Source organism: Acartia tonsa, chromosome 13 (genome assembly GCF_053477335.1).
Source record: "Acartia tonsa isolate MP-2025a chromosome 13, ASM5347733v1, whole genome shotgun sequence".
In the NCBI taxonomy this organism is placed as follows: domain Eukaryota; kingdom Metazoa; phylum Arthropoda; class Copepoda; order Calanoida; family Acartiidae; genus Acartia; species Acartia tonsa.
In genome coordinates this window covers 13,018,474-13,090,562 of record NC_137272.1, presented here as the reverse complement: position 1 = coordinate 13,090,562, position 72,089 = coordinate 13,018,474, and the positions used below count along the sequence as shown (strand labels likewise).

The 72,089-nt window shown below is 32.4% G+C and overlaps 4 protein-coding genes and 1 long non-coding RNA gene across 5 annotated transcripts; 3 read left to right on the top strand and 2 right to left on the bottom strand.

The window, feature by feature from the left end:
- Positions 1 to 14,973: 14,973 nt before the first annotated feature.
- On the top strand, positions 14,974 to 29,057 carry LOC145335084 (uncharacterized). Its single transcript, XM_080180795.1, has 23 exons — positions 14,974 to 15,102; positions 15,416 to 15,450; positions 16,843 to 16,931; positions 17,689 to 17,763; positions 18,481 to 18,578; positions 18,928 to 18,973; positions 19,683 to 19,720; positions 20,146 to 20,200; positions 20,712 to 20,779; positions 21,347 to 21,413; positions 22,259 to 22,298; positions 22,907 to 22,976; positions 23,689 to 23,800; positions 24,745 to 24,818; positions 25,110 to 25,219; positions 25,725 to 25,768; positions 26,143 to 26,294; positions 26,941 to 27,011; positions 27,367 to 27,503; positions 27,835 to 27,930; positions 28,071 to 28,143; positions 28,427 to 28,540; positions 28,909 to 29,057. The coding sequence occupies exons 1-23, from the start codon at positions 14,995 to 14,997 to the stop codon at positions 29,018 to 29,020; spliced, it is 1,884 nt and encodes a 627-aa protein (XP_080036921.1). The 5' UTR covers positions 14,974 to 14,994; the 3' UTR covers positions 29,021 to 29,057.
- Positions 29,058 to 29,208: 151 nt separating this feature from the next.
- Positions 29,209 to 36,580, top strand: LOC145335085 (uncharacterized). Its single transcript, XM_080180796.1, has 14 exons — positions 29,209 to 29,495; positions 29,891 to 29,975; positions 30,284 to 30,370; positions 30,634 to 30,741; positions 30,937 to 31,074; positions 31,437 to 31,498; positions 31,941 to 32,004; positions 32,317 to 32,416; positions 33,636 to 33,703; positions 34,931 to 34,978; positions 35,246 to 35,313; positions 35,709 to 35,793; positions 36,068 to 36,163; positions 36,381 to 36,580. The coding sequence occupies exons 1-14, from the start codon at positions 29,301 to 29,303 to the stop codon at positions 36,419 to 36,421; spliced, it is 1,245 nt and encodes a 414-aa protein (XP_080036922.1). The 5' UTR covers positions 29,209 to 29,300; the 3' UTR covers positions 36,422 to 36,580.
- An 8,181-nt stretch (positions 36,581 to 44,761) lies between these two features.
- On the top strand, positions 44,762 to 52,717 carry LOC145335153 (uncharacterized). Its single transcript, XM_080180885.1, has 6 exons — positions 44,762 to 44,854; positions 45,749 to 45,898; positions 46,033 to 46,141; positions 46,819 to 46,965; positions 47,371 to 47,454; positions 52,641 to 52,717. Exons 1-6 carry the CDS (start codon positions 44,762 to 44,764, stop codon positions 52,715 to 52,717), a joined length of 660 nt encoding a protein of 219 aa, XP_080037011.1.
- A 5,661-nt stretch (positions 52,718 to 58,378) lies between these two features.
- Positions 58,379 to 66,029, bottom strand: LOC145335152 (uncharacterized). The gene is made up of 10 exons (XM_080180884.1): positions 66,022 to 66,029; positions 65,834 to 65,926; positions 64,670 to 64,741; positions 63,964 to 64,058; positions 62,424 to 62,477; positions 61,876 to 61,944; positions 61,078 to 61,254; positions 60,605 to 60,679; positions 60,005 to 60,073; positions 58,379 to 58,983 (listed from the first exon to the last, which is right to left on the bottom strand). Exons 1-10 carry the CDS (start codon positions 66,027 to 66,029, stop codon positions 58,892 to 58,894), a joined length of 804 nt encoding a protein of 267 aa, XP_080037010.1. The 3' UTR covers positions 58,379 to 58,891.
- A 288-nt stretch (positions 66,030 to 66,317) lies between these two features.
- Positions 66,318 to 68,554, bottom strand: LOC145304060 (uncharacterized). Its single transcript, XR_013873966.1, has 3 exons — positions 68,503 to 68,554; positions 66,816 to 67,802; positions 66,318 to 66,474 (listed from the first exon to the last, which is right to left on the bottom strand). It is a non-coding gene; the product is annotated as an uncharacterized LOC145304060 (long non-coding RNA).
- Between the last annotated feature and the right edge of the window lie 3,535 nt (positions 68,555 to 72,089).

The window sequence follows — 72,089 nt, the reverse complement described above, 5'->3', positions numbered from 1 at the left end:
TAAAAATGATGTTAATCTATCTATCTATCTATCTATCTATCTATCTATCTGTTTATCTATATATCTATCTAACTTGTATATTATCTACTTGTATAATAAAGCCATCATATAGTATTTTGTTTACAGCTATAAATCTTGTAAAAACATAACAAAACTTCACACAGAATCCACAATGTTTTATGTCTTTTCCCCTACATTTCTTTTTCAGTCCAAACCTTAAATATGTTTTTATATCAACTGGTAAACATTTCTATCTCAGTGGTCAGTCCTTAAAGTATCTTGTTAAGCATAGAAGCTTCTCACCTTTTATCGAAATAAATCAAAAATAAGAAAAAGGGGGGGGGGTAGTTCGTTTTTATTGCTTTAGGTCAGGCTAGGTTAAGTTATATTGAGTACTGGGAAGACCTGTAGGGTTAGGGCACAGCAGGTATATAACTTGCAGGGTTTACTCATTGGTGAAAACTACCCACCCCCCCCCCCCCTTTGTTTTCAATTAAATTCAAGAACAATGGGGGACGGGGGCGTTTTTGCTCGCGGTAAAGCACCAAATTAATCTTATATTTTTCCCCTAAACAAATAAAAATTAATATAAAAACTTTTAAAGATCCAGATTTTATTTCTTTTTTATTTTAGGATTGTACTCTACTGCACACAGTGGGAATAAAAGATTTATTTCTTGGTGTTGAAGCGTTTCAAAAACAGTGCTTCAAAGCATCATTCAAAAACTTCGATCAATAAATGAAAACTAGACTTTGAACATCTAATTTTAAGTCAAATTAATCGTGTTAAGCTTATACCAACAACAAAATTAATTCGAAAAAATCACGAAACCTATCCAAAGTTTCAGCTGTCGTTGGGGGTCAACACATCACACAGAGAAATGACGACCTCTACATCATAGATTTATTTCGCTTGTTGTTATACCTTATACCTGCAAAAATAGTCTTTAATAACATCATTCAAAAACTTAATTTGATAAAGAAAACTATACTTTCAACAATAACTTTAAGTCATATTAATGGTAATATTTAGCTTTGGAAAAATCTTCAAAAGCAAGCAAAGGTATATTGAGGACTATCTATAATACAAAGTAGAACGATGGCTGTCTGTCCGTCCGTCCCTTAAGATCTCAGCAACCACTGAACCTATCGGATTCTGCTCTTCAGGGTATATACCTATTGGTCCTGTTGTGGTTTTAAGCTATTTTTTTTGAAGGGTGGGACACCCTCAACCCCCCTAAAAAGAAAAGAATCCCTCCCATGTTTTTTGTTTATGTGGAAGTTAGTTCTCATAAAACTACTGGCAGCACCAGTAGTACTTAATTTGATTTACTTTTTTTATTACCTCTTGGGGCAAAGTCCCTAGAGGCTAGTGGCGAAGCCGCTAGTTTAAAGATAAGCCACCCTGCTCCCCAATACAAAAAAAATAATCAAGTTTTTATCTTGGGAGGGAAGGGTGAAGGTTTAATAAGTCCTCACCCCCATCCATCACAATAAAAAGAAGTTTATTCGTCTCTTAAAAGCCAATTTCTAGGTTCTTGGTCAATATTTGTATGAAGCTTTTTTTGCGTCATTGTGTCCACTCTCTATTCTTTTTATCTGTAGTTTAGTAGATATTTGTGGGAAGTTGGGTATTAGTTTTGAAATATAAGCTATCCTTACTAAAGTATCTGGGATTGCTGGCAAATTCAGAGGCCGATTTTGTACATAACATATCAATTTTTACATATAAAATAAAACAAAGGCTGATTTATTAATGTTTGAAATAAAGACTTTTAATTTGAGATTTTCAAAATCGAATATTAATTCTCTTTTTTATACAATATTTCCCCTTGTACTTTTTAATTTGAGTACATTTTTTTACTACTGGGTAACGGTCACTGGGCTGGGCTGGGCTGGAGTGAACACCTAGGTCATTTAATTTATATTCTTAAAGTTTTTAAATCCAAAATGTGTCTTTAGAATATTCAATGGATACATAACATACGTGGATATTGTGGTAGGGAAAAATTGTCGTCATTTTAGGTTGCATCGAAATCATTTATTTGTCAGTCCGGCGAGGGGATAAGGTAAATGGGGTGGTGTCGTTGTTTTAGCCAGCTACAAGTTCACATTATTAGAGTGCATGATATCCTGGTGCAGAATCCAAGAAATAATAAATCCATTACCTGCCCTTAGGCGAAAAAGTGTAAAATTTACGACTATAAAATAGAAAATGATCCTTTAAAAGCATTATTTTAGATTTTGAATATTTTGTGGGAAATGCAATCAGGGAGGGAGGGGACATTGGACTTTATTTTCTACTTTTATCCAATAATCATAATCATGTTTCCTATCTTAGGAAAACTTAGGTTGGGTACTTTTTAAAAATCTTGATTGGATGGTTCAAACTAGCAGTGTCCAAACTACCAATAATTTAATCTACAATAGGATAATTTTGTTTATCATCATTAAGGAATTTACATAAATTTATCGTCCATTGTCTTATCCCATAAGGTTTCTTGAGTTAATGGGTCAAATTACCTATTAACTAGTTTTTTACCATAGCTTCTCTTGAAGCCTTTTTAGAGATTTTAATCTACAATGCCTCAGAAAAAGAATAAAGAAGAATAAGAAATAAAAATAAATCTTAATTCAGCCAATTAATTCCATTTGAAATTGCCGAAAATTAAATTTTTAGCTGAAAGGTAAGGGAATGAGAAAAAAGGTGGGGGGAAATTTTCACTTGCAATTGTTTGCCAGAATCACATTTCCTTTTCCCTGATTCTATTTGTGGTTGTGTGTCCAACAAGGTCTCGAAAACGACTCTGGACAGTAGGTTAACAATTTATAGGGAAGTTTATGAATACCCCCCCTTGTACCGAGAAAAAATACCTTCCTAAAATAAAAGAAGTTAAAAAGCCCCTAACATAAGAACATAATTGTACTTGTCAGTTTTATTCTAAATTTATGTATTGAGGGACAATTAATTTTTCAATGTCAAATATTCGGATCATTGGAAAAGTATCACTTATTTTATGTTAATGGCGACGAACCCCAAACTGTCCCAGTTTTGAGCAAGACGATTCCTGTGACGCCATATAAAAAGGGAAGAAAATATCTTCCCTTTTCTCCCATCTCTTTTGAAGAGATTTTCTTCCCCCCTTCCCTTTTTCTTTCCCGAAACGTATATGACGTAACTGGAATCGTCTTGCTCAAAACTAAGACAGTTTGGGGTTTGTCTTAATGGCTTCGCCCCTAGCATTTAAGGGCTCCGCCTCTCACATTGTTTTTCGGGGGGGGGGGGGGGGTATTGGTATTTATCCCATTGGATAATCTATATTAGAGATTTGCCATCCTTCTAGTTAATATAGCTTAAAACCATCACAGACCAATGGTAAACTTCACTAGACGGACAGATGAAATTCCTGATATTCATATTATAGAACTAGCGGCTGTGCCCAAAGTAGCATAAAACCATCCAAATACTTAAATTATAGCCAAAAAGAATCACAGGACTTATAGGAAACCTCCCAAAAACGGTTGAATTGATCGGTTGGCGAGATCTAGACAGACAAAAACCCTTACTACTTTCTACTATAGGATTATTATAGTAGACATATATTTTTTTTTGTAAAATTCTGCAGTACCAAGCAAAAATGAGGATAAACGTAATCTTTATGTGTAGTGTATCCTTACTCAGAGAGGGATAAGATGTTTATAATACGATGCGATAAATAACTATTCTAAAACTTTTCAATTAGTTTCAATTTATCCAAAAGGCAGAACTTTGTTTATCATATTTGGCGGAAAGATTAGTTTATCTCTCATTGTCCTATCCATGCACCTATGAAAGTTGCTTAAACCCATAGATATTATTTATAGTAGTGCTCTGTATTCGCAAAAATTCCGCAATACTGCTTATTTATGTGTGTGTGTGGTTGTGTAATAGGGAGAAGCACTTTACAAAAATAACATTAGTGTCTTTTATTTTCAAAAGCAAAGCTTTTCTTCAGTTAAAGCCGGTCCGCACGTCTATAACGGTTTCACTTATTAGTAATTAGGACAAGTTGTAAATGTAAACTGTGCCAGATGATTCCTGTAACAGTTATGCATAATTTAGAAAGTACGTAGGAAACATTTTGGTGCTAAAATTTAAATAATCTCAAGATATAGCAAATATTTTTTACAGGTGCTATGTTCCTATTCTAAACTGTAGAATACAGGGATCGGCACCTGCTATGGATGCTAATTATTTGGAAAAGGATAGCTTTGAATGTGGAACTAACAAGGATGACCAACATCCATAAAAGCGAAACTCTAAAACGGTAGGACAAACGAATCAAAATTTTAATTAAATTTGTTGAAAAACTAGAGAAATAACAGGATAATGTTTAAGGACATGCTTACATTTTTAGAACTTGATTATAGAGATGCTTCGCTTATAACATTGAACTTTGTTGTCCTATGAATCAGTATTTCAAAAATCAAAACAATCGGACAATTTTATCACATACAAATTTGTTGTAAAAAAAGTTAAAAATCAATATGTTTAAAATGGACATACGGACATTCTGGTAACGATTATGGAGTTGCTACGATTTGTAAATCGTATCTAACTACTACAGGAATCACCATGCAAAGTTTGAAATCGATAGGACAATTCTAACATGCCTAAATTAACGAAAAGAGCTATCCGTTACAGACGTAAGGACGGACGGACGGACCGACCCTAATTATAGAAAAGCTTCGCTTTTAAAAAGAATATTGATGTCTGAAATAGGTTAGGTTATATTAGGTAGCCCCGCAGTGTTAGGGCCTCCCACAGGGGTTAGTAAAGGAACAAAATCTATTTTTAATATATTCAGAAATTAGAACCCAGTAAAAGTGTCGGACTGATTATGACGTATAAAAAATAATTAGCCAATGAGAGGCCACTATAAATTTTACCATTGGTGAATAATGGCCTCTCATTGGCTAATTTTTTTTTGACGTCATAATCAGTCCGACACTGTTACTGGGTTCCAGAAATTATGGTGTTGGAGTAAACAGTGCTCAACAATAACTTTGTGCGAAAGCACCTAAACAATTATTGACAAAATGCAGCGACAGCTGCGGTTGCGGCTTGCCTTATAAAAATGCGGCTGTCTATTCCTAGTAGTATAAATACTAAGATATAGGAAACCTATTTTCAATATTTATTGTTACACAAAAGTTTCTGAATAACATACTATGACAAAATCTTTTTATTTGGCGGTGGACCACCTCACCCCTCCCCCCTCTCTTTCACCCAATATCATATTATAAGCTTTTTTTCTGTCTGTAGCGAATGATCTTGCTAACCACTGAACTGATATGGTTCTCCTTTACATTGAAGCTTCTTATAGGCCTTAAGGTGGTTGTAGGATATTTTTTGCCCTTCCATATCCCATTGACTTTAGAGACCCTAGATGCTAAGGCGCAGCCGCTAGTATATGTATAATTATACAAAAAAGAACAATTTCTCTCGGTCCGTTTAAAAAAAAAAATTACCACGGGATCTGTATAAAAGAATAAGTAAGACTGACGGACCAAATAAATCATATACTGGATGCTCATGGAATTTTTACCAAATATAACCGCTGTCTATCATATTTAGATGTTATAAAAATTGTAAGAAAATGGACGGTCTGACAGACTGACGAAGCTTTTTATAGTGCTTAAAAAATGACGTCATACTGGCTATCATTGGTCGATTAAAATGTATACTGGCCTGCCATTGGTTACTTAGTCTGTCTATTGGCCTATCATTGATAATTTGTTTTGTATTACGTCATTTTTTATAGACACTATAAAAGGCTTCCAGACTGACGAACAGACAAAGCGTATTATAGAATAGCTGTACTATCAAATACTTCATGTGATGTATACTATACGAAAATGTTTTGTGGGTTTGTTGGCCAAGATCTCTAAACGACCGTTGATTACTCCCGAACGTTTTCTAGATCGTTAGTTAACATGTTTTTAGTTAATATAATATATAAGAACTACAAAGTTTTTATCATAGTAATAAGATAGGGCTAAATTAACTAAATAGAAAACTACTAAATATATATTTTGGCAATTTTTAAGTTTACCAATAAGATACAAAAATAAGATAACTCATTTTAAGCTTAAATTCTTTTCTTATATTTTCTGCAACAAAGCTTTGCTACATTCTTTGTTAAACTAGATGTTGTACTATTGACATCAAATCACAATAGTTCATAATGACTACTTAATCGACAAGATGTATATTTAGGACGATGATTTGGTTCTTATATGTATTAAAATACTTAATGAAAACAAAAAACCTATATCAATTTATGACGAATTTTAATTATTGACTTTAGAGTTGTTACGCTTCAAATGATTATTCTCTTATATAAAGTAGTTAGCTTTTTGTCTGTAGCAAAGAATCTCGCTAACCACTGAACCAATATGATTCTCCATTACATTAAACCTTCATGTTATAACATAAATCTTTGTACAAGAATATGAAACAATAAGTCGTTTTTATCAAACTAACATGTGATAGATTTGAACCTCGGGCGAAATCAAGACATATTTCAAAATACGTACAAATGATTTTTAACATTATAAGGTTAAATATTGGGTAGGTGGAATGCTTTGGCCCTAAACAGGTGCAAATGCACAGTTGGGACTTCCAGTAAAAGGTTGTGCATTTAAAGATTTGTCTTTTTGGTCTGGCTATATCTTGAAGGTATTATTCAAGAAAGAAATACCTAAATTTACAAGAAGCGCAAATTTCTAATACATTAAAAACTTAAATTCAAACCCAAAGATTATCAATGCTTTAATTCAATAAATAAACCATTTCTATTTATACATTTATATTAAACTAGAAACATCAAAGGTTCAAATGTGATGTACTGAATATTAGTTTCCGAAAGTGTACCTGGCTTCCGCGTCCTTACTCAATATTTACTACTAGCTAAAAAAGCTATAAACTTTCAAAAAAAATCAAAATTAAAATTTTGAATGTATTAAAGGTTTATACATTAAATCGCTTTTCCCTTATACCGAAGTAGCTGAAAATATCGTTTGTAATAATTGGGTTATCTGCTGTACAACTTTGGAAATTATTGATGAAATAGGCAATCCATTTTCAGCACATCTCAAATCTCCCCCCTTTACTCTTAAAGTTTTTATCTAGTACAAAACTGCAAAATTTTACAGTTTGATAATAAAATTCATAAAATCTTTTAAATGGACAGGCAATAAAAATATTAAAACACAAAATGAGTGCACAAGTTTTAAATTTCCCCCTCCCCGTCATAATTTTATAAGTCAAAAGAGTAATCGTTTATCACAATATGTAGGAGAATTGTAGAAAGCCTAAAATGCTGCTAAAATGTCACGTGTGACGTCATAAAAACCCATCTCTTTTTGTGTGTTTCCTTTTCCACTTCTCTTCTCATCCTTCCCTTTTTATGACGTCATACGTTACATTTTAGCAGCATTTTAGGCTTTCTCGGAGAATTGCTCTTTTAATTAAAGTGATAAATTTAGCAAAACTGTAGGAACACCATAAGTTTGATCTAGAACTTGTCTTTATTTGCTTTTCATCTACTTCCCATGGATGAGGGAGGGGGGGGGGGGCAATGACAGAATATTAATCTACAACTTTTTATTACCCACATGATAAATCGGTTAAGAAAGGCATAAAATACATTAAAAGTAGGGGAAAGATTAAATTACTGTTCATTGTCTTATCCTTGTCTACAATCCCAAATATTTGTATTTACCGATGAGTGTTTCATTAACTACAGGCTGAGCCCCTGAACCTAAAATAATGCTTTTCCTCAAAAGGAATAAATTTTAAAAAAGGAGGGAGGGTTGTTTTTTCTTATGCTGGGCGTCCAATCTGCAGGTTCCTAACCTGACCTAAAAAATTAAACAAACAAATGAAAAACTTCTCCCCTTCCCCACTCATTTCTTATTTTTTTTTTTTTTCTAAATATGGGCGGAGGATAGGGTTTTGAGCTCAAAAAGAGCACTATGATGGAAAAATTTTCTTCTTAAGCTAGCTGTTTCTAAGATCTTAAATAACGCACAGTAAGACACAAGATACATTATTAGTGAAACATTTTATAATTTGACAAAAATAATAGTTATATATTACATCGTGTTATAGATAGTTCTTCGAGTATAGTAAAATTAATTTTAATCTTGTTGGACCCCAGGCAGAAATTGTCTTTAATAAGGTACGATATATTATTTTTTAGAATGGCGAAAACCGATGTAATCGAGTGGATAATGGATATTAATTGGTTTCGCACCATACTGAAAGAATTTACTTTTTTAGCAAACACTTTACTAAAGTCAAAACTACTCAAATTAATCTTTAGGATTAGTTAATCCGGGGGAGGGAAGGGGCATTGGACTGTTCATTATACAGATACCAAAAGTTTTAAAACACTTTCTCTCATTTGTTGGCATTTTTACTTTAGATTCTTTTAATAATTATTGTTTTGTTGAATTAACTTTTTAAACAATAATATAAATCAAGAGAAAGGGAGTCATCATTGGGAATTAAAAATAGGTATTTTGTCAATTGTCTTATCCCTGAAAATCCCTGGGTTTAAAAAAAATAATTGAATATCTGAAATTTGAATCGAGAAGGCATATGCAATTTATTATAAAATATTTCTATAGGTTTTCATGAAATATAAAAAATATGTCTATAATATGAGTTTAATTCCTTAGTAGATTTACGAATGTAGAATGTGATATATTAAACCCACAGTTAAATTAAATCAAAATGATTCCCCTCAGATATTTGTATTTCAGAAATTAAGGAAAAAGTTTATTGGACAAAACTGTTAGAAAATAGAATAAAATACCTATTAAATGTTAATGACAAAGCCCAAATTGTGTCAAAAATGATCCATGTGACGTAATAAAATGAGGGAGATGAGAGGAGAAGTGGGAAAGAAAACCCCTAAAAAAGAGTTGTATAATCCCTTTTTTATTGCGTCACATGGATCACAATTTTAACACAATTTGGGCTTTGTCAATGTTAATATATGTGCATGAAACAATTTGTAATACAAATAAACATCGAATTTAAATACTTTTTTGAGTTTTTGATTCAATATTATATTATCTAAAGTTGGAAGGTTTTTTTTTGTCTGAAGCTTAAGATTTTAATAACTACTGAACCGATTGATGTCTCATTTCTAGATAAGCTTCATATAGATCCTGAGTTGGTTTTAGGATATTTTAGTTTTAGTTTTAAGTCTTGTAAAGTTTTTACATTTTTCGGCCCTTGTCCCTTTGAATACAAAGCTTTTAATGCTAGGGTTGCACCCGCTATTTTAAACAAAGTAAATCGATGATTGTGAGCGAAAACCACCAAAAATTTGAAACCTTAATATTAAGCTGTTTCTAGGATCTTAAATTTAAGATAAAATCTTTTCCTTTCTCCCGTATTTATATCCTTTGATATATTTTTAAAGTTGTATTTAATCATCTTAAACAAACAATATAAAATCAATACTATATAGATAAATAGATAGATAAATAGATATTTATTAAGATAGATGGCCAATTAGATGAGGATGAGAGAGGTAGTTAGATAATTAGATAGATAGATAGATAGAATGATAGAAAGATAGATAAAGTACATAGGTATATGTATAGGTAACTAATATATGTATTTTGAGAGGTAGGTAAAAAGTTACGTTGATTGATAGATAGATAGATGAAAATCTAGATTAAAAAAAGATAAAAAATGAGATAGGTAGTTATAGATGATTACTAAATTAGGTATAAAGGTAGATGGATATATATAAAATAGATAGATGAAATGGGAAGGTAGATAAATAGAAGTTCAATTATTTAATCAGACAATATTAACATAGATAGATAGATATTAAGAAATTTATTTATATATATTTAAATTTTTTTAACGTCATAGAGAAAATTTTAAAGAGTTAAAGCATATTATTTATGATTGTAGAAATGAATTATAGAGATATTCAATGATTTATAATGTTTATGGTAAACTCCGGCTTGGCAGCCGCTCAGTTTTAGGCAGCTCGGTACGTCGGCAAATCTAGTTGCCTACTGAGGCTTAACAGGAGACAGAAAATTGAAGAGGCCTGGGGGTGAAATTGGAGATTGCCCCCCCCCCCCCCAATTTTTTGGTTGTTGTGACATTTTAGACCCAGAAATAGAATGTTAGTTTTTACCTCCACTAATTTGAAATTTAAGTAATTTTTCTCCGCCCCTCCCCCTCCCCCCCCCCTCCCAGTGATTTTAAGGGATAAATATACTAACAATAATAGATTATACAAATCATTCCAAGCGATAGTTAGGCTTGGTTAAGTTGGGGTCAACGCGTCACTTGCCTATTATATATATTTAAGAAAAAGGAAGCATTGCACAAAAACAATTATATAGATACCTGAAAACATATTAGAAGTTTTATAACAATGCAACGCAAGCTAGAATTTTGTATAAAATAAATTGGGGGGCGCAGCTACTCTAAAAGTCAGTCTGTCTCGCTACACTTCAATAGTAAAAATACCAGTATGATTTAAATTTCTAAGAATATAAGACATCATTTTATTCGGAGGAGAGGGGGGTGGGTGGTTCACAGCTCTATAGGAACATTGAAGGAAAGCACAGAAAATTGTGTTTGAAAGAATGTAAACGACTGTGATTATGCGGATGATACTTCGGCCGCAGAACCGCGCTGAAATTTTCTCTAATACTTTTTCTGTACAATGACGTGCGTGTTAAAACATATTATTTATGTGCAGTGGTCAAAGTTGTAGATACAGGTTACTTGCAGTAATCTTAAGGGATTTGACAATTGATGATACATCATTATACATCTCCAATATCAATTAAGTAAAAATTATTGGTTGAAAAAAGTAGATAACTAGTAACGTGTAACCAAAAAAAAAAAAATTTCAATAAAAATATCTTCAATATTTTGAGCCTACGAATAAAAAACGTGTTTATAAAACTTTGGGTACCAGTGTAATATCTAGTCGAATGTCCTCTCCCTCCCTTGGTTACTTGTGACTATTCCGTTTTTGAACTCTTTGAAACCCAATAACAAATTTAGAACCGAAATTTTGGGGGGTTAAGTACATTCCCACTTAAATGTCCCCCCCCCCCAAAAAAAAAACATTACAAATTTAAATCAGACACCTTGATGTAACACATTGAGATATATTAGTGTTGTGTTTAAGATCATGAAATGTTATTTAAATATTTATATGAAAACATGATGTGATGATAATGTTTATTTAGGTTCTAAATTAACAATATTTACCTTATAGCATCTATACATGAAATTAAGTCCCCACAATTTTGCTAAATTCTAGATTAGCAAAATAGTTTCCCCCTGTCATTTACCATTTTTTTTTTCAAAATAATTAGGGGGATATTTTCGTCCTGTCAAATAGCTGAAAACCTGCCTTGTCCAACCGTTTACAAGATCAAATTAGACAAATATACAATCATTAAAATATATAACAGGATGTCTGTCTGCCTGTCTGTTTGTTTGTTCGTACTTGCTAACCGCTGATCTAATATGGTTCTATAGGATAGCCTAACATAGGTCCTCGAAAGGTTTACTACTATTTTTTGGGAGGGTCTCACCACTCTGCTAAGGGAAACTGCCCCTAAAAAAAGTTACCTACCCCTCATAGACTAAAAAGAGATTATAAAGGAGTGGTCAAATCCCCTCCCACATTTTTTTGCTTTTTTGCAACAATTGAGTTGTCGAATTTAACCAGTTCCCCCCTCAAGTGCCCCTAGAGGCCTCTAGTGGCGTGACTGCTAAATAGTATACATATATTCTGCTATGCTTGCTAACTTTATAAAATTTTATTTTGTTGTTTTTGAAAATACTTCTAATAAAATTATCTGTTTTTAAATTCCCCTTCTCCTAGATTTCTTAAATTGTTGCGGTTTAAATTCAAGATTATAGGGAGAGGACAATTGAAAAAAAATTTAACTTTTCTTCAATTTCTTTTAGATGGTTTATTTGTTTTTAAGGAATGAATACCATGAAAAAAAACCTCTAAAAAACTAAAATTCAACGTGAAGATGATTAAAGTCCCTCCACAGATTATGACGTCATACGATAAAATAGCCAATGAGAGGCCAGTATACACTGTAATTTTGGAAATGGTAATATTTATGCTGGCCTTTCATTGGTTATTCTATCGTATGACGTCATAATCCTTGTGGAGGGACTTTAATCATCTTCTTGAAAGTGGATAGTTGAATTACTCCCCCTACAACCTCTTCACTAAAGTGCCTTTAAAGGCCTCTAGAGGCCTATCCGATAGTATTTTATCTATACTACAAAGTTTAAGCTTAAGATCTCAGTAACCACTGAACCGACCAAAAAGGAAAATTACCCCCCCCCCTCTCAAATTTATTCTTATCTAAAAATTTTGATGGTTGATGGAACTGTAACAGCCCCCCCCCCCACCACCCTTCTGCCTAATTTTTTCAATACATTTCAATATAAGGGGGTGGAGGGGTTTCTGTGCTCGATTAGGCACTTTGAAGGAAACAGCCACTTTGCTTTTTATTAAAGTTATTGTATTTGTTTTGCATTTAAACTGTTCAGTTTTATTATTCTGTTTAATTCTTATCTTTTTTATTTCTCTGTTTGCTAAAAGACTTTAAAAACACTTTAGTAAGATAAAAATATTGACATTGTTAACTTATTTAAAAACATGCAATTTTAAGTGCTTAATCTCAAGATTAATTTAGTACAAATCTCGGCCCAGCATCGCGTCATAACTAAAGACGTTAAAAATTGTATATCTGTATGTTTTTATATGTTTATCTGTTTTATATGTATACTAGCGGCTACGCCCCTAGAGGCCTCTAGGGGCACTTGAGGAGGGGGAAGTTGAATTTGATAACCCAATTTCTTATTTTAGATTTTAAAAGAAAAAGTAAAAAAATATTTGGGGAGTGGAATTTTTTTTTTTTTGGGGGGGGGTGCCCCCCCATCAATTTTAATTTTAGTTAAAAAATGTAAAAAAAAAAAATTTGGGGGGGGGGGGTTTGGCCCTTGGGGGTGTCCCACACGCCAAGAAAATAGTTATAAACCTTCCCGGGACTTATGAGAAGCTACCCTGTTAAGGAGAACCCGATCGGTTCAGCGGTTAGCGAGATCCTTCGAGACACACAGATACACAGACAAACATCCTGTTACTTTAATATAAGGATTTGTTTGTATGTCTTTGTGTATGTCTGTTTGTACAACTGTTTATATTTATTTCTGTGTGTCAGTCTGTATGTCTGCCTATATGTTTGTCTGTATGTATGTCTGTATGTATGTTTGTATGTCTGTATAAATGACTGTATGCCTGTCTTTCCCTCAGTGTTTCCGTCTGTCGCTATGTCTGTATATCCATCTGCATGTCTGTTTGTATGTCTGTCTGTATGTCTGTTTGTATGTCTGTCTGTATGTCTGTCTGTATGTCTGTCTGTATGTCTGTCTGTATGTCTGTCTGTATGTCTGTCTGTATGTCTGTCTGTATGTCTGTCTGTATGTCTGTCTGTATGTCTGTCTGTATGTCTGTCTGTATGTCTGTCTGTATGTCTGTCTGTATGTCTGTCTGTATGTCTGTCTGTATGTCTGTCTGTATGTCTGTCTGTATGTCTGTCTGTATGTCTGTCTGTATGTCTGTCTGTATATCTGTCTGTATGTCTGTCTGTATGTCTGTCTGTATGTCTGTCTGTATGTCTGTCTGTATGTCTGTCTGTATGTCTGTCTGTATGTCTGTCTGTATATCTGTCTGTATGTCTGTCTGTATGTCTGTATGTATGTCTGTCTGTATGTCTGTATGTATGTCTGTCTGTATGTCTGTCTGTATGTCTGTCTGTATGTCTGTATGTCTGTATGTCTGTCTGTATGTCTGTCTGTATGTCTGTCTGTATGTCTGTCTGTATGTCTGTATGTATGTCTGTATGTATGTCTGTCTGTCTGTATGTCTGTCTGTATGTCTGTATGTCTGTCTGTATGTCTGTCTGTATGTCTGTCTGTATGTCTGTCTGTCTGTATGTCTGGCTGTATGTCTGTCTGTATGTCTCTACTTATCGGTTTATCTGTATGTCTGCCTATATGTTTGTCTGTATGTATGTCTGTATGAATGTTTGTATGTCTGTATAAATGACTGTATGCCTGTCTTTCCCTCAGTCTTTCCGTCTGTCGCTATGTCTGTATATCCATCTGCTTGTCTGTTTGTATGTCTGTCTGCATGTCTGTCTGTCTATGTGTTTATCTGTTTGTGTGTCTGTCTGTATGTCTGTCTATATGTCTTTACTTATCAGTTTATCTGTAAGTCTGTTTGTATATCTGTCTGTGTGTCAGTCTGTATGTCTGTCTGTATGTCTGTTTGTATATCTGTTTGTGTGTCAGTCTGTATGTCTGTCTGTATGTCTGTCTGTATGTCTGTCTGTATGTCTGTCTGTATGTCTGTCTGTATGTCTGTCTGTATGTCTGTCTGTATGTCTGTCTGTATGTCTGTCTGTATGTCTGTCTGTATGTCTGTCTGTATGTCTGTCTGTATGTCTGTCTGTATGTCTGTCTGTATGTCTGTCTGTATGTCTGTCTGTATGTCTGTCTGTATGTCTGTCTGTATGTCTGTCTGTATGTCTGTCTGTATGTCTGTCTGTATGTCTGTCTGTATGTCTGTCTGAATGTCTGTCTGAATGTCTGTCTGTATGTCTGTATGCCTGTCTTTCCCTCAGTCTTTCCGTCTGTCGCTATGTCTGTGTATCCAGCTGCATGTCTGTTTGTATGTCTGTCTCTGTGTTTATCTGTTTGTGTGTCTGTTTGTGTGTCTGTCTGTGTGTCTGTCTGTATGTCTGTCTAAATATCTGTCCTTATCGGTTTATCCCCCCAAATATAATTTTAGATTCATTTTGCTTGTTGGCTGTACATTAATCCTAGTTTTAATTAAAACTTGACGCATAACTAGACCTAAAAATGCCGCAGAGACTTTCTGGGCAGAGGGGAGGGTCCGGGCTATGGAGCAACCTTCCTCCACCTGTCCCAGCCCCCCTTGGCCATCATTTTACTTATAAACAGCTTGAGGTAATACAGTACAGTTTAGGGTAATGTTTTCAAATAAATTAAAATAAGGGGGGGAGGATATGTTTTGTTTGTTTGTTTATACTTTAAATCTGGTTAGGTTAGGTTAGGTTTTATTGGGTACTGGGTAATTAGACCACTACAGGTTTATGCCTTGCATAACTGAGCCACCCCCCCTTCCTCACAGGGGTCAGAAATAGAAAAAAATGATAAATAGGCACTTTGTTTGAAGATTTTAAAGCTTAGATTAAAAACCTTTTAATCAGTAATTAAAAAGTACTTCATGTATCGTAACAAACAAAATTTCTTTATTTAGAACTTTCTGAAGTACTTCAAAACAAACAAAATCAAGTAAGCATTTCTTTCTTTGCGCAAAACTTCTCTACATTAAATACATGTCTGTTTGACTTCATTTTTTTAACAATTAAGAATATTAAATATTGCAGATGTGAATGACTAAAATAATTTACTTGATAATTGGGGATACTTTTGTTTATCATATCTGAGGATTTTATCCTTGATAGAAGACTCAAGAAAATTGGTTTTTGGCTGCTATGCAAAAATTCAATATTTCCTATACTGAGTCTTGCATTTTTCTATCTAGATATATATTTATTTCTCGTATTCATTCGAATCCGGTGGATAGGAACCAGTTCTCGTCCATACGAAAAAACTATGTCTAGTATCGTATTATATCCAGCTTTCTACGAATATAAAAATGTACAATCATAATATGATTAAAACCAGTTTTTTTTAAGCCGGTGCCTTCGGCACCTCGGGGCTAAAAAAAACTAGTTTTAATCTTATAATTGTACATTCTATATCCGCGGAAAGCCGTTTATAACACGATGCGAGAAATAACTATTCTTATCTTTCTAAATATCTGCATTTTAACACACTTTATTTGTTAAAGATTCACTTTAATGAGTTTCTAATAATCTTATTCGTTGGCCCAAAAAATTTGGGTACTTTTTTTTGATTGGTCAAATCTTTTTAACCAACAGTTTTAAGCTACAGTAGGCAGGGAGGAAGGGAGGGGACAATCGATCTAAAATTCATAGTCTTGGACTTTGGGTACCAGAACTCATGCAACTTTTATTTTTTTGGCAAATTTCAAAGACTTTGGGTACCAGCGCAAAGAATGCCGCTAAACCAATTATTCCCAAAGCAGACGACTCTTACTGAACTAACCAAAAACAAAAACTAGCAGACAATTTGAAAAAAATTCAAAACAAGTTTATTTTGGTGTTTAAACAAAATAGTTTTCTTCTGAGAATGGGTGGGATAAACCAGAAATTCTACTGTGATACTTTTGTAACTATCCATTCAAATCAACCCCTTGTCAAATATGAAAAAAAACCTTTTATGGTATTATTTTGAAAGAAAATGCCAGTACTAAGGTCATACCTTTTATGATAAATTACAGACTATTCACAGGAAAATAAGACAGGATAACCTTATGTTAAATACTTTTTTTTCAGTGTTTAATAATTTCTTATTATACAAATCTAATTAAGATTGCTAAGATATCTAAATTTTTGGAATTTTCCAGATATATCGGGTTTTGAAGATATTGACTAAGAACTCTAAAAATTGAATTAATTGCCCATTGTCCCCTCCCTTCCTCTCTGTACAGTAGGGCTAGTTTTGTCATTCATCACTGGGGATATACATCACAATTATCGTCAATTGTCTTATCTCTTTTGATTCCTAGAAACAAGATAATATTTTTTTTTATCTTAGGGTGGATGACATCATAACTTTCTTTAATGGATTCCAAATAATTGATGGAGTTCAACTATCAAATTTTCCAAACAGAGAAGGAGATAGAGGTAAGGCACCAAAAGGGGGAGGGGAAATTAAAGGTTTGTAAACCTCACCTCAAACTTTGAAACCTCTAATTTTACACCCAACAAAATATAAAAAATATTTTAGATTACCCCTCCCCCTAAAACCTTTAAAAACCCTATATTTTACTTTTTCAAAGATTGGACATCATTGGCTTTGACTTACATAGATATAAATATGTAATAGTTAGACTTTCCTTACTCTTACATAGATACAAAGGAAAAAGTAAGTCTGAGGAAACCCTAATTACATGGCTAGCATAGATGTTAGGGCTTCCCTTGCCTTACATAATGGAATTTGTAAGCCACAATTCCTAGGATAGCATAAGAGTTTTAATTTCCAAAGCCTAACTTAGATATATAGAAAAGTTTGAGGCCTAGGAAAACCCAAACATTTAAGCTAGCCCCAGAGTTATAATAATGAAACCCTATCTATGACATGGTGTTGGCCAAGAATCGAACCTAGGAACTACCTGACAACGTTATTATGTTTGTTGGCAAGTTACTTAAGGGGTTTTGCTATTGATAAAAGTCTGGTCCATTATTTTGTGTAGGGGGTGGGACAATGGACTGTAAATTATACTGTTACTTAAAAATTTTGGGTACTATATTAATTTTTGATTGGTTGGCAAAATACTATCAGTGTCCAAACTTTTAAACCAATAATTCTAATCGTCATCATTGGGGAAGTACATAAATTCATCATCTATTGTCTTATCCCTGAAGATATCTGATATTTTAGGATACAATACTCTGACTAACAGCCTTAGATATGGAACAATAGAGGTCGGTGAAGCCATTCTCATTCTACAGCCAGGAATAAATCATCAAAACATATTTCTTAATTATTATTTTTCATTTTTAATGTCTGTAGCATAGCTCTCTTTCGCCTACGCTTAAACTAGATGTAGTTTTCCCTCAAGTGACGTCCCCTCCCCCCTCTTGGTTATTTTTAAAATAAATTAAAAATAATGGGGTCGAAGGGTTAATTTTTTCCTCTATGACTAAACCCTGGAGAAGACCCTATACCTGCAGTACCCTAACCCTGCAGGGCTATCCATTACCAAATATAACTAAACCTAAACTGACATAAAAGCTCTTTATCTTCTCATTTTTAAATCACAAAAGAGTTGTATTTGTGCTATTTAAAGAAATTAAATTTGACTAGGCGAAAAGTCAAATAAAAACCTTTCTGGGAAGAATTGAATAAAGGGACAGTGTGAGCGTTATATAGCAAATAAGTCAGATTTTTAATTAATTTTTCAAATGATTAAAATAATTGGGTATGCGTTGTTTATTTGCTGTACCATTAGTAACATTATTTTATACAAATGCCTGCCTGCAAATGAATTCCAACGTCATAAAAATGAGAGATGAGGAGAGGGAAACAAAACCCCTAAAAAAGAGATGGATAACCCCTCATTTTTATGACGTCACATGCTGATTTTTTAAGCGCCTTTTTTCACATACTTGTCGCAGATATGTTGGTTTCAGTCTTAATTTATTCATATTACACTGATGATTGAATATATAGTTCTTGCCACTGAGAAGCTACCACATCAACTAAATCCAACTCAGCTTACAAATGCTCTGATAGTTGCTGCTCAAAGAAATTATGTCCAAACTCTCCAGGTAAAAAGATGTGTACTAAACCAGGTCCAACAACACAGGATAACTGTCCATAGACCCAGGGTATTTGGTTAAGTAAAACATATCAGACAACTAAATCTTTAATTGCATAACCTTTGTCTGAAAGTCCTAAATGTGCATGTTTTGGGCCAAGACATTCCCTCTACTCCAACTATTGATGATGTGCACCTGAAATAGGAGAAGTAGCAACCGTTTTTTTGTTGTTGTAAAACTCTTAGACTTGTATCTCTATTACAGGCCAAGATATTAATTGATTTACAATCACCTGTTTCTGTAATGTTATCACCTTGTTATTGTTTGACCATTGTTATCAAATCTTAAATTATTTCAGTTTTTGTTGAAGAACAAAGTGAATGTCAATTCGAAGGATGAAAGAGGTATGCCAAGATAATTTTGTCCACAAGTAACAAAAAACGTAGTGGGACAAATTCACTCCAAAATCAGCCACGTGACGTTATAAAAATGAGGGATTATCCATTTCTGTTATAGGGGTTTTCTTTCCAACTTCTCCTCAAATCTATCTAATTTTTATGACGTCACGTGGCTGGTTTTTGAATGATTTCCCCTCCCCCTACCAAAAAACTTTGGATATTACCACGCTTATAAATTTTTTCACAACACTACAAAAAATTTTCCATACTAATTGAAATCTAAATGATTAGTATTATCAGGGAATTTAAATCTTCAAAATGCTCAATGAAGATTCTAAGGACTATTAAGTGCGCTAAAACAACAATGACCTATAAAAGAGAAAATTCAAACTGAAATAGCAAAATTCAACCCGTCTAATAGCTATCTTAATGTTTGCTCAAAGTTGTACTTGTTGATTACTAAAAATTTAGTTTTTCATTGAAGATGTATATTGATTTATCGTTCATTGCCTTATCCCTTAAAATCGCTTACCATCGCAAAAATAAATGGAGCAAATCATTATATTTATTGATTTTACACCATTGCTTCAGCTAGTTGTCACATTATCAAATTAAGGGTAATACCTTTTATCATCATTGGGGATGTATATCCATTCATTGTTGATTGTTCTTTTAAACCTCTTGAATGGTTAACCATGATAAATTAATATTTCAGGAAGATCCGTGCTCTACAATGCCGCGAGATACAAAAAGGTAATTCTTAAACAAAAATAACAGGACGATTGCCTGTGTGTGTGTGTGTGTCTGTCTATTTGTCTGTTTGTGGCGAAGATTCTCGCTAACCACTGGATTGATATGGTTCTCCATTACAGTGAAGCTTCTTATAGGTCTTGAGTAGGTTCACATTTTTTTTCAGTAAACTGAAAATTTATAAGATTATTCAAGTTGTGTTGGCACAAAAGAACCGGAGCCCGGCAAACAAAACTGGTATTGGATTTCTGATTTTAAAAAAAATGTAGAAAATTATCTGTAATAAGACACTAAACCTGATTTTTCTGTATAGCTTAGAACCAGTTCTAATCCAGCGGATATTCAACGGTTTTAACGCCCTTTAGGAAACTTTAAAAAAGAATGTTCTATATAATATTTATTTATTTACATAAAACATAATATTTTAGAAAGAGTGTTGTGATATTTTGTTGGACTATGGAGCTGTCATCACAAATAAAGAAGGTAAAAAATTGCATTTTAAAAATCGCTGTAAAAAATATTATCGTTGAAAGTATGTCATCCTTGAACACTTTTTATTTTAGCCATATAGTCCATATAAACCCTTAAATTTGTATATCGATATAATGCCAATAAGAAATTGTACTGGTCTTCAAAGTTGTATAAGCACATTCATTTATTTGTTGGTGTTAATCCTTTAGGTAACCAATAAACCGATTGGGCTCTACTCTTCGGGAAATATACCTACTGGTCCTGTGATGGGTTTAAGCTATTTTCTAGGGGGGTGGGACACCCCCTCCCCCCCAAAAAAGAAAAATACCCCTTCCCCCCAAAAAAACTTTTAAGACTAAAATTAAAAATGAGGGTTAAGGACTAACCCCCCCCCCAAAAAAAATAAAAAAAAATTTCTTTTTAAATCTAAAATACAAAAAATAAGTTTCGACACCCTCCCTCCTCCTCAAGTATCCCTAGAGGCCTCTAGGGGCGTATCCGCTAATTAAATATAAAATTTTAGAGTTGAATATGCTATTTGCCCAGAAGGACAAAACTATTATAGAAAATCTTCTCAATCTATTGATAAAGGTAAAGTTTTAAATTAAAAAAATGTTTATCTGTTCGTTTGTCCGTCTGTATGTATGGCTTTCAGAATGTTTTGTAATTTCCTCTGTCCTTAAGAGTTCTTGAATGATTTCCTTTAAATCTGCCTGGCATTCTGTCCGAGCGCCTGTCTGTTCAGATGTTGTCGGTCAGTCTAACTGTCTGTTGTTTGTTTGTCTATAAGTTTGTCTGTCTGTCCTTCCATTTGTCTGTCCATCCGTCTGTCTATCTCTTCATTTGTTTGTTGTTTATCTTTATATACGTTCATCTGTCTTTTTGTCCTTCTGTATTTTCATTTGTTATGATTATAACCATCTGTCTGTCTGTATATCATTCAATCTATCTATCTCATTCGGTTCGCTGGTCTTTCCGTCAGCCTAACTAACACAAAAAATTGTCTATCTTTAATAGCAGCTGAGAAATTTATCTTTCTCTCTAAAGGTTTCTTACAGATGGACAGACGGATGAACAGTCTTCCTTACAGAAGGACATTTTAAATAATAGAGTAGCTTTTCTAGTAAAAATGCTCAACTTAAATTTTTGTTATATTAGAAGTTTATTGGAAACGGGTCAAAGCAGAATGAACGACATCTTGACATCATTTTAGAGTCAGAAGCAGGTAAAACCTTTTCCAGAATAAAACTTACAATTTATCGTTTACAGTCCGCAGAAATCTGTCTTTTGTACGATGCGATGCAAAACTTTATTATAATTAGGCTTAGTCCTAACAACAGTACGTCCTTCCGTAACATATAGCTCTTATAGTTAATGTAGGCATGTTATTATTATCATGGTGATTCTTGTAACAATTAGGGACAATTTGAAAAGCGTAGCGACACTGTAATCATTACCAGAAAGTCAGTATGTCCATTTTAAAAAGTCCCACATTTCCTCAAAATGCCTAGCGAACAAATTTGTTTGACACTATTTGAAAATTAGGTAGGTTCACTTTTTTTTATCTATGCCTTACCCCTGCGGGAGTCCTAACCTCATCTCAGCAAAAAAACTGCGCCGCAATCCCCACCAATTGCTTAATAAAAAAATATGGGAGGGTTTCTTTGATCAACAAGGCACTTAATTGGTTCATTTTTAGGCAAATTATTTTCGAAAATTCAGGCTGGTTAATCCAAAATTGATGTACATGTCCAATGATGATAAAGTTACCACTTCTGTAGATACAACTATTGATTGAAGCATTTGGACACTTTATGAATCAACCAATCAAAATCTAATAAAAGCCAGGGATCTAAATAAATAAGACAATGGTCAATAAATTGATGTACATCCCAAGTGATGATACACAAAATTCTGTAGATTATGATCAGTGGTTGAAATGTGTGAACACTCAACTTCATGAACCAAACAAACACTATTCAATAAAACTCACAAAAGTTGTTAAGCTAACAAATAAGAAAACTTGGATAGTAAAGTTTGGGTACTTAATAAATTTGATTTTTTTCCCAGTTGCAACCTATCTGGACATTTTGAAGAAAGAGAAAATCAGGTAGATTTGATTGAAGATCTTATCCAGATCAATATCGGCAGGATTAGAACCGGTTTTCAGTCATACATAAAAATCATGCATAGCATCGTATTACAGACAACTTTTTACGAATTCTTAAATAAAAAGCATAATATTAATACCAGTTTAATAGCCCGGACCTTCAACCCCTAGGGGCTAAAAAACTGGTTTATATTTTTAATTTTAATTTTGATATCAGCAGAAAGTTGTCTATAACACGATCTGATAAATGAATCTTCTATGCTTATGGTCAGCCCGTGTACATACTGGATAGCTTTTATTGTTAATTAAAGTCTGTTAGAAATTTTCAACAATATATCTATGCATAGTTATGATTTACTCCTGTTTAGTGGCATATAAAACTTTGGGGACTAGTGTAATAAACAGCCCAATGTCCCCTTTCTCTCCAAACAGAGCAATATGGTTCTCCTTTAAAGTAAAGCTTTTTAGAGGTTCATGGAGGGTTTTTATTAACTTTTAGGAGGGAAACACTACTCACGCAAGAAAAATTCAAAATATAAAAATAAAATTTGCGAGATCCTAAGCAACAGACAGACAGTTAGTTAGACATCATGTTTGTTTTTTACAAGGATTGTTGATATGTTGAAAAATTTGGATCAAGAAAAGCAAAATAAGTTCATACTACAACATCTAATTCAGGTAAGCACACAAAACTTATCCTTATAATAAAGTAACAGGATAGCTGTTTGTTTGTTTGTACCGAAGGATCCCGCTAACCACTGAACCCATAAGGTTCTCCTTAACAGGGTAGCTTCTCAAAGGTCCTGGGAAGGTTTAAAACTATTTTGGGGGAGGGTAACGCCACATTCCCAAGAGAAATAGCCCCACCGAAAAAAAAATTACTAATCTCCCCCCCAAAAAAAATTATTAAAAAAATCTAATTTCAAATGGGAGAGTGACCCCCTTCCCCTCAAAAAATCATCCCCGCCCAATAAACAATTAAGCTAACAAATTCAACCCCCCAATTCTCAAGTGCCCAGAGAGTCCTCTAGGGGTGTATCCGCTAGAGTAGTAACAAAGCAACTCAGAGTTTTCCATCAAAGTGTCTTTCATAAACTGAAAATAAGAGAAAAAGTTTTTATTGCTCGCTTATTTATTACGTTAGATCATAAGGTTAAATTTTAATAGAATCTGGGTAGCCATGTAGGGCTAGGCCCCTCGCGGTTAAGTACCTTTATAAGGGCAATTAGTGTTCAAATAAGTTTTGTAACAACATTTTCTCATTTGTTGGCTTCACTTTGAGTAATTTTAAAAATCTTATGAATTAGTTTGTACCAGCAGTGTCCAAACTTTACCAATCTTACAATCAATCAATCTATGAATTGATACATAATATGAATGTATAATTTAGGGATCTGAAAATAGCAAGGGATACATTGTAGAACAGATTTGCAGACTTATGCTGGAAGATGATAATATTGATATTAGAGAAACTTTAACTGGACTCTTCAGGAAGAATAATGGTATGTTCTATAATTCAACTTTGCAGGAGTGAGCAAGACAGACAAAGTGTCTCAAAAATCAGCCATGTGACGTAATAAAAATGAGGAATTATCCATCTCTTTTTTGGGGGTTTTCATTCCCACTTCATGTCTCATCTCCCATATTTTTATGACGTCACATGGCTGATTTTTAAAACACTTTGTCTGGTTACAGGATTGAGATCCATTCTTCCTTCTGGAGGCAAAATTTATAGGAAATCTAACACATAACAAACAACCAACCATTTAAATGCACGAACTTTTCTATTGTGCATTGATATGTGGTATTGAGTTCTATAGAAAAGGCTTTTTAAGACTATTACTGTTGTCAGCTAAGTAGCTGTAGGTATTACTTAATCATCTTTAGTATACAGTTTGGTTCATAATAAAATCTAACAACTCCAATCAGCAAGCAGACAAATTAGGTATTCAAGTTTCGATAATACCATTCTTAAACCTTATTGATTAGTGATTTATCTTAAACGTCTAACATTACACACATGCTAGCACATTATAGCATATGGGGTGTTACCTCACCCATGTCGAATATGGCAGGTGTCCCAAATTAGGTCAATTTAATTTATGATTCTATTAGAAGAGGAGCTTTGGGATATGAGTTTTGTATCTGACTATTGAGAAACCAAACTGTCTAACAATCTACCTATAAAATATTTTAGTAGAACCTAGTAATAGTGTCTGAGTGATTATGACGTAAAAACAAAATTAGCCAATGAGAGGCCATTATTTACCATTGGTAAAATTTATAGTGCCCTCTCATTGGCTAACTTTTTTTTACGTCATAATCAGTCCGACACTTTTACTAGGTTAATATTAGTAAGCAAATGGGGACTTGAATTGGAACTCTAGCCAACAAAACTCAATGTATAACCACTGATTTAGTTAACCATGTTTTATTTATATTAAAGGTGAATTGACTCCTGATCTACCTGGAAAATATATCAAGTGTCTTGATGCAATCTTCTTCAGTAAACTATTCAAGGAAAGAGTTTAAATTATTTTTCATGAAAAGAAACATTTTTTACTTGGATAGAAATACATTTTCTGAGCACCAAAGTTCAGTAAAGATATTTTATTTGTCATATACAGTAGAAGCAAATTTGGTATGAATTTGTTTTGTACTGTAAAATTGTCAATTATTTTTTTTAATAACCTCACTTTTCTCTAATGATTGAATCTCATAGGATATTCAAAGTGAGCAAATCCTTTTTATCCACTTCCTTATATTTTAATAGTTGCAAAAATAAATTATTCAAACTTCTGAATATTCCAGAATGAAGGTTATGATGATGACAGGAGAATAGTTTTTATGAAATACCATTTGATCCTGGCAGCCAGAAACATGAAGTATGACATTGTTGAACAAATTTGCGGAGGTCTCAGGTAAATAAATCCACCTTTGAGGCAGAATGCATGTGATCCCTTGAAAAGCTTGGGAATTTAGAAGTAATAGTTTCAAACGGTATATTAATAACTAAAGACAGGTAAGTGAATGTCAGGATGGTATTAAATTTAAACAGACATACAAAAGACATAAAAAAATGTGAATAATCACTACAATTTAAAGCATAAAGTAAAATATTATTGACCAGATTTTAATTATATCCAATAAGTTACCACCTTTCTTGTGATTGAGTTGAAAAAATTACACATTTACTTGTTACCAGGGTGGCAATGGATTATATCTTGACCCAAACCATTCTGAATAAAATTAACACCTATTGCTGCAACATCAAAGAAAGACATTTAGGAAGAGAATGTCTTTGCCAATGAACATGTCATTACAATAGGACCTCCAGGAAAAGGTGATGAATAAATAGGTTGTTATTCTTTAAATACAATGTGATGTAGTTAACGCTAGATTTTTTTATACATATCTATTTACCAGGATGGATTTTGCTGATAAAAGAAGTGAAATAATTCATTTCAAAGGAAATTTGTGTTAAATCAAAACTTGACTCTTGGATGAATAACTTTATAGTTTAATTAATTCCAGTAGTTTTTTAATCAAGAATGATATTGATTGTTGTTTGTAATGAATTTTTTATACTTTTTTTTTACAATATTTGAAAGGACTTGCCTAACTAAATCTTTAACTAAATCTAAGGAAAAATATCTCAAATGTTTTCTCACGCTATCTTCACATAGTTTATTGTGGTAATTTGTATATTCTTTCATAAAGATTAAAAATGGCAAAATTGTGCATGCACAATAGTTGAGAGAGTATCCAATAATCCACATGCAAAACTTGCAATTATTTCATGTAAGAATTTTATAATTGCTTGACACTTATTTTGCATAAACAGAAAGCCTGGAAAGAGAGAACCATTGTGAGATTTGGTTGAAGACAGCTCTCAATTGTGCTAATGAGAATGAGGATAGTAATTCAGCCAGAGAAATTCTGATGGTGGAACGACAGATTCATCAAACTAAAAGGGAAGCTTTGGAGTGTCTCAAGGTGAGTTTCTAATCCCCTAAAATAGCATTAAGCTTTGCCTATATACACTTAATAAAAAGTCCAATTCTTGACCACACACAGCATCATAACTAATGATATTACAAATTGTACTTTTGCTACTTGAGATACACAAAAATTTTAAGATTAGGAGGAAAAGCCTTAGGCCAATAGAGAAGCAACTGATTACTGCACACTCAGTTATATAGTTATGACTTCTGGACAAAGTTAATGAAATTTATGGCCAAACACTTGATCAAGCAAAATATAGTATACATAAGGACACCTAAGTAACACATTGCATGTGTTATATAAATCCCCTTACCAGCGATTATGGCATAACACATACTAATCTTCAAAATATTTACCTAAAGATATCCCTGTTTTGTGCTAGTTATAAAAGTAATCTTTTCATTAGAACAGTAACTATATGCACAACTTTGTATGAAAGTAATACTAAACTGAGTTGTGCATATTTATGGGCTAAGGCATTCCCATAAGTTTTACTATTGCTATCACAGGCCTGACATATCAGCAATAGGTAAGTCTCTAGTATGAATCACTGAGATTCAGACTCTAAACTTGATACCTTGCCGACAGCCAGTCACAACATTACCAATTATGTTTTAATACCAAGGATATTTTTTAGAATAATTTGGACAAAGCACCTCTTTTGACATGGAGTATTTCAACACTCAGCAAACAATACAATGTTACAAGGAAAACAAGATTATTTTAAAATCCTAAATTACAATTTTAGATTTTTCCATAGATTTTTTGTAATGAAGCTACTTTAAAATTGGCTTTGATTGTCTGTCCTTACATCAATCTATTATGCTATGGGGGAAATCTAATGTTCTTGGATGCTATTCAAGAAAGATGGCTGATTTTTTATGTGATGATTCCCAACATAAAAGGCATCTATTCATGATATATTGTGCTTTGCAGATTGATATTGTCATCCTTGTTGATTAATTTTAGTAGGTAAATTCACTCTAAAACTTCAGGCACCTAAAAATCTTAAATGTTACCTAAGAATTCTTACCTAAGTTTAAAACTTGTTTTGTGTGATCAGTGAGTTTCTGTCCTGGGTGATAGCCCTGGTAATTGTCTGTGTTGAAACAATTGGCCTTGACTATCTACTATCAGCATTTGATATTTACTCAGATTATCAACTTCTTTATCAATATTATCAATACGCATTTGATTCAGGTAATCAGGATGTATATTAGTTCAGGTATATTTTTTTACCTACCCATAAACAGTTGCAACTCATTATCATGCTCTGCTGGGACTTACACACACAGGACGTGCAATCAAATGGTTGGTTGTCTGTTGGATGTTACATAACCTAATATTCTTTGGTATTAGAGTATCACATCCTATTACATGCAAATAATGCTATGGCTTCTCTTGATGATTCCAAAAAAATGTTAGGAGAATTTTAAATATCAAGGTAATTAACTAGGTAGGTAAATCTAGAATGCAGGTCCATAAAAATGTATGTAACACTTATGAGGAAATATAGATTTTTATTTTGTAGAAATGAATGTAACATCTACAATATTTGATGGTATGGAATACAATGTTACATGTGATGCACAGTTTACTGACAAACAACTGAAAGATGATTTCAAAGGTGCTGTTCTGTTTGCTATAATTATTACAAGTATATTTGAAGTAAGCCATATTATTAAATCACATGCTTTCAGTTAAACCAATTTCTTGGCAATTTGTGGTCTTCTTTTACAGTGCCAAACAAAACATCATTATTTATAGTTGCCTACTGGATGACAATAATCTTCTTGGCTATACTAGGTCTTGTTTATGTCTTCAGTGTGTTCACTGCCAGGAATGGCATTCCGGAGTCATTTATTTAACATTAATCCAAAAAGAATTTATCTAAAAAAAATTGATTCACTTCAATTTTTAGCCTGGATTCATCCAATATTCGAATATGTTTTTCATTAATATACCAATAAAGAAAAAACAACTGAAAAACGGATTTTGTGTATACTTATTTACTAAAATCCAAATTTAATCTAGACAAATATGCAAATATGGCTCTTTTAAAAAATTGGATGAAATTCTCATCCTAGTTCTGTGAAAAGTGTTCAGATTGCCATATTTGCTAGAGCCCCAACAATGCTAAAGAGAAGAAAGCCAAGATATAGTACCATCACATACAAGTTTCTCAAGTTTTTATACCTCCTATTTTGGCCCATTGCTCATGTCTTTAATCAGATTAGGTCAGAGCTGAAGAATGAATAAATTTTTCGATAGATTCACATACTTTTTCTATGAAACCCATTTTAGTTAGAATTTTGCTCTATCAGGGATTATTAATTATACCATTGCATTGCTTAGTAAGAGTAAGAAATATGCCTTGGCATAAAAAGGAGCAGCTCCTAACTATGTAAATGTAGTACTTCCAGACAAAGTCTGTATAAATTAATAGTTTGTTGTCTGAAGGCTGTAAATTTACTTAGGATAGAAAATGAGACATTTTATCCTTGATTGTAGGACCTGACATTACAGTGTCAAGAACAACAATTACAGCTGCTTATAGGAACTTTACTAGGTAAATACTAAGAAATTGCTCAGCTCTGATACCTAGATACCACAAATCAGAGAAGAAGACAGATTATCAGGATGATGCCATCCAGGACAAGTCAGTCTGGAGAGCAATTAAATTGGTTGAACAGGATTGGATTCTACTTGCATTATAGTAGCACAACTAATCTGTAGTTAAGATATATCAAAGTGCCTGTCTGTCTCTCTAATCATCCATAAATCATTTACTTGCAGCCCACGTTAGCTTCTTGACAAAAGTTGTGCATCTAAAGGGTGGACCAAGCAGTTTTAGGAGAAACAGACATTCATGCAGATTTTGTATAATAACATGGATTACCATAATAACTGCAATGTATCAGTATTATCCTAACTCAGGGTGTAGAAAATGTTGGCCAGCTGTTACTGAGCATATGGCTATTGAGATATTATCTACCAATGTTAGCCAACATGACCCTCAAACAAAACTTTGATGTTGGCTTCCGTGGAGTACTAAATTTCATCACTTTCGGCTCGTACAAAGCTATCTATTTGGAGCAAGCAGTTGGGAAAATACTGATGTCTACAATTTCCTTGGCACTGTCAATAACATGGATGAAGTTTGACAAGCCAGGAATGGAGATTGTGGAAAAGGTACAGTTTCATTTGATATATACAATTACAATTTATATGATTACAGTTCATATCACTACTATATTTTTAATCCCTTACATCCTTCCAAAAAAATAACGTCACTATGCCAATAATCCTTATGATAAAGTAAAAGGATATGTATATGTGTATCTGTCTGTCTGTACTGAAGGATCTTGCTAATAGCTGAACTGATATAATTCTCCTTTACATTGTAGCTTCTCATAGGTCCTGGGAAGGTTTTAGCTATTTGGGTAGGAGGATACCATCACAACCCTTATGAGAAGTTGCCATAAATTCAAAAAATATACCTAGTGCCACCTAGAGGCCTCTAGGGGGGTAGCCGATAGTATATTTAAATAGTAATTATATAACCTAAAAACGAAATTGTTTACAAGATACTGAAATCATTGCCTCTTCTGTTCTCACATGCCATACAGATTCTGGTAAGAATACTTGCCTTTGCATGTCTCATATTCTTAGGTAAGCAGAGTTTTTAAAATTACCATCTGACATGATTTTTGTGATTTTCTATCTATCAAACCATTATGAACAATAACATATGCAATATAACTCACTTTGTCTGTTTGTCTTTTTATGATTTTTTATGCCGTGCTGTGTTTTTAACATGCTAAGCATTATCTAGAAAACTTATCTTCCTTTACTCTGTCTGTCGTTCTCTATGTATGACTGCAATATATTCAGCGTTTGGTAGATTTAAAATACAATTCTTAGTTTCTAATCCTTGTGAGGCGTTTTTTAATTATTGTATAAAATATATATTTTTATAGACACCAAGACATCTGTGATTTGGAAGTACATTATATTCTTTGTGGCCCATGGATGTCTCACTTTTATCTTTGTATTCATTCTTACAGGCTAATCAACTATTATAGAAAAAGATGAAATAGGTTATTAAATATAGCGATTAATTCCCTTGTCAAACTAATAAAACTAGTGAACTATAAAAAAGTGAAGGGGGAAGGGTCTAGGAAGAGGATAAGAACAGGGATTTCAAGGGGAAAGGAAAGTAAAATTGACTTATCTGCACTTCTAAAAATAAATACAGACATAATGACAGACAGACATATTGATGCATAATTTAGGAATTTTTTTTTAATCTAAAATTGTTGATTTAAAGTTGGTAAGTCTCGCAACAGCTTCAAGGATAAAATCAAGGCCTGCAGAACATCATCACTTCTTTTCCTCAGTCTTTTATCATCTATTGTGGTATTCATCAATGCTTCAGGTGCTTTCACACAAACAGCTTGTTGTTGAGCACTGATAACCCCCTCCCATATTGATGAAAAAACTTAAACAAGGGGGTGTGGGTCCTTTGACTAATACCTATATAAATAAATAAACAAACCAAAAAAGTGGGAAGGGGGGTTTTAACAGTGCTCACCAAGCAACTTTGTGTGAAAGCGACACACACGTCCCTAAGACTCAATGAAGAAGAAGTACACCTTCATGCCCCACATGATGTTCCAGCTCCTTATTCTGCTGGAGAATCTAGCTTTGATGACTCTACCTGTTCTGTTCCAAGATGGGTATCCCATCTTTGATTGTTTTCATTACAAAGGTTAACATAGAACTATTAACCCAATGACAAATTAGGTTATTTACCTCAAGTTGCCTATTGAGCAATGAAACGAACAACCCCATTATTTAAAATTGTTGGTTAGTTTTTCTTCCCTCTTCCTAACACCTTCAGGGGCTCCAACCCTGTTGGGTCTATACCTGCATTTCTCTACACCTGATAGACTATTCAGTATTCTTTATAGCCTAACCTAACATGAACTAAAGTAATAAACAATTAAACCAAAAACTACTTAAACCCACACCTTATTTTTAATTTTTTTTAAAGGTGGGGTTAACGGGGCGCCATAGGGTAATTTATGAGATAGCACCAGTTAGAGTTGATAGCTATGTCTCTGAAACTAGACTGGATTCCTACTCTGCCTTGGCTGGCACTTGTGTCTTGGACTCTGGCTGTTCTTCTTCAGGTAAAGATTAAACAGGGAGGGAGGGGACATAGGACTGTAAATTTAACTCGTACCCAATCATTTATAAATATAATCTCTTATGGGTACTTTTATTAAATATTGGTTGGTTGGCTCAACCAGCAGTGTTTTCTAAATTTTCAACCAATATCATAAATCTAAAGTAGTGTAGTTTTATTTATCATCATTGTGGATGCACAAAAGTTTATTATCCATTTTCTCAATTGATCCATAAATGAACGCACCCTAGCCTCAAAGAGGACATCATGTCTGTCTAACGTAGCGAGACAAAATGTCTCAAAAATCAGCGTTGTGATGTCATAAAAATGAGGGATTATCTTTCCTTCTTTTCCTCTCATTTTTATGATGTTACATGGCTAATTTTGAGACACTTTGTCCAGCTACCTGTCTAACATGCCTAAAATATTTAACATTTTTTATTTAGATGATATACTACAGATTCTCTCATCCCTGGTCTGACATCAATGGACCTAAATCTGAATATGAGGAAAGTGTGGAATTCATTTATACCTTATTTTTTGTGGGGGGGGGGGGGGAGGTAAATCTATTTTCTGGTAGAGGGTTGGCTTATTGAATTTCCTCCCTCCCTTTTAATATCTTGGAACCATAAGAAATAATATAATACAGACAAAAGAGTTGCTTGAAATTGAAAATCAGGAATAATGAAATTAAAGAAAATGCATAGTTTAATAATTTTCCAATGTTAGTTTGTCGCCAATTTATTCAATACCTATATATACTGTGCAGACCAACTTCAGAATAAATAATTTGTAGAAAGAATTCCATTGGTGTATGACAGGGCTGTAGAAGCTGCATGCAATGCTCTGTCAAGACAAGAGTAATGTGTATGGAGCAGCTGCAAGTTATCACATTTCAGCCATGTTGCTTCTGCTGTACAAGGTCAGTTACAAAGTATACCTTCCATATTGCTTTTGCTGTAAAAATTAGGTTATTTTGTACATCAAATCAACCATCTTGCTTTGTCTGAAAATGAAGGTCATTCAGTACACTAAACATTTTGCCTTTGCTGTTAGTGATGGGAATCCGGATTCGGAATCCGAATCCGGAATCCGCCCAATTTTCGGCCAATTTTGGAATCCGAATCCGGATCCGGAATCCGTTTTTTATAGCGGATTCCGGATTCTATATTGGTAGGCTAAAATTACCGTCTTTTTTCTTACAACTCCCTCTGTTTGAAGGCAAAGATCACAAAAAATTTTCTACATAACAAATTTTAATAATTACTAATGTGATGTAAATGTTTTAGTTATGCTGGAAGTCAACACTTTAAACAAATCAAGGCTTCAACCAAGTAACAGAGTGATAAATTAACGAAAAAAGCTATCCCTCTGTGACGGACGGCCTTTTAAAATACTGCTAGAATCCGGAATCCGAATCCGGAATCCGCCAAAAATAAGAATCCGGAATCCGCAAGAATCCGTCACTTTTTTTGACGGATTCCTTCAGAATCCGGAATCCAAATCCGGCCCAAAAATTCGACGGATTCCCATCCCTATTTGCTGTACAAAGTATATTCCATAGTACACCTCTATTGCATTTTCTGTACAACCACTATATTGCATTTGCTTTACAAAGTAGATCACACATAACAATGGTCATGTTGCTTTTGCTGTCCAAGGTATTTCACACAGTACATCCACCATGTTTATTTTGTTGAACAACATAGGTTATTCCGATACAGAACCCCGCCATGTTGCTTATGTTGTACAAAGTAGGCCAAACAGTACGCCCACCATATTGCATTTTGCTGTACAAAGATGATCCAAAAGTACATCCACCATGTTGCTTTTGTTGTACAAGGTCACAGAGAACACTAAACAAGTTGCTTTTCCTGTTCAATGTAGGTCACAAAGTACGACTACTAAGTTCCTTTTGTTATACGAAGTGATCCCACACTACACCCACCATATTGCATTTGCTGTACAAAGAAAGTCCCACAGTAAATCCACTATAATTTGTCTGATGAAGGTCATTCAGTTCACTAAACATGTTACTTATGCTGTACAAAGAAGGTCACAAATTAAACCTACAATGTTGCTTTTGCTATACAAAGAACGTTACAAATTAAACCATAAAAAAAATCTTTAATATTATTTAGGCCCTGTTGTTGTTCATGTTCAGGAGAAGAAGAATTACAAATGATAAAACCAAATATTAGTTATTCAGGTGCATTCTTATACAACTATCAGCCAATTTACAAATATAAGGTGCTTTCACATAAAGTGCATGTTGGGCAATAGACTTTCAATTATGGTTTGGTGAGAAAAATGAAATAGAAAAAAATTCAGGGGGTCTTTTTTCTTTCAGTGCCAATTTTCTTCAAAGGGTGGAGGTACCCTTCCCCAAAGTAGTTACACATCTTCCCTGGACCTATATTTTATTCACTGAAAAAGAGAAAACCATATCAGTCTAGTAAGTAGCAAGATCTTAAGCTACAGACAAACACACAGAAGACAGATACACACTCCGTTTCTTTAAAGGGCGAATATAGGTTGGATATGATATGAGCTTATATCAAAGGTGCAAGTATATACATTATGAATAACTCAAGCAAATAAAGATATTCCATTGGATAAGGCCGTTATAGCTAAAAACCTAGCCAATTGGGCTAATTTGTGACGTCAGAGGAGTGGTTCCCTAACATATTCAAATACCAATATTCACAACAGGATGCGTGTAGAGTTTGCCTAAATACTGTTGTTATTTTGCAGTACAAATAAATGAGAAAAAGGTTTCAGGAATTAATCAGGGGTAAATATACCCTCCTTCTACCTTCATACAAAATATATAAAGTAAAATATTTAAAAGTTAAAAAACATCAAATAATGTAAAAAAAAAAAAAAATAATCAATAAAATTTTCTTGGAGGAAGAATGATTTCAAATCCCTGTTTTTTTGTGGCCGTGTGTGTGTGTGTTGAAAATGCGTAATTAAGGGTTGTTTATATCATCATGAATTAATCAAAGATCTCTGTACAGAAAATAAACTTTAAGACGTATTATTTACCCTAGTCAATAGTCCTGACGCCCTTCTACGCAAATTATTTTTATGCCTTTTAAAAATGAAATAAAATAGTATTTAATCTAAAATAATAAACATTTAAATTATCTTTTAAGGTGCGTGCCAATGTAATAGTCAATCAAACTTAAGCAAAATAGTCAAAAAAAAGTCTTGTAAAGGGCTAAAATAAACGATTTTGTCGGCAATCTCATTTATTATATGTTCAATTGAATCAGAAAATTGCAAAATCTACTTAAGGATTTTTTTGAATTTTTAAATTTGGCATAGATATTCTAAAAGTATGTAATGGCACCTTTGATATAAGCTCATATCATATCAAACCTATATTCGCCCTTTAAGGATAAGAAAAGGATAATATATTGTTCTATCTTAGTTGGAGAAGAAATTGATGTAGAGAAAATTGTAACAAATCAACCTGTTGGTAAGATTTTAGGCGCTTTTGTTTAAAGCAATTGTAATAGTTAGATATAATTAGTGGCAAGTGCAGCGATTCACTTGGGGGGTTTAAAAAAGAGGGGAATTGAGGTCTTAAAAACCCTCTATGCCCATACCACATGCTACTGGGTATAAAATTGGGAGCATAGCAATTCTATAGAACTTTAGAATAAATGATTGCATCATAATTAATGACATTAATAAGACTAACTAGAAAAGCTTCACTGTATTAATTAACATTTTATTATCTTAGGAAAAGAAATAATAGAAGTTGAGACATCTGAGAAAGTACATAAAAAGAAAGATTTTGGAGCAACACAGGTTTCATATCTGCCCCACAAATATCATTTTAGATTTATTTTTGCCTCTAAAGGATTTCAATTACCTTGAGTAAGGCAAAGGTTGGGATAGCATTTCACTTTATTGCCTGTGTCTTATCCCTGAAAATACCTGAATATATCTGATTTGTTAAAAATAAATCTAATAGAAAATTTGTGGTGTAATTTTTTTAAAAATGTGTGGGGAGGGGGGAAGGGTACAAAGAAAGAAATTAACAAAAAAAAATTGGGGTACCCTTTACCATATTCCCCTTGGTCATCCTTAAGGAACTCCAACATAGTACAGCATTCACAATAAATGTTTTGGTATATTCAAGAAAGTATCTAAATCCCCCTTGAAGGGCCTTGAGGGACTCCAATTTTAAAAGTTATATTTAGGTAATGCCTGAAGTAAATGAGAATAATAACTCTGTTGAAGATGACAATTATTCAAAACAGGATGTTGAAGCACATAATGAAGAAGGTAAGAAACCAGAATTGATTGGTAGATAGATCAACAGATTGAAAGAATAGTTAATAGATCAATACATAAATAGACAGATTGGTAGATAAATAAGTACTAAGAATGATTAATAGATAAATTAATAGCTTAAATATTAATGAAAAAGGTCAACAAATAAGAAGACAGATTGTCAGAAAAATTTATAAATAGATTAATAGATAGAAAATTAATAAATAGATTAAAAGATAGAAAAATTAATAAATAGATCAATACGTAAATAGATTTTTTTGTACAGGCACAATAAATTATGGTTATGATAAATATGATGATGATAAAGATGATGACTTTGATAGCAAGATAGAGGATGAAGAACAGCAATCCTATTATTCAGGTGCAGATATACAGACATTTTATTATTAAGGTACACACATACAGACATCTTATTATTTAAGTACATATGGACATCCTGTTACTTTTAGATATAGTTTATATATCAAAAGTACTTAATTAAATCTATATCTTTTATTTGATAGACCAAAACAATATTGGGGGATGGGGGGTGGCATTGAATATTCCCCCTACCCCTCATATCTAACTTTTTTTTTCAGGGGAGAATAATTGGAGGGCCTTACATGAAGATTCAGATTAATCCATGACTAGCAAATTCAGGGTCCAATTTTGTACAGTACATATTCTGTACATTTTTGAGCTACTGGTTAATTGTAATCAATAAAGTACTATTTTGTTGTATAAAAATTATTTTTGATACTAATATATCGAATCGCTACAATAAATCTTAAATTGATAACATGCAAAGCCTCTTTACTTCTGTATATATATAATTCATCTTAAAAGTGAAGTTTTCCTATAATTAATGTCGATCTTTTTGTGGTAATTTAGTTATGTAATAATTGTACTATTGATTTTGAACTTTGTTAAAAGAGTCCTGTAACATTTAGGTACGATTTAGACAGTGTAGAAACTCTATCATCGTTACCAGAAAGTCCATATGTACAGGGTGTTTCAAGAGAAATGTCTTTTTAAAAAACTTAATTATGCATAGAAAATAAAACAATTATGTAAAATGCTTTATATATTTGGAAAACCTGTTGTGGGACATTTATCCTTCAAATATTTGAAAATGATTATTTCAACAAATTATGCCCTAAAAACCGGTTTTTCCAAAGGCCTTTTTTTCGAAGATTTATGGATTTAAAGGGTGTGCAAAAAATACAAACATTTTTAAAATTCAAATTGCGCAGCTTGTGTTAATAGTAGAAAATGTTATGCATATCGTTAGAATCGTCATAAGCTTTGTTTTTAGTAGCGAAGCTACTCTATAATTCACTTTGTCCGTCCGTCCGTCAGTCAGTCCGTCCGTCAGTCCGTCAGTCCGTAACGCTATGGGGGAAATGGGATTTACTCAGCTCCTATAAAAGATAGAATGCTGAAATTTTTTGTCAACATTCCCATCATTAAGGAGCACAATTGACTATAAAACATCATTGGCGTTCGGACCGATTTTTAGCAGGTTTTAGGCTATTTTTATATTTTTCACATTTTTCTCCATATCTTCAGTGTTTATGGTCCGATTTTCAAAATTTTTTCAGTTACAGATATCAAAATTAAATTTCCTGTCGTTTAAAGGAACAACCATGAAGGCCAGACTGCCTTTTCAGCAGGTTTTAGGCTATTTTTATATTTTTCACATTTTTCTCCATATCTTCAGTGTTTATGGTCCGATTTTCAAAATTTTTTCAGTTATAGATATCAAAATTAAATTTTCAAACTTTTATGGGATATCTGTATCAAAATAATTTTTCCCATTGTTGTGAGCATCTTTGATATAATTTACTTTGACCATCGTCATCATGCAAAATAAAACAAGGTTTCATTTTTATTTTATCCAATAAATCTATTCTTGATTTTAGTAAAAACCTTTTAAATCTACGTATTCCAATCGACGATTTTTTGTGCTTCGCTACTTATGGATGTTGTCATCCTTGTTTAATATATAAAAACCATTCCTGTGCTACGTATAGTATAGGAGCTAAAAGCTAAAATGTTCCAATTACTTAAAACTTTTCAACCTTTTTCTCACATTTTTAACGTAGCTCCTAAAATATGTACAAATAGCACAAAAACGGGTCTTATATTTTTAAAAGCTAGAGCTTATGACGATTCCAACGGTATGCGCAACATTTTTCTACTATTAACACGAGCCACATTTATATCTATTTCAAATATACTAATATTTAACATATTAATATTTTTTTTGTATGATGTAATAATCATAAAATCAATTTATCTTATTTTGAAATAATGATTCCTATAACATCAAGGTACAATATCATAAGCAAAGCATCTTTATAATCAGGTCCTAAATATGAAATTATGCTTTTAAACATTATCCTATAATCAAACAATTTTGCAACAAATTTATATACAATTTTGTTTTTTGTTGTTGTCATTTTACATTTGTTGTCAATGTTAGTTTGTCTGTCTGATAATTATTGAGCTTCGTTTAATGGACTTTTTGATTTTGTTTCTAATAGCTCAAAACCAACACTCTTTGGTTATGACATCTTTGTAGAAACCATGGAAAATCGTATACGAATGTCTTCCATTGTCCTCTCCCTTCCAGGGATTAAATAATTTATTAATCCTATGCTTAACCCTTTGTAAGCGGTAATCTGCTTTACCCCTTTTGTGCCGAGTGTCAAATTTGAACAATGGTGTTATAATCCAATCATAATATTATTGTACTTTCAATTCCACATAGTATACAATACAATTGAATTTTAAAAAAGCAAATCAATAAGGATATTTAAGGATTATCCATAGTACAAAGTAGCTTGATGTATGTCAGTCTGTCCGTCCTACCGTCTGAAGCTTAAGATCTCGGTAACCACTGAACCAACAGGGAATATATCTACTAGTCCTGTGGTGGTTTTAAGCTATTTTCTTGGGGAGTGAGACACCCCAAACCCACCAAAAAACAAAAAATTCCCCCTCAGGTAAGTACCATTTTTTTGTAGTTACCTTTTTTTAGGTTGTTACCTATTTTTTAAATTACCTCTTGGGGCAAATCCCCTTGAGGCTCTAGGCGAAGCCTCTGGTAGAAAGATAAAGGGTTATTTTTTTTTCTTGTAATAAATTAGTGTATGCTCCCTTAGCATCTAGAAGGTTAGGAAAAAAAATATACTTAACCCTTCTGGGACGTATGTAATGCTTCAATATAATAAAAAAAACTCAACCGTTTCAGAAATAATCAAAATCTTGCTCTAAAGTAAAAAGAAACACTAGCTGCGGCCCTGGCCTCCTGAGACATCTTAATTTTATTAAAATAGGCAAAAACTTGCCAAGAAGCATTTCAAAGCTTCGCTAAAGTTGATATTTCATCAAATTTTAAGAGGCTACTTGTGTTATTTTGATAATATGCGATTCTGATTTTTGATATTATGTATATATATGCGATAGTGAAAGCCTACATAATACTTATTATTTTGAGAACAGTTTTTAAATTAATAGCGCAGCAATATTAACAACAATATAATTTAACAAATGGTATATGCAATAGTAACTGGATGTGCGTCTGAATGTACTCGTCTTATAATATCTTGGAAACGTATGGACCGATCGGTCTAAAATGTTTAGTGAAGTTTTCAGTATCACTACTTTTCAGGGGTGGTTTTAGGCTATTTATACAGTTGGGTTTATTATTTATACTAGTATAAACTACTTAGTAGTTAAAAATATTTTTTATAAATCATTTATCCTAAAATAATCATAGAGAATGGGTTAAATAGCTAAAAATTGAGAAAAAAAATAAGAAAATAGCATTAAAAACTTTTTCGAATGAAATTTGTAATAAACAATAAACAAATATTTTGATAAAAATCAATACAACACCACAATGGATGTAGAATACACATGGATGATATAACAGAAGAAACACCCCCCTCCGGGCTCCCCTCCATTAATTGGTCGGGCAGCTTATCCAGTAGGAGGAAAGAGAATGGGGTAAAGGGGAATATCGTTATTTTAGCCCGCTAAAGAGTTCACTTTAGTATAGAACATGAAAATCTGGTGTAAGATCCAAGTAATAATACATCCATATTAATACCACACTATATTGTGTAATCACATCCATACATGTATCTCATTAACAAATCAAGAGAATCGCATATTATTACAACAACACAAATTAAATATTCCCCTTTACTTAGCAATCCTAAACCAATACCTTTTGTTTATTATTTTTGTATCTTTTTGCGAATAATATACAGTATTCAAATTCAAAGAAAGAGGGGAGAGTGGGCTGTTTATTACACTAGTCCCCAAAGTTTCATAATAACTTTTTATTATTTGTTAGCTTAACAACTTTGGGGAGTTTTGAACTTTGGGTTGGCTCATTAGATTATGTGTTCAAAGTTTTTAAACCACTAATCTTAATCTACAGAAAGAATTACATTGTATATCATTAATGGGGCTTACATCTATTTATTGTCCATTGTCTTATCCCTTAAGATCTCAGATTTAAATGTGATAATATGCGGAGGGAATTGCACACCTACAGTAGCATATGTCCCATAATAGCGTAGCTACTACTATATATGGTTGGAGTATGTCTGTACGTCAATATGATATCCATACGCTGAGTTTAGCTTGTAGAAGATTAACTACTAAATAACTATGGTTAGTCAGTAAGTTTGTAAGGTGGTCATATACCTAAATAAAAATGACAATTAATCTAAAGATATCCAGCAGCTGCGACTCTAGCATCTAGGCGCTCTATATTTGAAGGGATATGAAAGGGTAGAAAAATGGCTTAAAACCATACCAAAATATTTTATTATAATAAAATAACCTAAAACCATTTAAGGACCTGTAAGAAGCCTCACTGTAAAGGAGAACCATATAGGTTCAGAGGTTAGCGATATTCATCGATACAGCTCAAAAAAGCTTACTGTTTTTTATAACACTAGCGGCTACGCCCTAGTTTTATTTAGTTATAAACCTTTGAGAGACCTATGAGAAGCTACCCTTTTAAGAAGAATCTTCAGCGGTTAGCTAGATCCTTCGGTACAAACAAACAAATAAACATCCTTTTACTTTATTATAAGGACTTATGTTATTTAACAGGATTAAAAACTTTAAAGCATTTTTTGTTGTAAAAAAAGTATATTAATCATTGATCAAAAAAATAATTGTCTTTTTTTCTCTAGCCAAGCTTCACATTTAAATTACATTTAGCTTTAGACTATTTTAAATCCGATTTAATAATTCTCATGCTTATTGCTGTGCTAGGTATGGAGACAATCAATCTTGTTTATCCAAATGTTTGTTATGAATTTGTCTCATAAGTTTGTTACATATGATCGATTGATAGCAGAGAGAGAGAGAGAGAGAGAGAGAGAGAGAGAGAGAGAGAGAGAGAGAGAGATAGAGAATGGCTGTTTAATTTGTTTACTCCCGTAATCTCGCAAATCAACCCTGCGGTGCTCTAACCTAGGGGCTACTATTTATTTTGAACCCAATTCTACACAAAAAAAATAGACAATTTTCCACGAAAAGAAAATAATGAATAATATAATTATTACAATTTTATACATGAAAATTGAGGTTTAGAGAAATCTAAAATCGAAAGGTTTCGTGATTTTTAAGTATATTTTTTAATGAGAGGTTTCGCGATTTTTGTATCTTAATTTATCACTTCCCATATAACTTTTGTTTAATTTTAAATCTTTATACAATAGGGAGCGTGCGTTCCAGGGGTGCATTATGCCCCTGTCCCTCCTTAATTTTCTAAAAGGCCCTACCCCACTCCCCTCCACACACCTAAGGACCAAAAGTCTCATCCCCTAAATGAAAAAAAGTGCTCTTCTTTAAACCTCCCTTAAAAACAAATTTAGGGGTTGTGTGCTTTACAGCATATCTTTATAATAAAGTAAAAGGATCTTTGTGTATCTGTTTGTACCGAAGGATTTTGCTAACCACTAGACCGATATGGTTCTCCTTTACAGGGTAGCTTCTCATTGGCCCTGGGAAGGTTTATAACTTTTTGGAGGGAGGGTACCACGCCACCCTCGCCATTGGAAAAAATGACCCACCACAATGTTTTTTTTTTTAACTTTTTCTTTCTAAAACTACAATTGAAAATGGAGGGGTCGACTTCCCCCCCCCCCTTCCCCTCCTTCATCAAGCTTTTTTTTTGACTTCGCGTCCCTACAGAGGAGGGAGATTTTCCAAAAACAATTTTGCAATTATGTAAAAAGATTTAATTGGTTATTGCTGCGCTTATATGAACATTTTTGTCATTGATTGGTAATTGTTTTTATCTCAAGAAAATAAGATACTCAAAAATACTTCAATTTTTCTAATCCCAATTAAATTAAATTAAATTTATTGTCAATTATAATATTTTGTTTAAAACAATAATGTACTTATACAATTAATTATAATTTATCTAAAAACAAGGATAGCAAAGTCCATATAAACGACTGTCAGCAAATCATACAATGAGACAACATTATTAAGATTCTTTAAGAAAACTTCTTGTAAAACACGGGATACTTAAGTATAGAGATGATAAGCTTCCAGCATTGTTCCTAATTTTCATAGAAATCATTATTCTAAAAATCAGATTTTAAATAATCATATCTTATTAAAATGCTTGCAATGGTCTTTTTGATTATCGGATAATGATTGAAAGGTTGTTTTAAAAACGAAGAGACAATTCTAACTTGCCTTAATTAAAGATTTGATCTACTATTGCGGACCTACGTATTGACAGATACACGAAACGGAATTATAGAAAAACCTAACTGTTAATGAATTATTGTCCTTGCAGCGCTACTTATGGTAATTTAAATCTTTGTTAAAGAGACAAAAAAGGAGATTAATAAGAGAAGTGGATTCTTCTTAACAAGATATTAAAACTCTATAAAAATGAGAGCTTTATTTTTTTTCTTCTTAGTAGTGGTTAGAGTCTTGCTAGAAGAACAAATTTTCAGGTGCACAGCTATTCTATAACTTAGGTATATCTCAGAGATCTAGAGGGATAAGACAATAGCCGATTAATTGATGTTCCTCTCCATTGATAATAAAGAAAGTTACTGCTTCTTTAGATTTAAGTTAGTGGCTGAAACGTTTAGACACTCAACTTAAAAACCAGCCAATCAAAATTTAATAAAAGTCCCCAAAGTTGTTAAGCCAACGAATAATAAAATTTTATTATAAAACTTTGAGGACCACTGTAATTTAATAATGCACCCCTATAGAGGTCATCCCTCTATCCCCACAAATATATACTTTTAGGATCATACCTGGAACCTAAACTAGGAATTTTAGTTTTTTAGCCATATAAAATGCTTTGTTTAAGTTGCAGAAAAGATATCTTTACCTGGATGAATCTGCCAGGTTTGCTGCATCATGTGCCTGCATGGAGATATTATTAAATAATTCAACTTTATGCATGGTTATGTATGATTAACAGATTTAAAAAGTGATTGAGTTATGCCCAGTATCTCTCACACACATAGAAAATGAGTTAGAAAAAACCCTCCTCCCCCCTCCCTCGACCGTCAAGGGTTAAAGTGCCCTTCAAGTGATGCTGTAGTTTTTTTTAAGAACTTAAAAAATGGTTGCAAGATGGTTGGTTACAGTGCTGGTTGTGTACACTGTGTTTGTGTTCCTTTCTATTACACCAGACAATCATTTCACCTTTTTGCTCCACATTTTCTTATCAGGTACAATCCTTATAATAAAGTAACAGCTGATCAGGTTCTCCTTTACTGGGTAACTTCTAATAGGTCCTGGGAAGGTATATAACTATTTTGGGGGAAGGTACAACCACCCTCCCAAGAAAAATCGCCCCTAGAAAAAATAACTCAGCCCTCTAATTTTTTTAAAATTTATTTTCTTTAATAAAATTAAAATGGGGAAGAGGACCCCCCCCCCCCAAAAAAAAAATCCATCCCCCAATTTTTTTCTTTCTTTTTAAATCTAAAAAAATATTCGGCTATCGAATTCAACTCCCCCCTCCTCGATCAAATGCTCCTAGAAATGGATATAAAATACCTGGATATTGTGAGCAATTCTCGCATTCCCTGAAAAAAATGTTTCTCCCAGCTGGCTAATATAACAATACCCTCCCTTCCAACCTTATGAGTTTACCCCATCCTCACCAATTATCATTGAAATCCCAATTTTTTTTGGAAAAGTTTATTTTTGATACTGTGTCAATGGATTTCAATAAGATTTAATTTCTTTTTAGACTATTCACTAAGAAAAAAATGTTGTATTATTTTATCAATCTGGAAAATTTTACTGTTTTTAAATATATCATAAAAATTCAAAAATATTATAATTTATTTCATGTTATCAGTATTACTATTACTACTGGCATAAATTATTTAAAAATCAAATCAATAAGATTTGATTGTTTGATGATGTATTTAGGTTTTACCATGATAATACAATACATGCTATACCTATATTACTGTCAGCTACCCCATCAGAAACAATCTGTTCTTGTTCACAGGTTCTTGTCAGATTTAATTAAATATTTAATTCTAATAATGTTTATTTTTAATTAATATTTTATATAATGGGGGGTTCATGTTCACTATTCCTTAATTTTCAGCAAACAATGATTATCAATTTTTAATATATAAAAACAAACCATAAGTTTGATAATTGTTTCTTAAAACATTAAAACTTTTTTTCAACAAGGACCCAAAAAATTGCAGAAAATTTTGTCTTTAAGTTAAATCAAATAATTATCTACAACATTAACTTTATAATTAAAGGTTTTTTTTAACATTAAAAATGTAAAAACTTAGCTGTTTAAAAGTGTTGGCTATAAATTTTAGAAACAACGTAGTTGCATCATTGGTCATTGATAGGGGGGAATACAGCTAATTAACTGTGAGATAAAACTTTTAATGGCCAATCTGACAATTGTTCTATTACAAGTACAAAGATAATGATTATAACACTGATGTTTCCTGTTATAAGAGTTTTCTTTACAAATATTGCTATTTACGCATTTAGAGAAGCTACAATTCATTTCATCCAGGTAACAGGTTGTTAAAGTAGTAGGATGTATGTCAGTCTGTAAGCCGAATGCTACATATATACAAAATAAAATATCTGACACAAACTCCAAGTTTCCCTGGAGGGGGGGAGGGGGTGTTATTTGATAGAAAACAAGGATGACAACATTCATAAAAGCGAAGCTCTGAAACGATAGGACTTGTATAGTGTCAGAACTGAATAATCAGAATATAAATAAATAAGAGTCAAAGCAAAATTGTTAGTAAATTTGTTGAAAAACTTCTTGATACAGGATAATGTTTATACTTACATTTTTATGACTTGATTATAGAGTTGCTTTGCTTATAATATTGTACTTTGTTGTCCCATGAATCAGTATACCAAAAATCAGAATTTTCGTATAATTAGATCACATAAAAATGTTTTGTTAAAAAGTAAAAGATCAACATGTTTAAAATGGACGTACGGACATTCTGGTAATGATTATAGAGTTGCTACGCTTTCTAAATCATACCTAACTACTTCAGGAATCACCATGCAAAGTTTGAAATCGATAGGACAATTCTAACATGCCTAAATTAACGAAAAAAGCTATCTGTCTCAGACGTACGGACGTACGGACCGACCCTAATTATAGAAAAGCTTCGCTTTTAAAAAGTACAACCAAGAAAATTGAATAAAATCATATATATGATCTCTGTCTTGTGGTATTATAAAAACTTTTCTGCGGAAAATAAAATGAAAATTTATTGAAATAATTCCAGTTTTGATGGCCCGACGTACTAATATTTGGAATATTATTTTTTTCTTCAAGGAAAATTCCATGTAATACGATACGATACATGCTTTTCAGTATGGCTTGGTACCGAATGAAAATTATTCGGAGCAATACTTGAAATATTTTACCTTCTTCTAGAACCACTACGCTGCGGCCTGCACCCTGATGGACCCAACAAACTGGAATTCCCCACTCTACTTTGCACTAGCACAAATAATGGCCATGAAAATAATTCTGATCAAGTCACCAGAATTATTTCTCATGATGAACACAAAGAAAAATAAAAAGGTTGGTAAGTCCAAACTTCTAAACAAATAATTTTAATCTAAGGATGGGGTGATTTTATTAAACAAACATGTATATATCAATTTATCGTCCATTGTCTTATCCCTTAGGATCCCTGAATGTCTTGACTATTTCAGATTTGTTGGGGAGTGGTGTGTATTCCACATGTAATTCTGGTCGTTCAAATCTTAATCAGGGGAAGTAAATGTGTTGGAACTTCGTACTTCATCAACCAGCTTAATCTAGGTCTATAATTGTTTACAAGAATATGTTGAACACTTTTTTAAAAACGAAGCTTTTTTTATAATTAGGGTTGGTCCGTCCACCCGTACGTTCGTATCGGTTAGCTCTTTTCGTTAATTAATAATGTTATAATTGGCCTATCGTTTTCAAACTTTGCTTGGTGATTCCTATAACATTAAGGTACAATTTAGTAACACTATAACCATTACCAGAAATTCTGTACGTCAACTTAAAGCATCCATTTATCTAACATTTGACAACATTTTTTTTGATTGAAATGGTTATCCTATTCATCTGATTTTTGGAATAATGATTCTTAGGACAAAAAGGTACAGTATTCTAAGCGAGGCATCTATATAATCAAATCCTAAAAATGAAAGTCCTTTTACTGAATCGTATATTTTGCAATTTTGCAACAAATCTACATAAATTTCATTTAGACTTATAAATTAATGTTCTGCTTATAAAGTTCTGACACACTACAATATTTATTGTTCGTCTGTCCTTCCTTCTGATTTTGTTCACTTTTATGGATGTTGTCATCCTTGTTTCTATTTAATTTTCTGTTTTGCTTATTTTAAAAAGTTACTGACTTTACATATCAAAATGAGGGACATACGGAAAGACATACTCTGATTATAGCGTAACTGTGCTAAAGCAATTTAACAATCTGGCTCTAGACATCACCATTCCCGAGAACACAGAGGACATGTCTATCCGATCGGATCCAGTTGCTTTCCTGGTTTTGGTGGCTGTCTTCCTTGTCGAGGTGGGGACCAGGCTGTTTTTGAGTTTAAGGCATTGTTCTTTGGTCATCCCTATTCGAGGTAAATATCTTTGAAATAAATAGCACAGCAATCTTAACATTTCGGCATTTAATGAAAATAAAAAAAATATATATATGTTGTTGTGAAAAAAAACATTAAATATTAGAAAATTTATTAATAACCAAAAACAAAAGTAATTTTTATGTACATTTATTCTATATTTATCACCATAAATCTGTTTGTTTGTCTGTCATTGATGTTACAGTTCTCAAATATTTTTTAGCACTGAATATTGCCTATTTAACTAACTCTGTCAGTTTATCCTGCTATGAGTGTTTTGTGCTAGGCTTCTTGTCATCCATGTTTTCAATAAAGTGCTCATTTAATTGATCATATATATTTTTTCTTGTTTTCAAAAGCCCTTTTGTTACAGCTGTACTTATAAACCTTCTTGTCATATTTTAGTAGATAATGAAATTACTGCTGATGTATCTACTTCTAAAGCAAATGCTGATAATAATGAGACTTCATCTGAATATAACAACGAAGGTAATATATTTCTTTTTTTCAAAAGTAACAGATGAATCTCGAAAACAGCATGGTCAATCATTCCACAAATCAGAGAAGGTTTACTTTGGTCAAGGGAAGGTTTTAGGTTATTGGCGTGGGGTGTAACATGCCCCTCCCTAACCTGATAAATAAACCCCTAAAAACTTTTAAATTTTTAAAGTTTCTCAAAAATCAGCCAAATAACGTCATAAAAATGAGGGAGATAAGAGGAGAAGTGAGAAAGAAAACCCCTAAAAAAAGAGGTGGATAATCCCTAAGTTTTATGACGTCACATGACTGATTTTTGAGACACTTTGAGTTACCAAAATTTGCATTCTTTCATTTCTAAATAAGGATTTTTTTTTTCATGTTTATGACTAACTCATATACGACTTCTCTTATTATCTGACCTTGCGGTGCTAAGGTAAAACACACATTATACTACCCTTCTCTCTTTTAATTGATTACAAATTGAGAGGGGTTTCTATTCTCGACTTGGGATTTTCAGGGAACCGCCAAATTTAATTTTGATTTTAAGGTAAAGAACCTAACCTACCATTTAGAAGACTGAATTCCACAAACGCATGGATGGACCAAAATGAAAACAACCATGCCTGTTCTAACAATTCAAAAAATACCAAAACTAAAATGAAAATAGAAATTGTCAAAGCGTCCAATAGGAGATCAGTTGAGAAATGGAATTCCTATAGTGTTACTTTCCTTAAAATATCTATTTTAATGCTTCAAAGCTTTATTTTCATTGGAAATAATACCATAAAATCAGAATTATATTCAAATTATCTATCATATAGCATTAATGTATTAGAAAGATTCTCCACCCATGTTCTGCCTCTAATCTGGGTATTAACCCATCAGCAAATTAGAAATTATTTTCTACATAAACTTACACAGATGAAAAATAATATTTTTAATTAAAAAATACTTTTGAAAATTATTTTTTGGCGGTTTCTCATAAAGTGTATATTTTAAAAAATAAAGTAAAGGGGGGGGGGGGGGTAATTTTTAGTATGTTTGCCAACACCCATTTCTTTGAATCTAATCACAAAAATATTATTCCCAAAACATTCTTCAAAAATAGAGTTACTTCAATTACACAATTTTAAAGAATTATTTAACTAAATTTTAAAATTTTAATTTCAAGATGACTTTTTTGGTACTAAAATGTAAGATGATTATACAATTGTGTGTATATAATATAATCCTAATTCCTAATAATATTTTGAAAGAAAACTGAGTTTCTAATTCCCATCAAAGTGCCTATCAAGCACTAAACCCCTCCCCATTATTCTTAAATGAATTGAAAATAAACGGAGTTATTAACCCTACGGACCTTTATCTGTAGTGCCCTTACCCTTCAAGGTTATCAATACTACCCTGACCTAACCTGACCTTTAGTAATAAACAAACAAACAAAAAACTACACCCAATAAATTTTTGATTATTTTTAACTTTATTTGAAATAATTTTCAAATATACAAACAAACTTTGTTCAAGCTAAAATAAAAACTTCATTTTTTATGTTTAAAAAATTGATATAAATGTTAAAATTTCAAATGTGACTTAAGTCTTAAATAAAAAGATTAGGCAAATTTAACATATGTTGTTTTTGGACTATTTTGTAATAAAAATTTTAATTAATAGAGCGTGAAATTTATTTTTAGCTCAGCTAAAGTCTTAAATGTTGTAAATGTCTAACCAGTGTGATTTATGAAAATATTTGTCCTTGTTTTATGGATGTTGTCATCCTTGTTATGTTTTATTTATACTTTAAGAAAAATATTTGAAGTTTTATAATTCTTTACTAAATATTGCTACAATAAGTTTTAAACAAATATTTTGTATTTTACCTCAAAAAGGATTATCAAAATTTCATGAATTGGTAGTAGTAAAGTCTCTAAGTCTGCAAGTGTGAAACGTTTTAACAGAAACATGGTTTTCTAATCGACCATTTTATAACACCCATTAGGTTAATAAGATTCCCCTGGCCAATGTGTATCCATTCTGTATTTATTTTGTCCATCGTTCCGTTGGTAATGCTTTTATAGAGAGAATAGGTTTACCTATGGAAATATGATTTCTTCTTCAGTCTCATTCTTAAAAACGAAGCTTTTCTATGATTAGGGTCAGTCCGTCCGTCTGGAACGGATAGCTTTTGTTGTTAATTTAGGCAAGATAGAATTCTCCTATCGATTTCAAACTTTGCATGGTGATTCCTGTATTGTTTAAACACGATTTTGAAACCGTAGCAACACTATAATCGCTACCAGAATGTCCGTATGTCCATTTTAAACATGTTGAGTTTTTAACTTTTTAAAAAAACATTTTTTTATGATATATAACTATTCGATTGATCTGATTTTGGGAATACTGATTCCTAGGACAACAACATACATTGTTTTAAGCGAAGTTTCTCTATAATCAAGTCCTAAAAATGTAAGTATGTCCGTAAACAGTATTATTAGATTCTAGATTATATTAATAGATGTATTTGACATAATTTTTCTTGTAAATGTAATACAAGATGTTGTAAAACTCATTGTTTAAATAAATCAATTTCAACTAACTATTGTTTTTTTTTTAAAGTCCCAACTATTATGACGGGTAAGAGTGTTTTATTCTCTGAAATTGACAAACTGTTCCTTAAAATGTTTATATTAGAATAGTTTTTATCGCATCGAATCATAGACAGCTTTCCGCGGATATTAAAATAAAAAGTTTAAGATTAAGACTAGGGGCTAACAAAACAGGTAATAATTTTAAGACTTTTAAAAATATTCCTGGAAAATTGTCTGTAATTCGATACTATACATAATTTTTCAATAGGGCTGAGAACCAGTTCTAAACCAGCGGATATTAATCTGTTTCGAAGCCATACTAGTATATATTTTCTTGAAATTGTACTTTTTAAATTCAAATAATAAAAGAATACAAAAGAAATATTTATAGATATTTCCTAGATCATATCAAATTAAATGTTAAACAATGACGTTTTGTCCATGGGTAGCGCAGTGATAATAATCTAACTACATTCATATAACTTTATATTTTTAAAAGCGAAGCTTGTCTATAATTAGGGTCAGTCCGTCCGTTTAAAATTTTGAACAAGTTTGCTTTTATAAAGTTCTTTATAAAACCACTCCTGAAGGGAGTTAATTAATGGCCATTTTTATCAGTTGCTTTGCTAAGGTCACGGAAATTGATATGATATGATATGATATGATATGATTTATTAGCAGTAAATTACAGATTAATTTTACAAATAATTTAATACATTTTAAATTACATCATTTTTATAGATATATTTATTTATATTGGCATAATTAGGGTAACTGTACTACAGGGCCTTTAAAGTCAATCTTGACTGTCCTTCGGCCCAATTTTCATTTAATTTTTTTAAAAAATATTTACAAGTTTCACAAATAATATAAAATAATATTAGCTATTTACAGGGTATGGCATTAAAGTAGCTTACTGGTTGCGATATTCAAATTATATTTATATTTTTCCACAGGGATAACACTTTCTCTCCCTGCATTGAAATGTTTTGTACTTTGATATACACTTATTTTTTACATATTTTTTAACAGCTTTGGATGAATTTAATGATCTTAGCTCACCTGCCCAACTATTCCAAATTTTCGGGATTTTTACTGAAGGGAAAGTTTCATAGATTTTATAATTTGGCTTCTCTACTCTAAGACATTTTGATCTAGTATTTTGCAATGGTGTTAGAAAATTAAGCATACATTTGGGAAGTTTGTTTTCTAAATATTTAGAGACAAATTCAACTACATTTGCATCCCTTAGGTCAAAAATGTTAAGAATATCTAGTTTTCCCATCAGGGGCTCGGCATGCACATTGTACTTAGCATTTAAAACATTTCTTACAGCTTTCTTCTGTAGGTTATGAATTTTTGTGATATGCTCATCCTTTGCCGCCCCCCAAACAATTAAGCCATACTCTATGTGGGGCTTAGCGAGGCTGTTGTAAATTGTTTTTAAAGTAGTGGTTGGAAAGAGCTTTTTTGTTTGGGATAGGGCATAGACTGAGCTTGCTATTTTATTTTCTACATAGTTTATATGTTTGTCCCACTTAAGTTCATCATCTATAAGAACACCAACAAACTTGAAAAATTTAGTATTACAATCTCTGCCAATTCTTTCAATTTTTTCCCCTCCTATTTTTAATGTGCATAACTCTGGATCAAATGGCTTTTTATGTGGGCGAAAAATCATATATTTAGTTTTTGATACATTTAAGGCTAGTTTATTTGCTCTAAACCAATTTTTTGCTTTATCAAGTTCTAAATTAGAATCTGCAATTAAGTCATTTAAGTTGTTGTTTGATTTGCTAAAAGTAGTATCATCAGCAAATAAATTTGTTAAAAAGGATGTTGCATTTGGTAAATCATTTATGTATAGAATGAATAAGAGTGGGCCTAAAATACTTCCCTGTGGAACCCCTGTTTGAATGATTTTTTTAGCTGAATTTACACCATCGATTGTAACAAACTGTTGCCGTCCTATTAAATAGTTTTCAAACCATTTCAATGTATTTTTAAAACCATAGTGTTCAAGTTTGTTTAAAAGAATTTTTATATTAAGGACATCAAAGGCTTTTGAAAGATCTAAGAAGATGTTTATTGTATATTCAGGGTTCTTTTTATTTAGATTTTCATAGATATGCTTAAGTAAATTTAATAAAGGCTGTGTTGTGTTATGATTAGGACGAAACCCATATTGATATTTATATAGGATATTACAATCTGATAAAAATTTGATCATTTGTAATGCAACAACTTTTTCTAAAATTTTGCTAAATGCTGAAAGAATAGAAATTGGACGATAATTAGTAAACTTATTTCTTTCTCCTGCTTTAAAAATAGGTACTACACGAGCAATTTTGTAATTTTGTGGTATGAATCCTGTTTTTAATGATAAATTAAATAGGTATACTAACGGATCAATAATTTCATTTATAACTTCTTTGATAAGAAAGATTGAGATGTTATCCTCCCCACAACTCTTTTTGCTTTTAAGTTTATTTAGAGCATACAACAAGTTCTTTTTAGTTACAATACCAAAATTGAAATTAGTATTATTTTTCTCCCCAAGGAAGCTATGAAAATTGGATTCAGAATTTGGTATATTTTCTGCAATTTTAGACCCAATACTTGAAAAAAAGTCGTTGAAACCATCAGCTATTGACTTTGCCCCTGAATATGATTTTATGTCATCATAAAAGATGTTAGGTAGACTTTCCTTATGCTTTCTTCCATTTATAACTGAGTTTATAAGAGTCCAAGTTTTCTTAATATCATTTGATAATTCTAGAAATTTATTGTGATAATAATCTTTTTTTGCCTTCCTTAATTTATTTTGGTAAAGCCGATTTAAGTCCCTCCAATCGTTAAAATTAGTTTCATTAGGGCATTTTATGCGTTTTTTAAATAACTTATCTTTTTGTCTTCTGATAGAAAGTAGTTCTTGTGTCATCCATGGATTTTGGGGGTGTTTTTTTCGATTTTTTCTTCTGTTTGAGAAGGGAAAACTTTCATTAAATTCCTTTTCTATTTTATTCTGGAATGACTCAAAAGCTACTTCCGGTCTAATTTCATTCATAACACTGTCCCAATTTGATTTTGCTAATTTTTCTTTAAAAATATTAATATTTTTCTTAGACATACTTCTGACTTTATCTTCACTTATACTATCCCTTTCCTCCTTCCCCTCACATGTGTGTGCTAAAAAGACAGGTAAATGGTCTGTAATATGTTCTAGTATTAACCCACTTTGAAAATTTAAATTTTGTTTGTTAGAAAATATATTGTCAATACAAGTGGCTGTGTTTTCACTTATTCTAGATGGTAAAGTTATAGTAGGCATAAAGGAATGGCTAAGCAATGATAAAAATCTGTTTGTAGGGGCATGATTTAGATGTGATAAAACATTAATGTTGAAATCTCCAGAAATTAAAATTTCTTCTGCATTTTTAAATTCCTTACAGTCAAGCTTTTTGAGAATAAGTTCTAAGTCTTGTAGAAAGATATCAATGTTACTATTTGGTGGGCGATAAATGTTTCCTATTATCTTATATCTGCCGTTTTGTGTAAATACTTTAATAAACATGCTCTCAAGAAACCCCTCTTTAAAGATATTTAAATCCCTTAACTCCTGAAAGTTTAGTCCCTCCCTTATTAAGAATCCGACACCGCCCCCTTTTTTCCCCTCCCTCCCTTTGTATACTATAGTTTGATATTTGTGAATATTAACATCCTGACTATTTTTTATGGCCCACAATTCTTGAAGTGAAATAACAGAGAAACTAAATTTTTCATTTGCTAAATTTTTTAAAAGACTTTCTAGGCTTTTATAATTTTTTGTAAGACTTCTTATATTATATGATAATAAGGAGCAAATTTCTGTCTTTTCCTTATACAGATCATTAAATTCGTCCAAGCTGAGGTAAGAACATTTAAAAAGATTTTCATCTACAAAATTATCAATCATTTTCAATATGAGACCAATAAGCTAAGTTTAATGCTACGAGAATTAAAGAAAATATGAGAATCATAGTCCTGATTAATGTGTAAAGTTATATATACAGGCGAATTATTTCAGTTGACAGATATATAATACTTTTAAAAGTAAAGATAATTTTAACCATATTGATAGAAATAGAAAGTAAATGAAATGAACCTTAAAAAAAATTTGATTTAAAGCTATACATATGAAGCAGTGTTGATAAGATTTGAATGGCATTAAAAAAAATATTTTCTTTGAAAGTGCAACTAACTTATTAGTTTTTGATTTCTTCCTTTTTAACTTTTTTTACTAATTGATCTACCTCTATTTCAGTTAGGGTGCATTTGCTTTCGTCGTCTCCAAACTGCTTTGTGATGGGTTCCCAGGCACCGTCCCGCTTCACCTGCATGTAGATGGTCCCGTTCTGGTCTGAACTGAAGTTGTTGATATCTCCATTTCTCTTGAGCTTCTTCAGGTGTTGAACCAGCATGCCCCTACGCTTTGTCAGATGGAAACAGATAAAGAAGTTGGGGAGTTTGATGTGTGCCTTTTCTTCTTTGGATTTAGCTTTTCTCCTTTCTTCTCCTTTTAGCCCACCTCGTTTTATGGCCTTGACCAGACTGCTATAGGCACTATCATTGCAGCGGTTGTTGAATTTAACCAGAATAGAACCCGGCCCTTTCAGTCTGTGGCAGGCAGCCAAGTCGCTGTCTGGAATTTCGATGCCATAATGCTCTAGGATAAGTTCCTTGGAATGCTCTTGGATGGTTTTATTTTCTTTTTTCAGAGTCTCGTCCGATTTGATAATTGTCTGTAGATTTTTAGTTGGGATGTCTGGACTGTGCAGGATGACATTACTTTTAAGGTTTCTTTGCCAGAGATTATCATTATCATCTTTCAGGCCTCTTATTTGTTGCTTAGTGTCTTCTTGTTCGTCTGGGTGAAAGTCCTTCTCACGCTGCTCAAAGATGGTTTCAAGGGCACAAATGATTCCTTCAAAAGCTTGGTTGCCATTACTTATATCTTTTTTCAGACCAAATTTTAGAAGGATATTTGACAGTCTAGTTAATTGATCTTCACTAATAGTTACTTTTGAAGCTGGCATTTTGGCTGTCACTTGAAAAAAATTCGCTGTATCTGAGTCTAACCTTTAACACATATGTGGTAGTTTAACCTTTACACCGGAAGTTCACTGCTCGCCGGTCAAACTATAACTATTAATTAAGCCTTAAAAAATCATATAGAGAGAGGTTTTATGACAGACTTTATAAAAGCAAAGTTGTTCAAAATTTTAAATAAATAATATTTGCTTTTCTTGTCATGATTATGCTGTAACTCCTAGGGGATACAAATTGAACTTGAAATTTTAAAATCTAATTTTGTCAAAAAAAACCTCGTTAGAATATTTTGAAAATTTCAGGATTTAATCTTGATATAAATGTCTTAAACTTTTGTTTTCTTCTTATAGGGTAGACAATTTTTGTTTTCCATTTACACTTCAAGAAAGATGTTAAGATTTTGTAAGTTATTTTCTTAGTAAGGATTCGAAACCGATTAATAACCCCTTGATTAGAACTAGTACTGAGAAGTACTGAAAACTAATGTATAGAATCATATGATAGACAATTTTTTCTAAGAATAATAAGATAAATATCATAAAATTAATCAATTAATATACATTTCAATATTCTCGGAAAGCTGCTTGTCATAAATTAATACTACAACTACATAAGGTAAAAAAGATATTGTATATATAACATATTTAAAATAGCCATTGGGACTTTTTTGGTAAAGGTTATAAAGTAATAACAAGCTATTTAAGGAATCACCATGCAAAGTATCAAATTGATAGTTGAATTCTAACATGCCTAAATAAACGGTCATAGTTATCCGTTACAGACTGACACACCAACTAAAATTGTAGAAAAACTTTGTTATAGGAATTTTAATAAGAATTTTGGAAACTACGCAAGAAATCATTCACGTTGCTTTTCAGAAAAGTTCTATAGCCGTCACGTTGTGGTTAGCAGCATGACTACTTTTAAAGTGGAATGTTATCATTTCCCAGTAAAAAAATCGTTATTATGTCAGCCAGCCGATCTATAAAGCATTGAAATCTAATAACTGAAGATGCCAACATTTTGTATCTGTCCACTTTATGAAGAATAAAAACGTCTAAATATAAGATTAATTGAACAGACACCGTATCTCTGTGGTAATTGCACCGTTGAGTTACGGTGATGAGAATTCGAGTTCAACCAAATTTGTATTGCTATCACAACATGTTGTCCCAAATTATCCTACCAATTCACGCAACCTCCCCCTAGTTGCGGTAAAAAGGGATAATACGAACACATCCCTGGACCTCCAGGATAGAAGATCTGTTACAACAGCACAGATTATTAGCCTTTGAAATGGACACATGATCCACAGGCACAAGACCCTTAAATAATAATAATAATAAAACAAGGATGACATCATCCATAAAAGCGAAGCACTGAAACGGTAGGACAAACGGACATTAACATTGTATAGTGTCAGAACTGAATAATTAGAATATACATGTATAAGAGTCGAACCAAAATTGTAAGTAAATTTGTTGAAAAACTGCTGGATACAGGATAAAGTTTATGGACATACTTAATTTTTAGGACTTGATTATAGAGTTGCTTCACATATAACATTATACTTTGTTGTCCCAGGAATTGATATACCAAAAATCAGATCAATCGGATGATTAGATCACATGAAAATTTGTTGTTTAAAATGGACGTACGGACATTCTGGTAATGATTATTGAGTTGCTACGCTTTTTAAATCGTACCTAACTACTAAAGGAATCACCATGCAAAGTTTGAAATCGATAGGACAATTCTAACATGCCTAAATTAACGAAAAAAGCTATTCGTTACGGACGGACGGACGGACCGACCCTAATTATAGAAAAGCTTCGTCTTTAATAAATAAATGATTAGAATAGATAAATTAAATTTAACAAGAAAAGTGTAATGACAATTTATAAACAGAATATCAAATATGTCCAGCATTTGTCCGCTTTGTAAGGGAAATGAAAATGTCTTGGCTTATAAATAAAAACAATTAAGACTTCAAGACAAAGGTCATACAATCAAAATATTAGTTTTTTGAAAGCAAGAAAAAGTGGCTCCACAGATTATGACGTTATACGATAGAATAGCCAATGAGAGGCCAGTATACACCAATGGTAAAATTTATGTTAGCCTCTCATTGGTTATTCTATAATAAGACGTCATAATCTGTGGAGCCAAATTTTCTTGCTTCGTTTCTTGGATTTCGTGACTTGGCTTTTATGAAAAAAAAATTGTAAATTGCTCACATGCCTAAAAATATGATATAATTTAAATCTACATTAAAATTGCTACTAAAGGATGCTTATTGTGGTCGATATTTGTTTACATTAATTAAAAACTTGATTTAGTAGTTCTCTAACTTTACTCAAATTCAAGAGATTGAATTTAAAATTTCATGTATAGTCCTTTTCATGGCAACGCCTCTTACGGGGCGTTGCGATGTATTTTTACAGTAGATTTTCTCCTATTTCTACCTGTGGGGGGCTCTAATTCTGCGGTGCAATCACCTAACCTAACCTAACCAAAAATAACCTATCAAAAGGTACTGTGAAAATACAACAAAACGCCCCTTATGAGGCGTTGTCACGAAATGGTCTATATCAAAAATTTAAAATTTCAAAATTTTTCAACAATCCGGATTGATATAGCCCACCCTGTACAAAAACATAATTCAAATGTTAACCAAGTATTTAAAGTTTTCACTAAATAAGTTTCTAGATAATTTTAAATAAGGCATTTCCGTAATATCATAAGTCGTCTTCTTTAAAAAAATTATTTTCTGTATTTTAGATGGTATCCGACACATATCCCATATTCGATTCCCACAAATAGACATTGGATGATAAAATGGTGTTCATCCCTAACGACAATAAAATAAATTACCCCATTCTGTAAATTACACTTAATGGTTGACACGTTTGGGCACTAAACATAATAAGTCAACCAAACAAAATTCAATATAGGTCCCAAAAGTTGTAAAGCCAACGATTTAGAAAACGTTATCATAAAACTTTGGGACTAGTGTAATAAACAGCCCAATGTCCCCTCCCTCCCTGGCTATGCAATAATATGAACTCCAATTTTTTGGAAGTCAAGTCTCACAAAGCCATATTCTTTCAAAATAAAATTAATCACATATTATGCAATATACATATATTATTCAAAAACATAATGAATTAAAAAAAGATATTTAAAAAAGAACTTTACATTGGAAATTAAAACTTTAACATGAGATTCATTTTATAAATGTATAATTAACAATTCTTACAAGCAAATAAACCAAAATTAAATTTCTGGTCAGACAAAAAGGTCGTTATTACTATTGTGACTAACCTACAAAACATTTTTTCATTAAATTTTTTTAGTTGTTGATGTAAACATCCAATTATGATTATCAAAATTTCCCCTTTTATCAGATTATATTATTAGTAAGTTTGAACAATATTTAGATTGCATAAACCAATCAAGTTTTAGTATGTTTAAAGTTTTTAAGCCTAAGAATGAGAAAACGTGTGGGGACCAGTATAATTTGCAGTTTTATGGTAAAACATATAATAGTTATTTATTGCATAGTATTTTAGACAGTTTTCCAGAGATAGTTAAATAAAAATCATAGGATGGGTTTCTGTTCGGGACTTTAGGGCCAATAAAACAGTGATTAATTCTATGATTTTATCTATCCATCGGTGGAAAATTCATTATAATATGATATTATACATAATCATTCAGTGTGGCTTAGAACCGGTTCTAATCCAGCTGAAATTAATTGGATTCAAAGCAAATTATATTCTTGCGGGTGTTGGCATAATGTCGTCAGTGCCATCATAATAATCATCTGAGGTAGTTAGTTCTGTTGATTCGGTGGAAGTTGGTTCTAAAAAAATTATATCATCAATAAAAGTAAGACTTAAAAATTCTTTTAAAAAACTGTGGCATAACATGTAGCGCATAATCAGCTCTTTGTCAATTTGGTACTAGGTTAGAATCTGAGACTTTACAAAGTGTCCAAAAAAATGAGCCGTGTGACGTCAATAGATTCAACTCTTTTTAAGTGGTTTCCTTTCCCACTTCTCCTCTAATATCTCCCTTTTATGACGTCACACGGCTCATTTTTTCGAACACTTTGTAGAGTCTCAGATTCTAACCTAGTACCAAATTGACAACTGATTCTTTTCAGATTCTTGACCTAACACCAAGTCATGTGTAAACAAGTTAAAAATGGTTCCCAATGTTGCTTTGTTAGGTTATGGAGGAATTACAATTCACGGTTTGGACTTTTAGACCAAGGTCATAAAATTAAAGAGTATGGACATTAGACTATAAAAGTTGGAAAGATTTTTAATCAATATAATAGATTTGAAATCTGCATAAAATTTTAAGGATTTTTTATAAAATTAGTTTTTTACATAATTCTTTATTTAAAGGCGCAAATACAAATTAAGTTAAATAATTTTGAGATCTGTGATTGGTGGATTGAAAACTATCTGCGCTCTGATTGGAGAAGCTTAAGTGACGTACATCATTCAACCAATTAGAGCGTAGGTAGTTTCCAATCCAGCTATCCTATTGGTCAAAATTTATTAACTTAAATCGTATTTGCGCCTTTAAATAAAGAATTATATAAAAAACGAATTTTATAAAAAATCCTTAAAATTTTATGCAGATTTCAAATCTATTATATTGATTAAAAATCTTTCCAACTTTTATAGTCTAATGGACATGTACTAAGTGTAGTTTGATTACTTTAATTAAGCAAACTAAAAAAAATGGACAGTTTCCTTTTTTTTTGTAGCAGACGCAAATTGATTTTGAAATGGCCAAAAAAACTTCTGACTACATATTACAAGAGGTGCAAACATTTTGGAGCGCTTCGCACATAAAATAATTTTTGATACCTTGAGTTGTAGATTCTTCTTTTGAGGTGAAAATCAATTCTCGAAAATTTGGAACCAAGGGGTTGAAATCTGAAAAGTAATTGGTGAATTCCCTTAAAGTGCCTATCAAGCAAATAAAGGGTTTGTGGTAATGTTTCATATGTTATATGTTTATTTCTTTATGTTAGGTCGTTCCTTCATAATCAGAAATCTGGGAGGATAAGACAATGGACGATAAAATGATGCATCTCCACCTCCTTTTTAAAAAAGCTAGATGAGTTTATGTGTGTCTTAGGTTTCTCCATGGTCTTAGGTCATTGCACTTTGCATGACAGATCAACCAACTTACCAACCTACATGAATCCTTATATAAAAGTAACAGGATGTCATTGTCTAACTGTCTATAGAAAAGGATCTCGCTAAACCGAAATAATTCTCCTTTACAGTGTTGCTTCTTATAGGTCCAGGGAATGTTTTAAACAAAGAAAAATAGCTACTTTAAAAAATCCCGCAACTCCCCAAAATACCTTTCTTAGAACTCCCACCACCCATTCAATCAAGTGCTCCTAAAAGCCTCTAGGGGCTTGTTCGCCAGTTGTATTGAAACTGAGTAAAAATTACCATTTGAAGGGCAGAGAATTTGTTGCCCTCTAATTCTCAACTCTCCACTCCTTCGACTCTCCGGACTTTCATATTCTATAACATTAATTATATAAAAGTTTGATTGTCTATCTGTGTGTCTCTCTTTATCTTACGACCTCTATAATCGCTGGACCAATACAGGTATAAGGTATAACCAACAAGCGAAATAAATATAAAATAATATTTGGGGGGCAAATGGAGAGGTCGTCAATTTTACGATGTGTTGATCCCCAACGACAGCTGAAAAACACACATAGGTTTCGTGATTTTTTTTCGAATTAATTTCATTGTTGGTATAAGCTGGGACCAAAGCTGGGGAGAAGGGGAGGGGAAAAAGAAGAAAGTGGGTAAGAAGGGAAATTTTCCTTAGAATTGTTTGTCAGAAACCTGGTCCCTTGTCACTGGTTTTAATATTTGTATAGTTTGGTTTTATAATAAGAGATAATATATACCATAATCAAGCACCAAAGCCGACAGTACAGACAAATCAGCTGTTGTTCTATTATAATCAGCTGATTTCAAGTCACCAGTGTTCCCGTAAAATTTTTGAGAATGTCGTCTTCTGATACGTTTAAGGTTGAGACTGGGCTCAATCCTCCAGAATTCTTCATCAGGTACTGGGAAATTTACTAAAATAAAGTAATAGTATATGTAATTTTCCTATTAGTGCCATTTTGAGCACAGATATCCCCTCTCGCTAGTTTTGAAATAAACTGAAAATAATGGAGGGGGAGTAGTTTTTGTTTGTTTGTTTGTTACTTTAGGTTTTGTTATATTAGGTGCTGTGAAGCCCCGCAGGTAAAGGGTGATAGGCACAAAACTGTCCTTACTTACCACCTTTATTTTCAATTTATTTCAAAATTAAGGGGGGATGGAGTCAGTGCTTGATAGGCACGTTAAAGGAAAGCACCAACATGTTTTTTAAAAAGCAAGGAAATTTTAAAATTCCACACTGATAATGAAAAAAAAAAGATTTTTTTCTGCAAACATGAAAAAATTATTGCTTCTATTTCTACTTTTTTAATAAATCAAATGAAATTTTCTCCAGAAAACTTATGGGATAAGACAAAGAACAATATATTCATTTATTTGATGTATTATTTTTCTCAAAAAATTCGAAATGAAGGGTTTGAGGGGGATAATCTATTGTATTTCTAAAAATGTTAAGGGGGTAAAATGAGGGTTTCAAAGTTTGTGAGGGGCTTAACACCCCTTTACCCCCAACTTGTACATCTATGAATGAAATATACCTTGATAAGTAGAACCATTGTCAACACAAATTGTTTCATCTTGCACGGAAAAATTTGGACTACAGTCCCCTTAATAAACAAATATGGAATTATAGACAGCTTTAAGAGGACAACGAAATGAAAAATTATAAGAATTATTCTAGTTTTGAGAGCGGCGGAAAACCCGGGCTAAGTCATGTAAAGTAGTTTTCCTTTTCGTTTGCTGAAAAAAACTTTGGTTACAGGGGCGTCCAAGCTTTTTTATTTGGGAGGGGGGTGGGTTAAATTTTTTTAAGGGGGGATAATTTGCTTATTAATTTTTTTTACCCCCCCCCCAAAAAAAAAAAAAAAATTTTTACCCGTGGGTAAAATTTGCTTGGAAGGGGGGGGGGTAATCAACCCTTTACCCCCCCCCCCTTGGACGTCTATGTTTGGTTACTTAATAATATCTTGATCAGTTGGTTTATTGACCAATATTTTTGTTTAATATAATAATAGATGTAATTTTGTCTATCATCATTGGGGATGAATAATTAGGAAATGAAATTATCTATTTTTATTCAAAATACCTGAAAATATTTGAGAGGTAGATATTGATAGAGAAAGTTCACAGCTGTTTTCAGCTAAAAAATCAAATGTAGTATGATCTATTTATCTATATCTATCTATAACTATATATCTATTCATGTATCTTCTAATTATCTATCAATATATCTCCATATCTATCTATTGAAAAATATCTATTTTTTTCCATCACATAAATCTATTCTAACTATCTATATGTAAATCTATTATCTATTAAATTATCTTTATCTCAACCTATCTATGTATCAATCAATCTTTCTATTTCAATATTAATCTACTAGCGGCTACGCCCCTAGAGTCCTCTAGTGGCACTTTAAATATTTTTTTATTTCAAATATGTCTATGTTGCATTCAAGTTTCTACGTAAAAGCAAAAATATTTTTAAAAATTTTTATTGTTTGTGATTTCTCTTGGGAGGGTGGTGGTACCCTCCCTCAAAATAGTTATAAACCTTCCTGAGAAGCTACCCTGTTAAGGGGAACCCGATCAGTTCGGCGGTTAGCGAGATCCTTTGGTACAAACATTCAAACACACAGACATCCTGTTGCTTTATTATAAGGATTTAGATTCAAATCTATTTACCTATCTATTTTACTACACTGTTAAAAATAATTTTTTTTTTTAGCATCAGATAATACTATATATTCTTTACATTAATGTATAGTATCAATCCATACGTTATAGGAAAAAAACCTTATTACAATACAAGGAAGATTCCAATACTGTATTGAGCAATACTTAGTGTTCTATGGAGTAACATGTAGTACTAAATAATGTATTTGTCTGTATAGTATTATCCAATACGCTCTTTGGAATAATATTCAATACAGTAGAAGTAAGTTTTTAATACTCTCCTTTGCAATTTTTGATATCCTCTATCATAATTTTTGATACTCTGTAGAGTATGAAACTGTTTTACTTTGGATGAAAGATCAGTTTATAATATATGATTATTATATGTACATATACATTTTATTATATCAACAAACATACCAAGCAGAGCAATAAAACATTAATTTAAATGTAAATTTAGTAAAAAATAAAAAATTAAAAACTTAGGTGTCAACATCTAAAAATGGTTTTAGCGCATTTTTCTTATGTTCAAATATTCAACCTTTTGCAAGAATGGCTGCTAAACACTTCAAAGTTGAGATATAGAGCTAAAAATGTATACAGATACTATTAGGGACATGTACTAGAACATATCAAAGTTTGAAGGTCATATCTCAACCAGGGAGGGAGTACTGGCCCCCCAACGTCGACTACAGAAAATCCATTTTTTTAAGAAAAATGCGCTAAAACCATTTTTATATGTTGACACCTAAGTTTTTAATTTTAAACTTTACTGTACTTTTTCAACAAAAACTGTATTTTTGTTGTTGTTTTATAATTTCCCTTAAAAACGAAGAAAATAAGCCATTAATCATTAAATTCTGATAACTATAAGTGGGGTAAAATTGCTTTTAAAAAGTTCTCATAAAAAAAACACACTGTATTTATCAATCTATGTATCTATCTACTTACTTGGCTCAATAAGATAAGTACAAGGAGTTTGATATCCAAAGGGGTCCAAATTTATTATAATAGTAAAGTATTGTTGGTCCAGAACTGTCACACAACTGCAATATATTTATTACATTTTACAATAGATTTATTATCCCTAGATGGTCAATTATTAATCATCAGCTGCTTTGAGGTGCTTTCACTCAAATTCGACGAAGCCCAATCCGTATTACTTTTGAGTCACTTTTGATTCCTGTGACGTCATATAGATTGTAGAAGTCGATCGTAAATCCAATTTTGAATGATTTAAAAAAAGATAAAAAATGTTTTAAAAATGTATGATTTTTAATAACTTCTAACATGCCTAAATTACAGAGTGATATAGGGATATCTATGATTTTTTTTGTCTGATCAACTCAGTCTATTATAGTAAGAAACCCCCATTTCTCCCATCTCCTTTGAAGAGATTTTCTTCCCCCCTTTCCTTTTTCTTTCCCAAAATCTATATGACGTCCAGAAATCAAAAGTGACACAAAAGTAATACAAATTGGGCTTCGTCCTTTATGGAGATTTAATTTATTGTTTGAAAACCAACCTATAACAATTCTACAAGAAGTAACCACAGTTTTTGAGCCAACAAAAAAATATAGTTCTATAACTTTAGGTACAAGTTCAATTTATAATCTAAAGTCCCCACCCTCCCTGTTAAAATGAAACAACTGGTAACCTTGAGTCATCTACAGGAAGTGTGGTTGATAAAGTTGTTGATTCTACTACTGTTGTTGTTATTGGAATAAGACTAAACAAAACAATTTAAAATTTTCTTATGATATAGAACTCTATCTATCTGCCTGTCTGTCTTGAGTCATCTAGCGGTTGATAATAGTTTTTTATTCTAATACTGTTGTTGTTAGACTTAATATTGTTTAATTGGACAAAACAAAACATTTAAAACAATTTTGTATATGTTTTATCTGTCTATCTATTTTCATTCTATCTATCTATCCGTCTGTCTGTCTGGCTTTCCTTGTATCATCTATAGGAAGTGTGGTTGATAATGTTGTTGATTCTACTACTGTTGTTAGTGTTGTTGATAAAGTTGTTGATTCTACAAATTTTGAAGTTTTTGGTTTTTGTGTTGTTGTTGTAGGAATAGGACTAAACAAAACATTTTAACCATCTTGATATCTTTTTTACCAATCTATTTTTCTATGCATAAATGTATCTATCCATGTATATACATATCTATATTTCTATCGGCCTGTCTGTCTTTCTTTGAGTCATCAAAAGGAAGTGTGGTTGATAATGCTGTTTATTTAACTGTTGTTGTTTTTAGGCTGGTTGTTGTTGGTGGAATAGAACTAAACAAAATATCTTAACCGTCTATTTTTATCTATTCATTTTTCTGTCTATCCATCTATCTGTCTGTCTGCCTGTGTTTCCTTGAGTAATGTACAGAAGTGTCGTTAATGATGTTGATCCTACTACTTATGTACTTATGTGTTATGTTTATTTTCATCTTTTTTTAAGTATTCAAAATTATAGAGTAGTCTTTTTGTACCTTACTTAGGTTTTATAGTTGGACGTACGTACGTTAGAGCTATCTATGGACAGACATACAGACACAAATATATTAATTATAGAGTCGCTTTGCTACTTATAATTTACCTACGATTTATAGAAGGACGTACATAACTGTCTGTAAAAATTATCTATAGAAAGACGTACTTAAAAACCAACAGTTATGATTTATAGAGTAGCTTCGCTACTGATACTTTACCTAGGTTGTATCGTAGAACGTACAGCAATTTCTGTAACCAGTGATCTATAAATAGACGTACAGAATCTTACAAATATGAATTATGCAATAGCTTCGCTACTTATACTATACCTAGGTGTAATCGTAGGACGTACAGCACTTTCTGTAACTAATGATCTATAGACAGACGTACAGAAAAACCAACAAATATGAATTGTACAATAGCTTCGCTACTTATACTATACCTAGGTGTAATCGTAGGACGTACAGCACTTTCCGTAACTAATGATCTATAAACAGATGTTGTTATTATATCCGGCCTATTCATAAAGAGATAACTATTAAACTATGTTAGGTTAGGTTATATTGGGTATTAGGTAGCCCCGAAGAGTTAGGCATAAGAAAAACTTCCCCACTTATTTTGAATTAATGAACATATGAAGAGTGCTTTGAGTATGGAAAAAACCTAAATCCTAAACAAGAAACCAAAGTTTTAAAGCCAAAAAATAAGAGGACATGATTATATAAAACTTTGGAAACCAGTGTAATATAGAATCCAGTGTCCACTCCCTCCCTTCCTGCTGATATTATTAAAATTGGTATCTCTCTCCCTTGATGTCGACGTTACAGGCGGTCTAGCCGTTGTTGATGATGGATACACCGGCCGCCAGGGGCTGCCTTCACAGCTGGAACAGTCAGGTTTCAGCGGCCAAACGGCGGCTGCTGGATCATAGTTTGGCCGCTGACCGCCAGTATTATAGTTGTAGTTAGGTCTTCAAGAATGGTTACTATGTTTTAAAACTAGCGGCTACGCTTCTAGCTTCTAGGGGTTTTGTATTCAAAGGAGCAGGTAGGGGTTAAAAAAATAGCTGAATCTGAAAATGAAATAGCTTAAACCCTTCCTGGGACCTCTCTAAAGATTCTCTAAATTTTATAACTTATGCAGTTCAGTGTAAGTGAGATCTTAACGGACGTATTTACATTACATTCATTCAAATCTTGAGTAATCTTCTTACTTTTTGGTATGTCTGTCTTTAAGACTTAAGTCTGTCCTTATGTACGCCTATTTTTGTTGTGAGTAAAAATCTAATAATTTTTAAAGTAGTAACCAAACCTTTGGCCTCCAGGATGAAATAAAGGGAAGTTATAGTTTGGTCTTTGACCTCCTGCATTATAGTTTGGCCTTTGACCTCCTGCATTATAGTTTGGCCTTTGACCTCCTGCATTATAGGTTGGCCATTGACCTCCTTGATTAAAGTCTGGCTTTTGACCTCCTGCATCATAGTTTGGCCTTTTACCTCCTGCATTATAGGTTGGCCTTTGACCTCCTTGATTATAGTCTGGCTTTTGACCTCCTACATTATAGTTTGGCCTTTGTCCTCCATCATTATAGTTTGGCCTTTGACTATCTTCGTTATAGTTTGGCTTTTGTCCTCTAGGAATTAATTGTACATAGTTTGGCTTTTGTCCTCCTTCACTATAGTTTGGTTTTTGACCTCCTTCATTATAGTTTGGTCTTTGACCTCCTTCATTATAATTTGGTTTCTGACGTCCTTCATTATAGTTTGGCCTTTGACCTTCTTCGTAATAGTTTGGCTTTTTTCCTCTAGGAATTAATTGTACATAGTTTGGCCTTTGACCCCCTGCATTATAGTTTGGTCTTTGACCTCTTTCATTATAGCTTGGTCTTTGACCTCCTTCATTATAGTTTGGCCTTTGACCTCCTGCATTATAGTTTGGCCTTTGTCCTCCATCATTATAATTTGGCCTTTGACTATCTTCGTAATAGTTTGGCTTTTGTCCTCTAGGAATTAATTGTACATAGTTTGGCTTTTGACCTCCTTTACTATAGTTTGGTTTTTGACCTCCTTCATTATAATTTGGCCTTTGACCTTCTTGATTATAGTTTGGCCTTTGACCTACTTCGTTATAGTTTGGCCTTTGACCTCCTGCATTATAGTTTGGTTTGTTACCCCTAGGTATCAGATTAAAAGTTCTCTTATTGATTTTTTCTTTCACAAAGTTGTTGGGGTATGTTTTTGGATGCGGATTAAAAGGCCATATTTGAAGGTTTCTTGTCTCAAATGTGGCTTGGGTAATCCTTAAAAAATAATTGTGTCCATAATTAGCGCAACAATAACAAACTAAAAACATTAATAGCCGGAAAGAAGGGGATATTGGAAGGAAGCAAATGATCCTAATCAAAACTATTCCTTCTGTAGATTAAAATTATTGGTTGAAATCTTAATGAACCAACCAATCAAAATTAAGTTTTTAGGCCAACGAATAAGTAATCGTGTTAATAAAACTTTGGGTACTAGTCCAATATCTACTCCCTATGCCTAAAATTACTTTTATAAGTTTGCATAACTAAGAGGTTGATTTATTAAATGTTGATTAGGTTGTACAAACTAGCAGCTGTGTCCAAACTTTTAAACCAATAAAATAAATCCTAACAATTTAGGATGAGCACCATTTAATCGTTCATTGTCTTATCCCTTAAGACCCTGAAGATAATATAAATAAAAAGATTTGTTTTAAATTCTAATATTCTAAATCTATCTATCTATATATCTATCTATCTATCTATCTATCTATCTATCTATCTATCTATCTATCTATCTATCTATCTATCTATCTATCTATCTATCTATCTATCTATTTATCTATCTATCTATCTATCTATCTATCTATCTATCTATCTATCTATCTATCTATCTATCTATCTATCTATCTATCTATCTATCTATCTATCTATCTATCTATCTATCTATCTATCTATCTATCTATCTGAAATTTACCCCCAAATATTCACAATAAATAACAATGCTAAAGTAGCTATCCTCATAATTGTCTAATTCTGACTAAACTTTTAATATGCACTACTACTTCTTACTATTTACCTACTTTTTAGGGTGTTTGTTTGGTTAATAGATATAGAACTTCTAGATCCCTACTCAGTAAATGAGACCAATAAGAACACAGAAAAGGAACAATTCGGTTATATTTACGGTTAAAACATGTACACATTTAAGTTCAAAATAGGGAGGAGGGTGGAGGACAATAGACAGTAAATTTCACTGGAAGAATGTCTTACTTAATGGCTCAAAAACTTTGGGTACTTGTTGACTTTTGATTGGTTGTTCCAAACTTGTAGTGCCTCTTTTCAACCAATAATTTTAATTATAAGGGGCTAATTTGATTTTGAATATCATCATTGTGGATGTAAATATATCAATTTATCATCTATTGTCTTATTCGGGAAGAATTTTTTTCCCAATTCATACAAAAAACAGCTATATATTCTTAGGATAAACTTAGCTTTCGGGAAATCTTTCCAAAAATGTCGTCGTTTGTATTATATTAATGAATCATATGTTCGTCTGCTAGAAATACCATTTTAAGTTTAACGGATTATTTTGTCTGACAGCTCATCTAGGGTTATATATCTATTGATTTGTGTGTGTTTGTGTATGTGAATATTCAAGTGTTGGTCTTTGGTTTAAAAGTATGAGTAATTAGATTATATTGAAGTCCTCTGTAAACAATCTTTATATAAAAGTAACAGGATGTCTAGTTTGTTTGTGTATATCTGTCTGTACCTAAATATTCACTGGACCGTTATGGTTCAACTTTTTTCTTTTACTTTAGAAAAATAATAAAATTTAATGAAGGATCGAGCCTCCCCCCCTGGGCCCCCCCCCCCTCCCTTTGCCTTAAGTGCTCCAAGAGGCCTCCAAGAGCGTAGCCGCTAATTACAATCTAACACAATATTTTAAAATATGTAAAAATATGTACAAAAAAATCTTTAAAATATCTTAAGGGATATTATAATAGATAAATTAAGATATTTGGAAATTGGTTGAAAACTTTGAAATTACTAGTTTATTACTAAAAGGACCTTATTCTTTTCCTGATTTTAAACTTTGTTTGAGTACCAGTATAATTTTCAATCCAATGTCCCCTCCCTCCCTGGGTACCAGAAACCTTGAATTCTGGGAAAGAAGGGCTATATGATCCAATGAGATTACGGGGATAGGTGAATGGAAGAAAAAATAATTCTCACCAAATCATTTAATACTTACACAATAACACTCAATTTTGAGGTTATATAAAGCAAAGCTTTTTTACGTTTAGGGACTTTTGAACCGTCCGGTTTGTATTATGATTCCTAAAACATTTAGGTACTGTTTAAATCCTATAATTTTTATAATCTACACTAAACCAATTGTATATCCATATCAAACATGTTGATTTTTTCATCAAATTACAGGTAACTGGAAAAAGTATCTAAAAAATCAGCCATGTGACGTCATAAAAATGAGGGAGATGAGAGAACAGAGAAGTGGGAAAGATAGCCCCTAAAAAAGAGATGGATAACCCCTCATTTTTATAACGTCATATGGCTGATTTTTGAGACACTTTGTCTAGTTATAATAGCAGATCTGTTTTTATCCTGCGGGGTTGCACAGTACCCAAAAACCTAACCTAATATTAAGTAATAAACAAACAAATGAAAAGCAAACTCCACCCCCACCTCTTATTTCAAAATAAGGTAGAAGGGGTGGAACTGCGTGAGTTGCCGCAAAAAAATGACGTCATACAAAACAAGTGACCAATTAGATGCCAGTAAAAATTTAACCATTGGTCAATTACAATATATACTGGCCTATCATTGGTATTTTGTATTGTATTTTTATAGGTACTTTACGCTGTTAAAAACGGGTTCCTGCACTTTGAGGGAAACCGCTGCATGTAAATCTACCTCTATATTCCTGATTTTGAAATACTTTTAAGGAAGTGAGTAACGTTAAATAAACAATATTATCAATAATAGAAATACCAACTTTTGTCTATCTATCTATCCATTTGTTTATCTATCTATCTATCCATTTGTCTAACTATCTATCTATCCATCCATATATCTACCTATCTATCTATTTATTTGTCTATCTATCTATCTATTTATTTGTCTATCTATCTATCTATTTATTTGTCTAACTATCTATTTCTCCATTTGTCTATCTATCTATCTATCCATCCATATAACTACTATATAACTATCTATGTATATATATCTATCCATCTATTTATCTTTCTATCTATCTATTCATTTATCTATCTATCCATTTGTCTACATACCTATCTATTCATTTATCTATCTATCCATTTGTCTACATATCTATCTATTCATTTATCTATCTATCCATTTGTCTACATATCTATCTATTCATTTATCTATCTATCTATTTGTCTTTCTATCTATCTATCCATTTATCTATCTATACATCTGTCTATCTAAATATGTTATTTACTGCTGCATGACACTGATAGTAAGAGAAGGGGGAATGCCTTAGCCAGACAAAACTCAACCTTGCACAGTTATAAACTAAATTATAGAAGAAACAATATTTGTTTTTTCTATCTATCTTTTCTTTTTGTTAGTTTATTTGTATCTATTTATATCTGTCTATCTATTTATTTATCTTTCTATCTATCTATCTTAAAGAAATCAATTAATAAATATAAATCTTTATTCTTAACCCTTTACAGTCGGGCCCCTTGCCGCACCTTAATCAGTCGGGGGGGGGGGGGAGGGGGGCGTTCAACGCCCTCCCCATGTTATCTCAGTTCCTATTAGAGCTAGAGGGCTAAAAGTTTTTGTGTAAGTCCCCTGTGTTATGATGAATTTCCGACCTTAAGTAAGTCAAGGTCAATTTTCGCTTCCTTCACCCTTTTATTTAACAACCTTTGTTTGAAGGTCCTTTTTTACCTAAAAATTTCAAACGGATGTAATTTTTTTATTTTTTAAGCTAGAATAAAATTTTTTTTGCAGAAAATGTTAATCTTTATGTAAATTTTATATTTCAAATATCAAAATATAAATTTCAGCGGCCGCAGCTGTACTTGGCAGCTGCCAGCCGCCGCAGTCGGCGGTCGGCGGGAAAACGGCGGCGGATCTTTATGAAATTTTAATACGTTATGTAGACATGTAAGAAAAGCTTAAGTTTAAAATTTGAAGTCTCTGAGTCAAAAATTGAGGCCACAGGAGCCATTTAAAGATTTCTGGAGACCTGGAGGATCAGGACCTGCAGGATCATACCTGGAACCTGAAATTGACTTGAACACCTGTATTTAATATGAGGATGTACTACTAGAGGATATTTTAGTATTTTGGCAAGATAAAATGCTTTTTTTAAGTCAAAAAAATATTTTTGCTCTTTACCTGGATGACCCTGCCAGGTTTGCTGGCATCCTGTGCCCGCCAGGATGGAGATATTCAAAAAATTCCAACTCTCGGTTATGTGTCATACCCAAACTTAAAAAGTCACGCAGTTTGGGCTCTTTATCTTTCACACACAGAAAATGAGATAGAAAAAACCGGATG

Coding starts and splice junctions, on each gene's coding strand:
- LOC145335085 (XM_080180796.1), top strand. CDS start 29,301: ATGTTAGCCAACATGACCCTCAAACAAAACTTTGATGTTGGCTTCCGT. Junction 29,496..29,890: donor GAATGGAGATTGTGGAAAAG/GTACAGTTTCAT, acceptor ATTGTTTACAAG/ATACTGAAATCATTGCCTCT. Junction 30,371..30,633: donor CTTTGTATTCATTCTTACAG/GCTAATCAACTA, acceptor GTTGATTTAAAG/TTGGTAAGTCTCGCAACAGC.
- LOC145335152 (XM_080180884.1), bottom strand. Junction 61,945..62,423: donor TACCTCTCAAATATTTTCAG/GTATTTTGAATA, acceptor TTGTTTATTAAG/GGGACTGTAGTCCAAATTTT. Junction 60,074..60,604: donor AATTCTCTGCCCTTCAAATG/GTAATTTTTACT, acceptor ATTACTTTTCAG/ATTTCAACCCCTTGGTTCCA.
- LOC145335153 (XM_080180885.1), top strand. CDS start 44,762: ATGATTATAACACTGATGTTTCCTGTTATAAGAGTTTTCTTTACAAAT. Junction 44,855..45,748: donor CTACAATTCATTTCATCCAG/GTAACAGGTTGT, acceptor ACCTTCTTCTAG/AACCACTACGCTGCGGCCTG. Junction 46,142..46,818: donor CATCAACCAGCTTAATCTAG/GTCTATAATTGT, acceptor ATCTGGCTCTAG/ACATCACCATTCCCGAGAAC.
- LOC145335084 (XM_080180795.1), top strand. CDS start 14,995: ATGCCGCAGAGACTTTCTGGGCAGAGGGGAGGGTCCGGGCTATGGAGC. Junction 21,414..22,258: donor CATTTTAGAGTCAGAAGCAG/GTAAAACCTTTT, acceptor TTTTTTTCCCAG/TTGCAACCTATCTGGACATT. Junction 27,504..27,834: donor TCAATACGCATTTGATTCAG/GTAATCAGGATG, acceptor TTTATTTTGTAG/AAATGAATGTAACATCTACA.